At 48.3% G+C, this 66,156-nt stretch overlaps 3 protein-coding genes and 1 long non-coding RNA gene across 5 annotated transcripts; 2 read left to right on the top strand and 2 right to left on the bottom strand.

Annotated features, from left to right (window-relative positions):
• Positions 1-28,037: 28,037 nt before the first annotated feature.
• On the bottom strand, positions 28,038-43,328 carry SNX5 (sorting nexin 5). Its single transcript, XM_032103115.1, has 13 exons — positions 43,225-43,328; positions 36,055-36,159; positions 35,459-35,569; positions 34,777-34,898; positions 34,327-34,450; positions 33,610-33,705; positions 32,635-32,740; positions 32,480-32,555; positions 31,573-31,612; positions 31,370-31,456; positions 30,128-30,287; positions 29,321-29,406; positions 28,038-28,594 (listed from the first exon to the last, which is right to left on the bottom strand). The coding sequence occupies exons 1-13, from the start codon at positions 43,255-43,257 to the stop codon at positions 28,547-28,549; spliced, it is 1,194 nt and encodes a 397-aa protein (XP_031959006.1). The 5' UTR covers positions 43,258-43,328; the 3' UTR covers positions 28,038-28,546.
• Positions 43,329-43,669: 341 nt separating this feature from the next.
• On the top strand, positions 43,670-51,452 carry MGME1 (mitochondrial genome maintenance exonuclease 1). 2 transcript variants are annotated; one of them, XM_032103117.1, is made up of 5 exons: positions 43,670-43,700; positions 46,875-47,478; positions 48,180-48,402; positions 48,804-48,936; positions 50,118-51,452. In XM_032103117.1, exons 2-5 carry the CDS (start codon positions 46,956-46,958, stop codon positions 50,250-50,252), a joined length of 1,014 nt encoding a protein of 337 aa, XP_031959008.1. In that variant the 5' UTR covers positions 43,670-43,700; positions 46,875-46,955; the 3' UTR covers positions 50,253-51,452. The 2 variants fall into 2 exon arrangements, with proteins under 2 accessions (XP_031959008.1, XP_031959007.1); XM_032103116.1 differs by lacking the exon at positions 43,670-43,700 and adding an exon at positions 43,833-44,470.
• Positions 51,453-53,456: 2,004 nt separating this feature from the next.
• Positions 53,457-60,690, bottom strand: OVOL2 (ovo like zinc finger 2). The gene is made up of 4 exons (XM_032103119.1): positions 60,484-60,690; positions 59,602-59,792; positions 57,219-57,408; positions 53,457-54,635 (listed from the first exon to the last, which is right to left on the bottom strand). Exons 1-4 carry the CDS (start codon positions 60,581-60,583, stop codon positions 54,325-54,327), a joined length of 792 nt encoding a protein of 263 aa, XP_031959010.1. The 5' UTR covers positions 60,584-60,690; the 3' UTR covers positions 53,457-54,324.
• Positions 54,366-55,755, top strand: LOC116441347. The gene is made up of 3 exons (XR_004239038.1): positions 54,366-54,456; positions 54,533-54,696; positions 55,009-55,755. It is a non-coding gene; the product is annotated as an uncharacterized LOC116441347 (long non-coding RNA).
• Positions 60,691-66,156: the final 5,466 nt, after the last annotated feature.

Below are 66,156 nucleotides of genomic sequence, written 5' to 3' on the forward strand. Positions count from 1 at the left end.
AACCCCAAGGTGACATCTAGGAAAAGAAATGTGCCACAAGCCAGCAGCTGCCTTGGATCTGAAGGGGGATCAGGAGCATGGGAGGAGATTGCTTGGCACTGCCGAGTTAGAAGGACAATTGCTCCCTTAATACCAACATTATCCAGCTCCAGCCTGGCCACTCAGTTTCTCCATGCTACAAGTTTTACTGTGCCTGGGCTGTCAGGGCAAAGCTAAGCAGTGGTTTTCCAACAGAAAGACCCTTGTCAGAGAAGAGAGTGTCTTCCTGAGAACGATATGTTTGCATGAGAAAATACAGACATTTGCTTTTTAAGCGTCCCCTTCCTCCTCTGGATTTAGAGCATTAAAACGAATTGGAGAAAGGATAAGACTGCTGGGTTTTTAAATTACAATCTTTATCAAAGAGCAGCTTTCGTGACGCTGGAAAGGAAATCAAGTTGAGACTTTGGAAAACTTTTCCTGGAAACAACTCCTTTTTTTTAGTATGGTTTCTTAAGGCCATTAAAACTAAAGCAAGAGCTGCATCTGCTCAGTATTCCCCCTCTTGTAACATTTTAACCCACTGAGCCCTTTCAAACAGATTTTATAAAGAGTGATAGAGTTTTCTGGGGAAAGGACTCTGAAGAAGAGCTCCTACAAAGCCTTTCCTCCCAACCAGAGAGGCAGCTGGGTTGTGAGGGCACCAAGCATGGCACAACTTGGCTACCACAAGACCCATGGCCAATGTGTGATCAAGGAAAAAAATCAATCCCTCTTCAGGATAGAGGTGCCTCAAGTTTTCCATGACTACGATCGACTCCCTGGAGATCAGGTCCCCAGTGAATGAGGCAGGCAGTGGTTTGCAGCCCACGTGCTTCCCACCATCACGCTTTCAGCTCATAGCAGAGCCAGTTTCACCCTGCTTGCTCATATTTGCCCATCATGGAAAGAAAGCATCCCTTGGCTGGCAGCAGGGAAAGCCCCGGCAGAGGCTCTGCCCTGGCTGGGGGTAGCCACTGCTGGCTGCTGACGTGAAGAAGATGTGAGTTACAGCTCTTTTGAGGAGCAAGCCCTTCTGCAAACTCACTTGCCTCTTTCTCACAGTTTTTCCCCCACCACAGTTCACTCCTCACCAAATCAGAGGCAGCAGATCAGATCTTACTTGCTCTGGCCAGGTCTGCCTTGTTTCAATATTCAAAGTCAGTCAAAGACAGCTCTCCATCGACACACATGGGTGTCAGTAAGGCTGCTGTTTGTCTCCCGCCTCAGCAGTGCCTCTGAAGGCCAACACCAAAGGGCCCCATCCCTGAAGGAGATTACTACCATTCCTTGCCAGAAGAGCTGAGCATGGCATCTCCTCCAGCTTTCCAGGCTCATCATTTCTATTTTAACCACCCCCAGAGGCAGCTCGCATTTACAGGTGTTCAGCTTTGATGCTGCCTTGGTGGAGCCCTGGGCTCACTCCTGCTTTTTGATCACATTTATGCCTGAACACAAGGGTTTCCAGCTCCTTGCAGCATCTCAGGGAGCCCCACCAGTAGATGCTGAAAATCCTTGGGCCAGACCACCTGCAGCTACATCTCTGCCTCTCTGTAAGCTGATATGCTTCTGCTCATCCACCAGATCACCAAGGAAGGCCTGGTCTGCTCTATTTTCTTACAGATATTTCCTCTCTCCCATAGGATTTTGAAGTGTCAGGAGGTTTTTTCTCTACACAAAATAATACTTTTCCCCCCATCCTTGGGCAGCTCAACACCTAAGAGTAATTCCTTTCCAGAAGCTTTGTGGGTTAATTCATGTGTTGTCTGTTCTGATTGTCATTAATAATACTGGATTATTATTGTCCTTAATACATCCCATTCCCTGGGGCTCTGCTGAACTCATATGCTCACAATTTCCTACTGGAAAAATCACAACAGGGATGTAAAAAAGGTCTGAGGGAAACATCCTTTCCTTCTCACCAACTAGCCAAGAGGAGCTGGCAATAAAAGACCAGGTATGGCTGCTCCCTGGTGCTCCATTTTATTTGTGTTTCCAGCTCGTGGAAAGAGACTTTTGGTGGGCACAGAAGTATTTTGGAAGGCTGAGCTTACAGTCTATCCAGCAGGTACTGTTGAGGGTTTAAAAAAAACATATCAGGGGCCACCCAGAGTACACAAAAGAGAGGGATTGACTGAGGTCAAGCTGCAGCATGGAGCTTAAGAAGGGGAGTAGGAGAAGAAGAAGCAGCTGGATTTTCAAATACAGAGAATTAGTTGTCTGTGGACTTCACACTGCCATGTTAAATTGTGTTATTTAAGCCGTTGTCTGAAACCAATCACATCCAAAGGTCCTGTTGCAGGTTCTCCTCGTTCATGTCCAGCCTGAGCCCAGCTGTTCATGCAGATACACCAGAAAACACTGCAGAGCACTGCTGCCTTTTTCTCTGACAAGTTCCTATATTAAAAATAAATCCTGGAGAAAAGATGCACCTTCTGGGGTTGGGAAGGATATTTGTATGAAAGCAGCACCTCAACAGCAGAGCATAAAACCAGCTGAACTCCTGTCAGCACTGCCAAAAGCCTTGACCATCAGAGATGTGTAGCCCTGTTGCTGGTAATTCCCAGCTGGCACATAAAGCAAAAGCCTTCACATAATCACACAGCCAGCCCAAATCCTGGCCTCTGTCCATATCACTGACAGCTCAGTGATAGCAATTTGCCTTTCTGGAAAGAGGAAACAGGAGCTGACACAAGAACCACATCACTGCTGGTAGCTGCAGCCATCAGCAGCTGCCAAGCGCATTCCCTTTCTCTGCCTCAAAGGAACATGCACACCCAGAGTGGCCAAGAAAACCAGAACCAAGTTCAGATAAGCCTGTGAGCAAGCAGGTTACCAAATCAGCAAGGCCAGCCTGCAGAAGAGCTGTGGCACCCTGCCCAGGAACAAGAGCACGTCAGTCTGGGGAAAGGAGTCCTGAGCTAGGAAGAAGAGAGGTCTAGGAAAAGGGGAAGCTTCCTCAGAAACACAGAAAAATTATTATCAGGAAATAGTGTAGTCAGCAACGCTGTGAGAAGCACAGATATGGTGCTGCCCAAATAGCCATAAGCAGCTGGGAGCATTGCCATAATTAATAAGAATTGCAGGTTACACTTGATAAACTCAAAAAGAAACAGACGCACTCCACTGAGAATCGGCCCCCGAGAGAAGCCACTGCTGAGAAAAGCCTGTTCTGTACCTCAACACAACCTGTGCAGAGTGGGGCCATATCCGTGAGGTATGAAAGCCTCAAACTCCCCTTCTAAAAGCACAGAAATCTGTCTGAAGGGCAGCCACCTTTCAGGAAAAGGGACCTTTACTGTAATAGCTCCGCTGCACTCACCCCAATTTCTCCCTCAGGGGCAAACAAGATGTCACATAAAAGCATTTGTGCTTTTCTTGCACTGCAATGGCAAAGATGCCTTTGGCCACCACAATGCTTCAGTAAGGAGAGTCCAGGCTCTGCTTGCTTGGAGAAAGAGGGTGTCCCCAGCAGGGATAAAGCACTGCTCCCCACTGGTGTTCAGAGTGACAGTCATTTCTGCCAGCTGGCAACAGGGATGGCCAAGCCTGGATCGCACAGAGGTTTCCCTGGCACTGCCTTTCCTCAAAAGAAGAACCTGAAAGGAAAGAGTGCTGGTAAAAGCCTTGCCCCCAGGAGAGGGGTGAGCAAGGAACTCTTCCATCCTGCCCTGTTCTTCGCCCATACTGGAAGTCCAAGTGGCTGCCAGCGAACCTGCAGCCAAAATCATGCCCATGATGGGAAATTCCGAAGGTCACAGATGAAAACAAATATTTGATGAGTTGATACAATGCAGCCTTGACCTGTGCATGTCCAGCATCGGGGACGACACCCCTGTGCCGTGGCTGAGTGTGAATGCCCTCCAGCAAACCACCCACACTGTGTTTGAGCTGCCTGCTGTGTCCACACCACTTGCTTTGTTAATGTTTAGACTTCCCCCGAGAAGGCCTGTCTGGGCTCACTGAGCAGGAGTCAGCAACAGGAATTAGCAGGCCACAAAGTGTCCATAAATACTGCCATTATCTCTCTTCTGTGTAGGTGGAGGAGCCACGTTCCTCCTGCGCTTCTCTAGGTGACCTTTCCCTTCTCAGCTCACCTTCTCCTGGGATCATTTGACCCATGCTTCACCCACTCTGGCCAACAGAAACCCATCTGGCCACCTTCTTTCCAACCCTCCTTCTGAGCCTGACCAGCCACAGCCCAGCTCCTGAAGCTGTCTGAAGGGCATTGAGGGGAAAAACACATCGGCCCTGCTTTGATGAACCTGCGATGCTGGTGCATGTGTGACTTTGCCCTCGGGATGCATGAGACTGCTCACAGATGCATGAAGGTCCAGAGCAGTCTCAGGATGTACTTGAACTACTTTTGCTGAAAAACATGGATTTTGTCCCTGTAAAGTCGTGGAGGTTTGTACAAGATGCCAGGAAACATGATTTTGACATGCTCAGTAACCTGCTCAATATCTCAGTCTCTCCTTGTACCCAGCTCTCTGTCTCTCTCCATGTTTGCTTTGCCTCTTCCCTCCCTTGTCTCCTTCCAATCTCTTTGGGATTTCTTTCAGCCTGACTCCAAGGACAACCAGCAGCAGCTGGACAATCAGCACTGGATCCTGATGCAATAATATCATTGCTTTGGGTGTAGGCCTTTTGCTCCCTCAGGACCTGCAAAATGGGGGAAATATTCTACCCCTCTAAATTTTGCTGTGGGAGGCCAACAAATTGCATGTCACAATGTTCTCACGTGAGGGAAACCTCCTTCATGACATGAAGAAGAAGGAGAAAGCATTTTCCTGAAAGAAGAGACTTGGTGGGATGGAGTTTGTGTCTTGTTTCCTGGCTCTGAAAACTTAAGTGAACCCAAGAGTGGACGTGCCTCAAGCAACTGCTTGCTCTGCTGGGAGTTTTGTGCAAAGCTACAAGAGGGAAGTTTTAGGGTTGCTTTCCCCCCTGTTCCTTGTAAAGTGTCATATAGAAAAATAAGCCTGACCATCCCACAGGCCCTCCAGTCAAATTTACTGCCCCATCACTGTATGGCAGGAGAGAATGAGACCCAGCAGCTTCTTCCAGCTGCCCACCCAGCACAGCTCATCCGACCGCAGCACGAACTCAGGGTTATGCTGCAGCTATCCTGAGGAAAGTCCAGTTTAAAAGGAATTAAGAGGATGTTACAGCATTTTTAGAGGATTAGTTTAACTGATATCTGTATCTCAGACAGCAATAAGCCCCAGTGCCCTGGTGAGCTGTAATACCCCTTGCTGCAGGATCTGGCCACTTATTCTCACCAAATCCCCCCAACCCTCCTCAGCACGGAGGTGCAAGAGCAACAAAATGCCCCTTGGACCATTTTTTCCCCCGGCCCTGCTTCATCTTCCCAGCAAACCAGGTTTGCAACAGATTGTGTTTGAATTGTCCAGCTATGTGGCTTTTTCTTCTTTAATGCCTGGCTGCCCAAGCACAGCCGTGGGGCTCAGTAAAGCAGGCTTGACTTTCAGCCTTTGAGGTGGTTTCAGACCCAAACCACCTAAAATCCTGCTACTAAAAATACACCTTGCAACTTTCAAGAAATAAAAAAAGTGGCTGGTAGTCGTGTTAATTCACCTGTTGCCTGGCTTTAGCATCCCCATATGTCTGCAAGGAGCTATTTCCCGCTCTGAAGAGGCGTGTTCTCTTGTATCTTTTTTCACTTTTGGTATTAGCTTGTAATCTGTGATGGAGGGGCCATTTAAAAAGGCATCCTGCTCTTCTGCAGGAGTTTCAGGTGATCCAGCTTCTCCAAGCCACACAGCTGCATGGGTCTCTGGCCAGAGGCCCGTGTATAATAACTATTTTTCTTGAAATCTTCTCAAAAATGCCAATGGGCAGCCCAGCACCAGGATTTCCAGGCTGACAAATGGGCGTGATCCCAACTTGCCAGCCTTGAGTGCCCTGGGGCTGGAGCCTCCCACCTGAGTCTGGAGCAAACCTTTCACTTGTGGACCCTGTCCAGTCCAAAAACATCAGGACTAACTAACCTTAGGCAGAAGGAATTCCCGGGTTCCCCCTAGGTAACAACCTGCCTACTCTGCGTGGTCCAACCAAAGCTTGATGCACCCAGCTGCAGGGCACGAGGAGGATGTGAAACTTGGCTCTAGGGCTCTGTGAGCAGGAGTATCCCAGCCTGCAGATCACCAGAACCTCCCACACCCACCTGGGCACCAGCTGAGCGCTAGCAGACGTCAGCGTGGCTGCTGTAAGCATTGCTGTTGTCACACAAGTATTGTCACAGCACTTGGCAGCCCCATCTGCAGGGTCACTGACATACCTAGAAGATAAATTATTCAGTCTCAGCTGTTTCTACACATTTAGGCCAAGTTCATCTTGTATTACTGCAGGATCTGTGCTGTGGGAATTCCCTGCAGTTACTGAGGTAACACCACAGATGTGATGGAGCACTAAAATTGGAGTCGTGCATCAAAGGCAGTGACCTGGCTGCAAACTGTGTTTTAACATTCTTGCATTTTAGCTCCTTGCCTGGGAGTTCTTCTGTAGCTTAGTGGAATTTGAGCAAAATTGGACAACAGCTGCAGAAGGGACATTTCCCAGCCCTAGTCTGGGAATAAGCCCCACCAACAGGTGGGAATCACCCTGAGTCGGTGCAGCATAACCCTTGGGGAAGGAGAGGAGTGCACCAGCAGAAATGTAGGGTAATTCCCCTCCTGGAGACCCTCTGGTGCAAGGTAGGTTTCAGCCTTTGCCTCTGTAGCCCCACTCTGGTGGTGGGCTTAGGTCTTAGGTGGTCTTAAGAGGCAGCTTAGCTGTAGGAGCTGTCTCCATGTTTTATCACCCCAGCACAGCACAGTCTGGAAAAACAGCAGCAGATGTCTGTCTGCTGAGGCTGAGGCAGAGATTAACGTGCTCAGGGCCAGGGGAAGGCATCAAAGGGGACTCTGGCCATGGGTTTCCCAGCAACACGCCTTGCATGAACATGTGCACCCTGTCACCCGGGCAGAGGCAGCAACAGAGAGCTGAGAACATCCCCTGCTCTCGTTACCCACTGATGTAAACGTGTGAGAAAAGGGTGAGAAACCATTTAGCTCAAGCAAAATGAAAATTGATATTTTGAGAGACAAATTGTAAAAGCAATTGCTCATACAGTTGTCCCTGCAACCAAGAGAGGAGGCAGCTGCAGAGGGTTTGGCGGGTTTTTTAACGTGAAACCAAGCGGAGGAAGTGTGAATCAAACCTCGCAGAGCTGAGATTTTGCATATGGACACAGAATTGCAATACGCAATGTGTGCCTTCCTAAGTATTCCCCCATCTTTCCTGGGACCTCTGGCACCAGCCTGCAAGAGTTGCAGTCTTCAGCAGCCAGCTATGCTTTTGGTGGCTCTTAGGGACACCCATCAACTCAGGGCTGAGTCAGATCCCTGGCACACCCTTAGGGCACCTACCTCCCCTCTGAGCTATCAGAATTAAGCATCCTGGGGTCTTGCTTCCCTGTCCTGGCTCTTACCCTCTCCCAGTCCCTGTCCTTTCAAGGGACGCCACCAGCAGAGCTGCTCCCCACCTCCTGCTTGGCTTTGCCTCCACGCCAGGACCACGTCACCACCCACAAAGAAGGGCCTGTGCAGGAGCTGGGGCTCGTGCTGTGCTGAGAGGAGTCATAAAGCTCCTTTTAAGATGTCCAGCACAAAGCTGAGCCTGTTCAGCCGCAGGTTGGGGGCTGCTGCCTCCCCTCCCTGCCTCTGCCAGGCACTGAGTCATCACCCTGCCATGGTGCTGCCAGCCCAGCGCTGCAGAGACGGCCAGGGCTGGTGGCCGAGAGCAGCAGACCTGCCCCACTCACTGCTGCAACAGCCAAAACCTGTGCCTCAAAACACTGCTTCTTTCCAGAGATGCAAGTAGGAAATATCATGGAAAAGACCCAGGGAAAGGGGCAGCCACATGGAAGGGGTGTCAGCCATGAGGAAGAGGTAATGTGAAATCTTCCTTGGGTTTGTATTTACCACCACAAATCGCTCTCGATGCTCTTTTTGACACAAGGAATGAAGCAAAGGTTTCTACCTGTGTCCTTCTACAAGACAAGAGAGGGAAAGTTGGAGATATTTTCCAGCTTGCAAGACCCATGGCTCTTGTGGTGTGGGCTTCTTCCTCAATGACCAAAGCCAGGGTTGCAAAAAATCTCTGCTGTTTTCTAGAGCAGCACAAATACAAGAGACACACAATCTTGTGCTTGCAGAGAAACAAAATATTAAAGGGTGGATCTCAACATTCTATCAAGTTTTTAAAGCACTTTCATGACTGATTTTTATGACACTGAGCTGTCAGGAAAGCTCACAGGTCAGGGATTTTACTGGCGCCCGAGGAACCAAGGTGCTGCTTCTTCAGCTCACTCAGAAAGTAAAGTCTGGTTCCCTAAGTGTGGATGGGGACCTCTGTAGAGATGTGATGCCTCTCATGAGCAGGCAGGAAGCAGAGCCAGAGATACACACTGTGATTTCAATCTGCTGTCTGTTAAGTCATAGAAATGTAAAAAATAGATGAAAGGCAGGATAAAGCTGGGAAAACGGTCCTGCTCAGGGCCAGGAATATGAGGTGGGTTGGAAAAATGCAGTCCTGACTCCTTTACCCTCCCATGCCTGCAATTCAGGTACACACTCCCTTAAACACCAACAGAAACAACAGGAAACAGCAGCAGCCAATTTAAATTGAGGGAAATAAGAGACTTGGAGAGAAAAAAATAAACCCCTTGAGGACCTCACCTGTGCCCAGCTGTGCAAGTTCAGCAGCTGGGAGCCTTGGGCACTCTCTGGTGCAAAGGCTGAGTCACACTCCCAAGAAAGCCCCAACTGCCTGGTTTCACTGAGTAATTGCCTTTTCAGATCACAAAATTGAAAGCAGGAGGTGAGGGGGGAGACAAGCCAAGCAGCTTAGAAGCCTGCAAGTTGAGGGAAAGTAACTTCAGCAGAGCAAAAAGAGAGACTCAGTGCCAGGCAGGAGATTCATCCTCTCCATTTATGTTTTATCTGCCTGATTCTGCTTTTCCTCTCTCTATAGAAGTTATTTAAGACAGGAGAGCTTCTGCCAGCATCACCCTGATGTCCTTCCGAAAATATAAAGGCAAGGCAAGGACCAAGGACCAACTTATAAACTGGCATGGGTGCTGCATGAGCTGACGAAGGCTTCCCACACTCTGCCCTGAGCTGCACCCAAATCCGCACCACTTCTGAACCCATAGATATCATGGGTGTTCTCTGACAAGGAAGTGGGGGTTTGTCTGATGCCATGATCCTGCCTGGACTCAAGCACAGGTCCTGTTCTTCTCACAGGGATCACAGATTTTAGTGTTGACCTCCCTGGTCACAAGAGGCCAATCAGCCTTCACGCACACACACACCCCCCCCCCCCCCCCCGCCACCCTTTTTTTGTATTCTCAACTGAATTAACTGATTTTTAACTGATTTTGCAAGGACATGGGCTGGAATAGGACTCACCACCAAACCTATTTTAAACCAGGCTTCCCTTTGCTTTCCAATGGTCAGCAATTCCCTCTTCCCAGGAGGATGCTCTGCCCACACAGCCCACAATGCACTGGAGCACTGAGGCACAGTGGGGAGGGAGGACTGCAGAGCTGCTGGACCATCCAGGACTCCCAGCAGCTCTTGGCTCGGCCGCCCCTTCCCAGCCCCCAGCTCCACTCTCTGCTCAAAGTCCAGGGGATGCTGGCTCTGGCTGGGAATCTCAAGCTGCAGCAATGCCAGCAAGTCTGCCTGAAGATGCCTTAGCCCCTCCATCACAGCCAGCCAGGAATGGTCTCCCCTGAAACACATCTGGCGAATCCAAGCTGGATTTGCCATTCAGTGAGCTCCTTCAACAGCACTGCAAAGTGTTGCAGGCAGTCAAGAGCAGAACAACCAGCTGAGTCACTGCTTGCCACCCTCAATTTGCCAGAGGTCCAAATTAACCTCACTGCAGTCCTTCCCCCTCTGCAGCTTCTGGAAGTCACTACATGCTGCTCCCTGAGCCCTGGCATCCACCTCTCCCAGGCCTCCTCTCAAAGGACATTTCCTTTCAAGCAAAAGCCCAGGCAAACCATATCCTCTCCCTCCCTTTAAACACACTCCTGTTTAACTTCATAACCTTGTTGGGGCTGGCTGTGCTCCACAGAAAATCCATGTGGGTATTCCCATCTCTGGGCAATGCTTCATCCAATAGGGGATGTGTGAGATTTTGTGGGGTGGTCTGTGCTACTTAGAGCCAGACACTTGGTAGGGAAGAGAGTGAGAGAGGTTCCAGCTTGCTGTGGGTGAGCACTTGGCCACCAAGTTTAAATTAAAAGCTACTTGATTTTGGTGGCAAATCTTTCCTTTCCCCATTCATAGGAAGTGAAGCCAACCCTGCTGCTCATGGCAGTAACTTTTAACACCTTTACTTAGAAAAGAGCTTGAATATGTATTCCATTCCAGGCACACAATAAACACAGAAATCAGATGGGAGCCTGCTCAGGGAACCTCCAGGCACTGATGTGCAGAAAGTCCTCACCTGGCTGAGTCCCTTGCGAGGCCCTGACCCGCAGCCTTGATCCAGCACCTGCATGGAGAAACTGCAAAATTTCTGTCCAGGCACTGCAAGAGAAGGAGCTGCCCAAGCTTGGCATTTGCAGAAGGCACTGAGGTGAAGAGCTTAATCCTTACCCTATAAAGGCAGCTGTCAGCTCAGGAGTGACACTGCTCCACCCCCCTGCCTCCCCAGTCTCTCTTCAGGATACTTTCCTAAAGCTCTTTCCCAGATATAAATGTCCAAGCAAAGCAGCACTGACTTCAGGGATGAAGAAACTTGGTCTTCTGCATCCCACTCACCCAGAAAGTCACAGAAAGTCCCAGAAATTCTGCCCAAGGGAGATAAGAAACTGCCACCCAAAGTGACTGAAACATTCTTCCAGATCCCCTCCTCAACCCCCCACATATCAATTGTTTTTATTCTTCCCATTTTTTATCAACCTTCACTTTTCACATAGTCTCAACCATGCTCACTGGGGATGTGCTGGCTAACCACCCTCATGGGAGTGGGAAACTCCACCTCAAACAGGACTGGGATCTGAAAAGAAGCCACGAGCCCCCCACAGGGGTGTGGAGTCTGATGGGGCAAGTGTTCAGTGTCTTTTCAGTAGCAAAGCCTGATGTGTGGTAGACCTCACTCTACTCCTTTCCAGCTGGTATGTGCTGCCTGACGAGGTTCCTTGGCCTACAGAGACCTTCCTGCTCATCCCCTAGGACAAGGAAATCCTCCTTGAAACCCTGCTTTTGGGCAATGAGCAGGGTGGGGTGGACCTCTATCAGCTCTGGTCCAGTTGAGAGACAGTGATCCACCCACCATGGAGCTGTGCCCTGTGCTGCTCTCATCTCCTGCTGGCTGGAGATGGGAAGGAGGGACCACAGTGTCTGTGTGCCAGAGATCCTTCTCTTCCCCATCACACTGACGGTGGCAGTCATCTTCAGCCTCCCTTCCTCCTACTTACCTTAATTTTTCTTTCACTTTTAAAGATTTTTCTCACCCCCCTGCCCCTCCTTCGGGCCCCAGATTGCCTCTGTGCCTCATTGCTGGGTGCCAGAGGTGGCTTTTCTCTGCATGGAGGTGATTTGGCAAACCAGCCCTCGCAAGGGGCCGACAGCCACCAGCGAAGAGTGCAGTAAGTGCCTGCAGTCCTGGCCCAGAGAGGACAGCACAGCCTGTTTGGCTGCAGAAGGATGACAGAATATATTGAAAGAGCTCGTTAAACTACTTTGGTCATGCTCCAAAGCATGTTGGAAGTCAGGAGAGAGAGTCCCCCATTGACATGGACAGGGTTTGGACCAGGGTTAATTCCATTAACCTGGGTGCTTGGTAGCTGCTGAGCCCCGCTGAGTCCTGGGGTTATTACTGTGTATGTAAGCTGTCCCTAATAAAATAAAGAAGACAAACTGGCCACCTGTGTTTAATAAACCGTGGTGACTTGTGAATCATCAGTGTTTGTTAAGATCCATCTCATACACAGACTCATCTTTCTCTCGCTAGCACCCAGCTCATCCTTCCCTATGGAAACCACAGCCAGCTTTCCTGCAGAAGGTGAATTCCTTCCAGAGTTGCATTTAATCTGCTGCAAGCTAGCCCTCTAAATCCAGGCTTTTACATCCAGTCACTCCAGAGAATATGAGGAATGCCTCTGCTGGTTTTTCACTGAGCCTATTTAGCCTTTTTTGGACAGAAGGAAGCATCTGAGAGGGAGGGCGCATTTTTCCTTCTTTAAATCAAAGAAGGAACACCACAGCTCATTCTTCATGTCCAGACTGCTTAACTCTTCCCATATCCTAGCAGTCCTGTGATAGCACTGGAGCCCCTGGCTATCCCTTTGCCTCCTGGTCTGAAAGCCTGGCACACATCTGAGGGACCCTGGGACACAAAGGTGTGGGGTTTTCCATCCTTTCAGGTCTGTAGCCAAGACAGTTGTCCCCATCCTGATCCTGGCATGCAAACTCAGCCTGACAGGCAGCCCCACAGCTCCTTGCACAGCAGGGCCCCAGGCAAGAGAGATTCTTCTCTCTCTGAAACAAGGAAAGAGTGTTTTTCCCTTCCCACTCGTTTATCCGCTGCCACAACAGCTGCTCTCCACGGGCTTACTGCAGACCCCTCAGGCTTAGCTCGGTTTTCAAGAGCACTAAATTTGCATCCACGCCACATGACCCAGGCCTTAAGCCTGCCCACATGGCTGGCAACGAGCTCCTGGGTGTAAGTTTGGCTGCAGGGACCGACTTTGTGATGACCATAGCATTACTAAGAGATTCCCTCACCCTTTTCTCCTCCTCACACTCCCATGGGATCGTGTGCTGTGCCAAATTTCTGGGCTGGAGAGCACAGAGAAGGACAGAGCACCAGTTGTGGGGCTCTGATTTTATGTATACACAGAAGGTGTCCTATATAATTTTTTTCCTAGTGTTTGAGTAGATGTTAAATTACCCATACAAGCAAAATTAAGGTTGAAAACAAAGCAGATCACATCTCTCTGCCAGGGCCTGGAGAGTGACAGAAGCTGGCCACATTCTATAATAACAGAACCTGGGGGGTTTGTACACCATCCTTAAGTTAAAGCATTCCCGTAAGCTGGCCCTGAGATGTACTTTTTTAACCGAGATGGTGATGGAGATGCTTGTTTGGTAAAAGCCCTGCTCTTAATAAATAGAAAATCCCACATGACAAAGCACTGACAACATGAAAATCTGACAAATGTGCCTGCTTGAAAGGCTGCAAAGTGAAATTATGTAGCAACAATTTTACAGGGAAAGAAACAATTGATTTCAGATGCTGCGAGCTCTGGGGACTTAAAGAATTCTCACATCTCAGCTGTGCCACATCAGCAGCTGCACCTGCACTCCCAGCAGTGGGGAAGACCCAGGGATGGAGCAGCACTGCCTGCTGTGAGACATGATCACAACCAGTCTCCCATCCCAGCAGGCTGTGCCAAGACACAGGGAGAGCATCCAAGTGCCAGAGCTGAATGTCCACCATCAGGAACACAGCATCTGTGCACCAGAGCGCTCAACAGCATACATTTCATCTCAGTTTTGCCTGAGCAGAACATCTAATTTCTACCCAATTAGACATGGTTGATGGAGTTTATGTTGTCTCTGTGCAGGAAAACAGGCAGCCCATGGTCCAGCATGAAGTCAGTGGGACATGGAGACAGGCAGCTCCTGATGTGGCACAGGGCCTTCCAGTCAGACAGAAATATTTAACAAATCTGAACCAGAAAAGTGAGTTTGCATCGGTCATTAGAGCCTTGTGTCACAGGGCTGGGATATTTTCTGATGTGGTTCCCAGGAGCCTTGAAACCACAGCCTGCAGCCCAGGGAAGGAGCATGGCAAAGGGCAGGAGGTGACACAGGATTCACCATGTGGCGAAACAGCACTGCTGCCCTCCCTTCATTCTGGAGGGCAGAGCTTTGGAATATGGTTATGGGAGGACCACACAGATGAACAAACAAATTTCAGCTGCTCCAGTGTGCTTCCAGAAGAGCCTAAGACACTGAAAACAGTAAAAAAACCAGCAGGAAAAAAATACCTACAAGGTTAGAGACACCCAAGATGGCAGAACAGCAGCTGTGCAAAACATTTCTAAGCTGATCAGACTTCTGCAGTTGTGATGGTTTCTGCAGGAGGCCAAAAGCACAAGAATAGTCTCTTTCCCTTAACAACTTCATCAGCCCAAGGCCAGGACCCCTCCTCTGAAGGGACACTGAAGTGGGGCGTGCTGAGGGAAGGGGCTTTCCCAGCACTTTCCCTTTCAGGTGCCCCATAAACCAGTGATGCAAGTACTCAACAGATTTGTACCTCCCCAGTCACCACCACTTTTCAAGGACAGGCACCAAGCAACCAAGGAGAACAAGAGGAGGAAAGGTTTCCTCCAGCATACTCTGGAATCTCCTCTGGAAGAGGAAAGCCTGCTGGAGAACAGCAACAGCACTGCCAGCTCTTCCCAGGGTTTCCACACTTCCTTAGGTTCTAAATAAAGAGAGGCTGGAGACCAACCTCTGGCAGAGGCAGAGATGTGGCTTAGCTGCGCCGTGTTCCAGCAGGCAGGGATTGCCCTGAGCTCCCCACTGCGCTGCTGTGGCCCTAATTACCCACTCCTTAAATCACCCGAAGGCTGCAGCCCTCCTTGCAAGCAGGTTTTATTGCCTGGTGTGGGGTGGTTATGACCCTGTGGCTGTCACACCTGTGCCACTCGCCTGAGCAGCCTGCTGCGTGCCACCACCTCCAGCTGTGACTGGGAAAGCACTGCTGGGCTTCACTGGGCTACAAACCAAGCCACACGGGCAACCAGGCTGGAGATGGGCTGGCCTTGCCTCATTTAGCAGGACATGCAGACCTGACCTTTCTCCCACAAGCCAGGCTGTCTCTGCTCCCACTCAGGCGAACGAGAAGAGCCAGTTCCTCACCCGGGTCATCCCAAGGTGAACCCACAAGGAAGGTCACAAATGGGGAGAACTAAAAGAAAGAAATGCTAAAAAGTCTTCCTCTCAGTGCCGTGAGACAGGTGAAAAATATGGGCAGAGCATGGCTGGACTTGCCAAGACAGGGCCATCAGCTGTTCTGCATTGAGCAAATGAAGTGAGAACCCATTTCTGAAAGAGAAGCATCCCTCCTTTCAACCCAGAAAAGCCATTAATAACACTGCTACTACACTCAAAAGAATGAGCACTTCCTGAGGAAGTGGGAATACACTGTGTGAAAACATGCAAGGGGAGGAGGCAGAGACGCACCAGTAAAATCACCAGCTGCCTCCTTGTCTCTTTGTAGGCCAACCCCTTCTGCTGCTGCCTTCCCCCTCACTAGGTCAAGATAGAGAGTTTCTGACTCTGTGACAGTGTTATACCCCCGTAACCAGAGCAATCATCTCCCCAACGAGACAATCAGAAAATGGAACAATGTCAGACTCCATCTGGTGCATCATTCACACTCATTTTGGCCAATTCTGGGTGTAATTAAGAGTTTGGGTCTTCCTTGCCCTGAGCTGTCATTACCTTCAAAAGCTGACATGCAAACAGAGACAGCTGCATATCTCTCAAAACCCTTCTCTGATACCAGGTTTGTAGATTTTCAGGCAAAATATGCCTGTACTCAAAACCCTACAGCAGTTCTTAGGAAGTCCACCTGATGTCTCTGACCATGGCCACAATCTCTCAAGTCGTGTGACAGCTAAACCATCAGTTTCACCAGGTTATTTTTAGCCTGGATCACTTCCCTGTTCTGTTTTACTCCTGGCCTCACAAACTGGTGTTGTGGATAAAAACTGAGGCAAGAAGATGGAGTTAAGGTTGTGTTGCTGCAAAGAGAAACATTTGGCAAATGTTTCCCAAAAAGCTTCTTTTGTTTGAGCAGGGAAAGGGTAGGTATTCCTGAACAGCACCAGGAAAAAGGCTGGAAAGGAAATCTTGTCAAGCAGACCCCAGTAGAGGTGAGCAGTGCATTAACACCCAGGGATGCTTCCCTTTGCTTCACCATGGGAGCAGCCATCCTGTTTGGGATGCCCGACATGCTCCAGGCTGCTGCAAGGGTGGCATTAGCAGTCCACACAGCAACCCACAAACCAAAGGCTGCAGTGGAGATGTGCCCTAAAGGTGCATGTTACACCTGCTACAGTGATTGCAGCAGTTTAGAGGTTAGGAAATTAGGAAAATGATTTTCATTGTGCCTGGCTTGTGTCCTCATCCCTCTCCCTTTATCACCTCTGAGAGTGGGATCAAGACACCATGACAGTTTGAAAACTATCAGACACGTTTTTGGTATGATGGAACCTGGTATGTCTGGGTTTTGTGAGGATGATGAAGGATCCATTCAGGAGGGAAGAGGGTTTTAAGCTGGAGCAGATCCCTGATCCAATATACCACATAGCCACTGATGGGGCAAGGCTGGGCAGAAAAATCATAGGGGTGATAACCCTCACACTGTGGATCCAAAGCAATGTGGAGGAATCTGTACACATGGAAGGGAGGGTGGTATCAGGCAGGAACTGCCAGGTGAGGCCCCAGGAAGTTAAGGCTGCTGAGCCTCAAATCAGAGCTCCACCATCTTTCCTTTGCTCCCCATGGCAGCAGAAACCTGCCCGTAGCATTGGGAATGTTCCTGATCCCAGAGGGGCCGTGGCTCTGCAGGAGCTCTGGCAAGGGCTGCCTGCCCACCTTATCCTGCCCCTGGGCAGCTGGGCTACCACAGACCCATGGTGAGGCTTAGAAAAATAAACTGTAAATCTGTAACCAGTGGGACTGGCTGACTCAGGAAAGCACCAGGAGCTGAGAGATTAGACACGTCATTAGCAAGAGCCCTGTTCTTTGCCTGCAAACCCCAGTACTTCAAGCCTAGAGTACCTCCTGTTTTGCAGGCAGGTGATAAGCTCAGTGCTCCATAAATCCCTGAAGGAACATTGCTGAGACTGTGCCCCATGGCATCATTGCACAGCAGAAGGAATCATTGCTGCTCCCTCTGCTTTGTTATCCCACAGTTCCACCAAGAATCCTTCTTACACAGCTCCTGTGAAGGGGCTGCACAGAAAATTAGTTCTTCAGATATCTGCTGCCTTCTCCCTGTGCAAATACCAGGCTGTTGATTGACCAGGGAAGGATAAAAATATTTACAGACAAGGTGAGGGTGGGAGCTCTGCCACACATTGAGCCTGTGGCTGCAGCTGGGCAGCAAACAGAGCTGCCAGGGTACCTGTGGCCTGTGCCTGCAGCACAGACAGACCTGGCAAACCCCAGATTCAGCAACAAATATTCTCTTCTTGGGCTGATTTCAGAGCATTTGGCTTAAAGCTGGGGTGCCGATCTGAATACAACTGAAGTGGGAAAACAATCCCATGAACATGCCAAACAACCACAGGCCCTAGTGATACATGAGGTTCTCCAGCACAGGAGCCTCACCTCAACACCCCCCATCAGGCATTGGGACCACAAGGAGCCTGCTGCCCAGCAGGAAAGGCTGGCACCATTGAAAGAAAGATGAGCAGCCACAGGAACCACACCACCACCTCTCAGACACCACCAAGTGCCCCAAAGACCCTCCTTTAGTTCAGTCTTTTCCTTGTCCAGGTAGTCCTGGAGCTTGAATATTCCCCTGTCCTCACACAGATCAGCTGGGACAAACCAGCCTCCCACTGGATCAAAGTAAGGAGGAGGCAGTTTCTGAGTTGGCTGGGAGTTGGAACCATGACTGTTAGGATAGTCCCTGGTGTGGCTTCAGCCAATGCCAAGGAGCTTCATTCTGCAGGCATCCAAGATTTGGGAGACAGCACGGGTCAGCCAGCACTTCCATCAGCAGCAGGGACATAGCTACCCTGTTCTGGAAGTAATTTAATAACACACAGGCTTGGCCAGACCTGACTGAAGGAGCCCACCCTTACATACCTTTAACTTCCTTCTAGCAGTGTAGCCCCCTGCATGCTCCTTTCCCTATTCAGAGACCTAAGAAAAAGCACCCTGGGGTGGGGGACTCTCTCACATTCCAGTTTTTGCAGGCACATTTACGGATTCCTCTTTGATCTGACCTTTGCTGCCATCCAAAGCATGAGGCCATTTTCCCAGGGTTTCTCCTTCTCCTGAGGCTGGAAAGCAAGTTGCACTTGCCAGGGAAGCACAGCCTGCTTTTGATGCTTAACAGGGAGAGTTTCACTCAGCCTTGCCTCAGTGAAAGAGCATATTCCTCCCAAATTTACAGCAGCACCTTATAGGATGGAAACACACTCATTAAAAAACCCCTCTCCTACCTGCTGCAGTGTCCTTGTCACAGCTCATCACCCTCCACTTTCTGCTGTTCATTCCTCAGCCTAGTGCTATGCTACAAGAAGCACCTCACTGAAACGTGCCAAGTTATTTTTCCAATCCCCATCCTTACTGGCTCCAAGAAATCAGCCGTGATATTGCTTTCATGTATCAGATTTCTGGGCTCGATCATGGACGGCAAAAACACCCATATGAAAGGAACACACCCTGCACAGCCCAGCCAGGAGGCACAGGAGGCCTAATGGAGTGGCCAGGCAGGGATACAAGGAATGGTGGAGCCCACAGGTCAGGTTCAGGGCAGAGCAAAGGTCTTCTTTACCCTCTCCTTCCAGCAGGCAAACAGCTTGTCCTCCATGGGGGAATCGAGCGGCTGGCACGTGGACACTCCTCATCAGCAAACACGACAGTCACGGATGTGGAGGGATACACCTCTCTGTGTTTGGATGAGAACACTGAAGACACATTATTCCTGCAGGCAGGGATTCCTTGATTTACTCCAGCATTGAGGGTGACACCGTGTCTCCCCTCCATTTCCCCCCCTTCAATGTGTACTTGCTCACTGCAGCATTACAACTCGTTCCTTTAAGCATTCCTACAATTCCAGGCCAAGGGGATGGACCCATTTTCTCTGGTCCAGCTCTGCAAAGAGCAGAGCAAAGAGCCCCAAAGGTTCAGAGGGCTCAGGAAGCACCTGCTCCTGGGATGACCATTTAGAGCTGGGATGGGGACTCCTGTGCACGAGGTGTTACACAAACTCTACCAAAGGTCCTGTCTTGAGCAGCTTTGCAGCTGAGAACGCTGAGAAACAGCTTTCTGTAAAGCCAGTGGACCCATGATGTATCCATGCTCTGCAGTGCATCCAGGCTGACATTCTAGGGACAGAAAATGCCTCTTCCATAGAGCTCAGCAGGATTCAACTTGCTCCTGAACCCACTGTGCAGCCCAGGGCATTGACTGACTCGCTGACCAATTCCCCATGGCATGCCCTGGGCAAAGCAGCTCGAACACGTGTCCATCCGACACAGCATCCTCCTCATCTGCTTCGGACAGCGAGGCAAACCATGTCTGAGCACTGAAAAGTCACAGGACTGTGCTGCTGGTACGTGCTGCAGTTGGGGGATACTGCCACACCTCTGGCCAAAGTAGTGAGGAATCAGGACCCCATCATGTGGCTCTCCCTTTGCAACCCCCTGGGGGACAGACACCTCCCCACCTGTCCCCCACATTTTTTGTCACATTTTTGCAGAGCTGCAGGACAGCCACTTAAACAAGGATTGTGTAATTTCAGCCCAGAGCTCAGTCACTCACCCAGAAAACAAGTCTCCTTCCAGGGCTGCCTTATCTTGTGGCTTTGGTAGGCACAGGATATGCACACACTAGCATAGAGGGGCAGGCAGAGGACAGGAGGTACACTCAGAGCTCCCATTTCCCCCTCTCTGTTGTGCTTTTAAAAGAAATGGTCCCTTTTTATACCTCCAGCAGTGTCCTGAGAAGTGCTCTACCTGTCCAGCCCACAGGGGAGCTGCCAGAAGACCCCAGATCCATTGTTCCCGGAGCAAGGAATGGATCTGGGGCTATTTGCTGAGCCTGCTCCCCAAGCCACACTTGCAGGCCCCTTCTTATCTGCACCACCCATTCTGGAGCAGGTTACTGAACACCAAGCAGGAATATTCAACAGCACAATGCCAACATGCCATAACGAGATTCCTACATCCTTCCTGCCATGGCTGAACTCAGGGGAGGAAAGAGGGCAGGAAGCTGTCACCACCTCCATCTTTCCCCAAAGCAATCCATCTCTCACCAGCCATCAGTCAGCAGCGTCCTCCTGGTGTCCTTGCTCCTTTTTTAGCTGCTCAGTAACCAAATAGAGCCAGGTGGTTTATTTGCAAAGATTTCTCCACTGAGACACAGGGATGCCTGTCTCCCACAGAGCACTCCCTGTTTGCATTGTACCTCCCCCTGCTTGTTGTGCGCACCAAGGAAGCTTTGGCAGTTTAAGCCTTGTGTCCTCGCACACCACATGGCTTTTATGATTAACCAGCTTCTGTAGACCAAATTATCTTGCCTGAGGAAAGCTTTTCAGCCAAGCGTCCTGTTTCTCCCTCCAGAGCACATCCTCCAGTCTGCCATTTCACTCAAGCACACAAAAATTATGTGCACAGTCCCAAGGAGAGCAAATAAATTTTGCTTTTCCCCTCTACCACTCAAGCGAAGGCCGAGCCATGCACAGCACCCAGGTGCCACATTACCTTTGGCACTTGTTTTTCTGCAGCCCAAAGGATTTTCTAAGTCATCCTCTCCAGAGCCCCTCAAAGTACCTGACAAAAAGAGATGGTGTGTGTATCCAAAATGCACAAGATGGACAGATACACAACCACCCAGCACTGGTTCCGTTGGCATTGCCTCCTGCCTTTCTCCTGCAGAACACCAAGCTCTTGATGTCCTTTTTGCCAATCTGTGCCACAAAGGAAGAAGATGCTGTCCTGAGGTCTAATGTGAGAGATTTGTTTACTCCTGAGCCTTTCTTTTAACAAAAGGATGGCCTGGTCCTCAAGAAAATTAAAAGAACAGGCTCCATGCAACACACAGTTTCCAGAATGGTTGTCATTGACAACCAAATTGAAGATGAGCAAGACCATCTCTGTTTTCATTTATTGCCTTTGATTCCTCCTTTTGCACACGGAGAAGGGACAGGCAGGGGTTTTCTTCTTCACATTGTCTTGTTGACATCAGCGAGTGGTTTCCATGTCACCTTGCACATTTTGCAGGCCAAAGGACTAGAAACACTCTGAGAATCAGGTAGCCCTAAAGAAACCCAGTCCAGCCCCAGAATGCCGTGCCCAGGGTTAAGTAGGCTTCCTGCAACAGGTGGATGTGAAGCTTAAAAAGCCCAGCCTCACGTCAGGGAAGAGGAACCACATCCCAGCAAGGTGAAGACACCTAAAACACACAGGATTCCCAGCTGTGGATGGGAAAATAAAGCAGCACAGAGGGTGGGACTCAACTTGTGCAAATATACCTAGGGAGGGCTGGTGGTGGAAAGGAGGAGGTGGCACTTTGTGGTCAGTCATAAAAGGAAGACATGGATCAGGTGGCTTCGTGTTGACTGCAGACAGACGTCAGAACCTGCTATATTCAGGGCTGGGCAAACACAGCCAGGGAGCCCTGCTGGTGTAAATCAGTCTTGTGATGACGCGAGTCAACACAGCCAGGCCAGGTGACGTCAGAAGACTCTCCCAACGTGAGAAGAAGCAGAGCAAGAGGGTCCTTCGAACAAAAGCTGGGCTGTGGCAAGGCTGGGAACAGCTGCAAGGGAAATCCTGGAGCAGCTTCAGAAAGGATACAGGAGTTCTGGGATTTTGACACTGTTCCCATCACACTGGGTGCCAAAGGTACCTTAAATTCACCCACAATGTCGCTATGAGCAGTTCCAAGAGGGATCCCCAGAGAACTTGCTGCTGATTTAACACATCATGTTGAAAGCAGTGACTGGTGTACGATGAGAAGTTGAGGGGCACGGCTCCCTTTCCTCTCCAGCCAGGACACCTCCCAGAACACCATGGTCTACTTGCACGAATATCCTCTGAAGCCTTGAAACAAGTCCAGCTTCATGAGCATCAGCTCAAAAACTTGGCCCAGAAAACATTGCCAAGCAAAGGCTAAAGCTCACCAAGTCAGGCATGGCCTTCTCTTTTTGTGTTCAAAACACAACTTGGGACTGCAATGGTGTGGGCAGAAAGGACAGCAGTGGGACAGAACCAGACCTGAACTAAACAACTGACAAACCTGTCTCTGGAAGAAGGGAAATTCCTGATCCAGTGGTGATCAGTATCTACAGGTGATCAATAATTACTGGTGTACCATCAGTGGTAACCTGCTCATCTGGCCTCTGAAGCAGTCCACAGGGAAGAATGACAAGCCTGGTGATGGGTTAGGTATTCATGGGTTAGCAGCATCCAGGCAGCTCAGCCTTTGTACAGCTTGATGATGTTAATTAACAGTGATGGCTTGACAAAGTTAGTTAACCCACCACAGATGTCTGGTCTCAGCTCCTGAGGGAACTGGATCCTCCCACAAAGCTGGGAAAGATGGCACCAACATGTCCCGAAAGATCTGCCTCGAGTCTCACCTCTTACCCTTCTCATAAGGACAGGCCAGCTCTAGACATCTGGGTATTTGCAGGAACAGATGGCCAGCTGCTCCATCTGCACACATGGCCCAAACTGGTGTTCCCACTGCCAGCAACAGCAGCCAGGATATGTTAAAGATTCCAGGTAGAGAACACAGAGCCAGCACAGCACAGAGGCCTGCTGCTCCAAGAGGTCCGAGGCAAGAAAAGGCAGAGAGGGAAGGTAGAGGGAAACAGGAATGAGAGGAGCTGCTGAGTTAAACAGAGAGGCATACACTGAAAGTTTGCTAAGTATCTTACTTCCAAGTGAAAATCCCTCCTGCTTCTCACATTAATCAGGGCACTTAAAACTAGTCCTAACCAGCTGCTCTCACTTCCTTTGTCCAGCTCTTCTTAAACGCACAAGCAGCCCACTAAGAAACAGAGCAAATATGTGCAAAGACTTGCAGACAAAAACAGAGACCTTTGGAAAACACTCCGTAGAAGCAAGCACCCCTCTCCCAGCACAGAGGCAGCTGTGCTTTACAGTAGGACAGTTTCCAATGTTTTCTTTCTCTGTGCAGACGAGGGATTTCCTGTCCTCCATGGCAACCACTTCGCATTTACTGAAGGAGGCTGTGCCAATAATCTCCAGAGCAGAATGAAAAATTTTAAAGTGGCACTGCCTGTTAGCTCCTGGCTATAACTTGCTGATGTTTTCCATATCCATGGTCCCAATGAACTCTGCCACCCTGCTTAAAAAGGTTTGCCAGTGCAGGTAAATCTCCAGTGCTGCACTGCCCATGCACTGTATCTCCAGTGCTGCACTGGGGACTCAAGCCTTTCTGAAGAAGTCACCAACCACCACCACCTTCCAGCAAGAGCTGTCTGTGCACCTTCCAAAGGACAAGGTTTCTGCTTTTTCCAACAAGGCACAGCTCCCAGTTCAAAGACAGTCCCTGTCATGAAGACAGCCCTGGACTTTGATGGCCCAGGTCTTCCTGTTACAGGTTTAGAAGTAATCTTGCCACTCTTTCCTGGAAGTGCTGGTCCAACAGTTCCAAAACACAGCTGAGCCAAACTAAGCTTCTCCAGCAACGTGTCCTTCACCATCCCCTCTGAGCTGCCCTTGCACAGGTCTGTGTGCTTCTCAGCTCCAGGGACCCAGATTCAGTGCACCGACTCGGCAAAAAGCCTTTGTTTTGTTTTGGCCCACCCCATGCCATTTTAGTGAGTTACATCAGCTTGGCCTGAGGCCACACGAACATCAGGATCAGCCCAAGGGATGCAAGAAGAACAAAATAGGAGGGGAAGTGAGGCCATCCTCTTTCAGTGGCAGTGAGCTCATGATGAAACTACATCCATTGCTGTCTCAAATTTTACTGTACTGGAACATTTCTCATTAACCTTTTATGCTTAAAGAGGTTTTCTTTAGCAAGGCCTTCAAGGACGAGCAGTTCAAGAAAGAGCTGGAAGCTCCTGACTAAATTATACTAAACCTGAGATATTTTTGGGCTGAGCCACAGGTGCAATCTAAACCTCTGCTGTTTCAAAGTCGGGCTTTGTTCCTTCTACTTTTTTCTTTTAAAATCCCTTAGCAAGGAAGCAGAACAAACTTGATCCTAACTAAACCAGATTTAATAAAGCAGGACATTGTTTTCAAAGCAGGCAGTAGACTAACATTAAACAGGAACCTTAAAGTTCTTTTTTACTCCTGTTCTATATCAGTGACTCAGACCCTCAGGGGCATTGTCCCCACACAGAACAGGAAAGTTTTTGAATAACAGCAAAGCAACATTAAACACAAGGAACAAAAAGGGAATGAGAATCCCTTAAGTGATAGGGAAGACTTCTACAGTCTTACCTAAAAGAGGTTAAGGTGCTGCAAGCATTAAGTGCACACAATCCACTGCTCTCTAGCTTTGAGTGCTGACAAGAAGCCAAAGCACCAGCACAGGAGCTCTCACAGTGCATTTCTACCTGCCCAGGACTCCAGCAGCCTCTCTTGCAAAAAGTGACCTTGCAATTCTACTGCCAAGGAAAACAGACCCACAGAAGAGAGCACTAAAAGTCACTTAAACTGACTGAAATGTTTCACTGCACTGGAGCAAAGGCAGAACAGTGACATTGGCAGTTGCCACATCTGCACAGAAGAGCAGCAAACCACAGCCAAGGGACAGCCAAACTCAAAACCACCAGCACTCATCTGACTGCTTCCAAGAGCAGCTGATCAAGACAGCAGGAGCCCTGGAGTGGAATTTCAGATTCAATTTAAGTTCCTGGCTCTGTCAAAAACTTCCCATGGAACCACAGGCAAGTCCCCTTTTCTGCACACTACCTGAATTCCCTGTCCTGTAAAACAGGCACCATTCCTGCTGGTCTGTTTAAGTTGTGAAGCACTCCTAGCACAGGTTATTTTTAGCATGCAAGCATGAAAACCCATTTGAGCTGGACTCTGATCTCAGCTGGGCCTTCTCATGGCTTTGTAATATTAAAAGTAAACAAAAAGCAAGGCTAAGCCCACACCAGAGCTCAGCCACCGGGCAGCATTTTGATAGCAGATGAAACACAGTTTTTGGTAAACAGTGAGCTGCAGGTCCAAAGCTGAAGCCAGGCAACAATCCGAGGGATTAAATGGATCACCAGTGCCTGCACTCATTCACTGCTGAGCAGTGATCTGCCAATGGACCGACTTCAAATCCATTTCAGATATCACTGTCACCAAGCAATGACGCAGGTGTTTAGGAGGACAAACTGAAATCACTCTTAACTGTGCTCTCAACCACAGCAGCAAGTGCTGGGAGAGCAGGGAAGAACTGAAACTTCCATCTAAGAACAGGAACTCTGCAGAGCTCTCTGCTTCACAGCACAAACAAGCAGCTTCTCCCAATCTGTTGAAAGAGATGGCAAGTCAGAAACTTAATACCTGCTGAGAAAACCTTCCCAAGTCCATGTTTTGAGAAATTCACATTTGCTATCAGAAGTGAAGCACAAGGCAGGGCCTCAGATCAGAGCTCCCCTACAGAGTGTGTAATCCAGAAGAAACAGGATGGAATGGAAAAAAGCAGAATAAATTGGGAGCACATTAAAAGCAAAAACAAATAAAGAACACCCCCCCCCCCCCAACAACTAGTTATATGAATCCCTGATTAAAATAATCATCCCAAGATAATGGGATAATGGCAGATGAATTTCTGCCCCCACTCAGACCAGGGTGTTAGCAGAGCTTCTGGCTTGTAAAGCCAGTCATAGGTGCAGAATCACTGCGGGAAGCACAGAGCCAGCAACAACCACCATAAAGAGTACATGCCCACAGCTCTTCCAGGCTTTATGTATCCCAAAGGCACACAAGATGTTTGCTGTTTTGTTTGCCAGCCTCAGTATCAGTGATGCATCTTCCTAGAATCATGACTCCTTGCATACGTCAGAGCAAACCAGTTCCTTCCTGAAGTACATTTTGATCCATTCCCTTTCTATGGGTACAAATCCATGTTATTGCAGCACCTGGAATCACAGCTGTGTACAAGAGGACACGTTTTTGGGCCTCTCTTATGGCACCAGGTTGGTTCCCATCTGCAGTATTTCTACAGCTGGATGTTTAACAAACCATAGTAAACTTGACCAAACAGTAGATTTTCCTCTGCCCTCATTCAAATAGAGGAGAACAACTTACATGTGCAGTGTGTGGCTTTTCACAGCAGTTACCATCACGGTGATAAGGCCTGTGCCTGCTCTCAAAAGCCAATTTTTAACTTATGAACTAGAGGAACAAGCTCATAAAGCTAAAGTTAACCCACTTTACAGATGGGATCAGTAAATGTACATTAGTCAATCCTTGTTTGGGACATCTATGAAACTCTGCTCTCATCCTCCCCAAATTAGATCCCAGCAATATTTCTAAAAAACTTATTTTCATATTGATGATAACCTGCCTTATCACACTGATTTGCCCAAGCTGATCTTCATTCTGCTAAGGCTTTATTCAAGGCCCTACTGTAAGAAAAACCAGGTCCAGTGATGTAGCACGTGTTAAAGGAATATTTCTGTCCTTCCTTATGAGCAGGCTGCCTACATACACAGCTAATTTCTCTCATGTATCAACATCTGTCCAGATACCAAGTAAGAAACTGGGGAATGCAGCAGCCTTTTCAGGACTTCATCTCAACTCAGCCTGAGGGGAAACGTGGGAGGAGGTTAGAGCCTGCCACCCACTGGCCTCCAGAGGCGTGAGCTGTGCTCTGGCTTATTTTCCAAGTCACCACGTTGAAGCTGACTGCGATGCACTCTGCTGGCAGCAGCTGACACACAGCAGCTTCCTCCAGAGCAACAGTGGCATTGGCAGAGACTGCTTTACAGCTTTCTTGCAGTTATTGTAAATTAACTGTAACTAAAATAACTGCAGCATCAGTCTAAAGCCATAATTACAGCCACTCGAAGAGTTTTGCATACTTTCAATCTGTTCACATTAGTATCTTGACTGGGATTAAGGTATGTCAAGAATTTAGAGTGCCAACCACACAAGAACAAACATCTTGTGGAAAAGCTCTAAAAGGGTATTTGAAACAGAAAAAGGGTCTCTCACTCAGCTTCGAACACACAGCGACAGGCAGTGCATGAAACCTACCATAGTCTGGAGTTGGGACATGAAGTGTTGCTTGCCATGGGCAAAAACAACTGCACCCTTTCTCTGGAGAAAGCCAAAGCTTTGCCAGTCCAGTTTGGGACTACTAATGGCCCCAGGACAAGTGGCAAGGAGCTTAAATCTGTCCAGAAAGCATCACTGTCACCTATCAGCTACATAGAGGCCACATGTGCACAATGGGCTTATGACAAGCAACCACAGGTTGAAACTATTCCTATCAAACAAAGGAAAAAGGAATTCAGACATTTTTCAGCTACTCTGCTGCAGGTGTGGCTGGCAAAAGCTGCTCAGTTTTCATGGGGAAGGAAAAGCAGTAGGTCATAGGAAAGTAAACCCATAGAAACTGCTACTGAGCTGCCTATTCTCAGAGCTTCTCTGGTTGAAGCTGCTTCAGGCAGTCTGCCCAGAGCACAGCCACAGAGCCTACTTTGAGCATGATTAGAAGTTTAGTCACATGAAATTAAGCAAGGCTGAGACATTCATCTTACCCAAAAAGCTGCCTTTAGGAGGATCTGACTCACTGACCTGTATCCATATGTGCCCACTGATAGCAAACTGTCCAGTGATGGCCCTGGGGTTTATGGGCTGAGCCACCTCAGCTGTGGCAGTGTGAGCCCAGCCAGCCATGCAAAGTTTCAGGAGGTTTATACCTCACAGAAGATTGTCCAGGCCTATGCTTCCAGAAGCCCTGAAGATTTAAACAGCCTCTTGTTGCTAGTAGGAGGTGTAAAATTACTTTATAATGCTGTATGTGCAGCATAGTGGAAGAAAAAGTTGCAGACAGCCATGCAAACAGCAAAATGACTCGAAGTCCACGCATTTCATTTCAACACCCATTCCAAGAACAATCCTCTTGAGCCAAATATTTCTCTCTACTGCTCTGAAGAGCTCCAGGTAATGAGTAATTCATGATAGTTCTGTGTCTGAAGCCTCTTTGTCACTTTACATCCCACACAAATTCTTGCCATACAACAGCCCATTGTGTCAGACATCTTTATTTGCTGTGTTGCCCAAGTGTACAAATAGTGAATGTAGTTATAGAAATTCAAAATATATTGTAGTATAAATCTGTCTGGGAAGTGGAATGCTAAGATATTCACTTTATAAAATTATTACCCTTAAGTCACTCTCACTTGTACGTTTTAAATATATCAGGGTCATGAAGAGACAGATTATGATCCTGCAAAAAAGGAGTTCTCAGTAAACTTTTTCTGCTAGATGAAGTCAGTCAACAGCAAATTAATTTCTTACATTTGACTCATTTTGAGTTATCAGCCAACAGGATGTTAGCTACATCCAGACAATTCATACACAATTCAGCTCCCATTTATACCAATAAAGTCAATGTATCACTACCAACATTTTTAAGTATTAGTGAAACAATCTCAGTGACAATATTTATTTTAAGATAATGAAGTCAAGCCAGTAAGTTGCCCCTGGCCATTGAGTGCAATTGATGCTTTTGTCACATTTTCAGAGTAAGACTCCTCAGTTCTTGAACAAGTCAATACAGCTCTGCAGGAGAGACACATTGTTCTGCAAAGGAAGAGAATTAGTTTCAGATGAGGATGACTGATAATTCAAATCCTGCCTTTCACAACAAAGCAGCTTCCCAAATAGTGGGTCCATCACAGGATTTTGTAGCCTATGCCAATGCTAAAGATCTCCTACTGCAAAGACAAACACTCAGTTGGTAAAGAACCAAAACCAGATCATACAGTCTGCCTCTTCCTGCAGGCCTGCAACCATGACTCAGTTTGTGGTAAGGAGAAGGGCAGGAGACAACAGGAAGCTTTTAAAGAGGGCCAAACTGAGCAGTGTTGTCAAGGCCTTTGTGTCACATTCCAGTTCAGCACTGAAGCAGCTGCCTGTGGTAAAGTCCAGTATTCTCAGGGAGTGGGACATTAGACTTCCCTTCTTCAAAAGGAGCTGAGGATGCACAGTTACCGCTTTGTTCTTTACACTAAGTTAACAGACCCTTCAAGCCTGCCTAGCAAAGCTTGGCAGAGGCTGCTACAAAGCCAGTGTCCCCTCTGCTGACAAGCCAAGCGACAAGGATTGACAGCCTGATCACAAACTGCAGGATGTGCTCTTGTCACAGCACTCAGGAGCACTGGAAGCAGCAGCTGCCTCTAGACACAGTCGGGGTCAAACCCCACAGATGAGGCTGCCTGATGGGAAGTCAGGTGACCCAGCAAATCCTCCCAGTTACACAATACTCACTTCTCTCAACCCATGCCTGTTAAATTCCAGAGAACACACCTTTGCATGTTTTATTTCCAGTTCTGCCATTTCAATTAAATTTTTGCGGAATGCTGCTATTCTCTTCTGTTTGAAGCTCATCAGTTCTGTAGAGAAGGAAAAAAACAAAGATAAGAGGGAGATACAAAGTGTGACAGGTTTCAGTAATGTCCTTATGTTTCAGGAGTTGTACAGCTCAAATTACAGTATTTTTTCAAAAAAAAAGGTTCAAGAGTTAGTCTTGCTGTTTCTAGACAGAGATGCAGTCATCACATGACAGCCTGAGACAGAAGATCTTCGTAGGAAGACAGCTGGAATAAAACAGAAAAAGCCACACAAACTCTGTGAGAACACAGAACATTTAAAAGCCAGATACACTAAAGGAGCAGCATGTATACTGTGCAAGCATGTTTCCTCTGCTTTATATTGTCCAAATATATATACACACACACACACTTCTACTAAGAACCAGTGTTTGAAACTCTGTATAAGGCACTCAGCTGCACTGGGACAGAGCAAAAGCTTGTTTGCACAGTTCTGACTGAGATAATTAGTTACCTTCTACTACCTAAGTAGTTACATTCACATGGAGGCTGAGTTCAGTCCAGAAAGCAAATACTAGGAATAAGGTTGGTGTAGTACTGACACTGCTCTTCTACAGAGAATTGTTTTTAAAAATGTTTAGCTGCATTAGTTTTACAGGCACCTATACTGTCCTTGGGATGTCCAGGCTATTTGTTCAGGAGCCTTCAGTAGCTGAAGGTCAGATGGAGACCTCAACTGCATTAAGCTCTCCTTTAAGCGTAAGTACAGCAAAGCCTGTTTTACCTTGTTTTGCAGATTCTGAAATCTTTTCAAACTTCTGACAGCACTCCTGTTGATGTGCCTCAGCCAGCTTGACGTCCTTGCTCTTTAGTCTGGCTTTGTCTAGAGCTTTGTTCGAGTTCTCATAGTCGACTAGAGCCCTGGTTCGTCTGTACAAAAGATCCTGAATAGACAAATAGCACAGCAGAGCCTTAGCAGGACTACTTCCCAAACTGAGGTTACAACTACCTTAGCAGCAGGAGGTTTCACTTCTTCCAGCACCAGATTCTGCTTTTTCCAACAAGCTATTACAGCCTGCTCTTGGCATAGCAATAGGAGCCTTTCACAGTGCAGCACTGCATTTTCAGGACAGCCACTTACACCTTAGTGAAGGAAGTCTAAGAGCTGCTATAGGCATAATTTCTTCCCTTAAAGTAGTTTATCCTGCTGTAAGGTGGATCTCTCCACTAAGGAGGAAAAGCACTTTCTGAATTCCCTCAGTCTACTTCCAGCAGACATTTAATTCATTGGAGATCTGACAGTTTGACTGAAGCACTGCACTAACCTAAACAGGAGAAGTAGTACAAGTCTCTGAGCCAATCCCTTTCTAATCTAGCAGGAATATAGTTGTGGTGTCTAAATAACAGTACATCACACTGAGAGAGGCTGTAGTGGATGTTCTAGGGCACCTGACATCACCGGTAGGACTCTAGATGAAGAGGCCCTGTAGGTTATACCTAGATACCTTTTTTCAGCACAGTCACCCCCCTGTCAAATCAAGAGATTAGAAGAGTTGCCAGCAAGGCTTTTGCAGTCACATCAATCTACCAAAACCCTCTTGGAAGTCCAGGCTCCAATAACCCTCACAAGTTACCACATATTTGTGCTAAGGTACTCTAAAAATCCTGAAGTCAATCCCAACTACTAATTAGTCATCATTGATTTTATTGGCAAGCCCATGAGTACTCAGGCAGGGGACAGGGAAGAAACTGCTGCAGACTTAAATTCAGTTTGCTCTAACTTACAGAAATTTAAAGAGTTCTTCCACTTTACATGCCAAAGAAAAATTGGTCCAAGGTCTTCTCTAAGTGGCTGGGCTCCAGCTAGCTAATATATAGCTTCTATATTCTGCTGTGGTTTAAGAGTATCAGGTTTCTTACACAAAACAAGGGTCCACTTTCCTGTCTTCTTAAAGCACAAAGAACACCATGAGTGAGTCATGCTGCCCATAACAAAACTAAGCTTCAAAAAGAAAACTGTTCTCACCTTAGCAGCTTCTATATTGAGCATGTAGTACCTCAACAGTTCAGAGAGCTTTAAGTCTTCATCAGATGAAACTCTACTCTCTACCTTCTGCAAATGGAAAAAAAAAAAAAAAAATCAGATAGTTGGTGTGTAACAGAGAATAGCAACACCCAGAGTCAGAGATTCTTCTCCCCCACACCCACCCCCAGCAAAGATTCTCTTACCCTGAGTTTCTCAAAGAGCTCTGCAACTTTCAACAAGTACCTAGTGAGAGAAAAAAAAAAAATGCCTAAGTAAGTTTGAGATACTTCTTAGTCTGATAAATGCCAGGATCATCTGGCAGGAAAACAGAAAGCCGAAGGCTGGAGTTTACTCCTGTATACAGATCCAAACTCAAAATAAATAAACTACAAATCCAGGGCTCAAAATAAATTCATTTAGGCAAAGACCTGGAAAAAAGGTTCAATGTGCTGGATTCTGGCCTACCAGAGAAGTACAGCTTAGCAGCTCAACACCATTTAATGTAACAATGCTGATCTCCAGAACATAAAGGTCTTGTGAAGAATATCCCTGCTGCTATCCAAGAGGGATAAGCTGACTTGTTTGTTCAGCTATACACTCTGTTTTAACAAGGTCTTGGTAAATTGATAGCAAAGTCAAAAAGTGGAAGAAGTCACCTCAGAAAAGGTGACTGGGTTTCCCCAGCTTAAAAATCCCCTACTATTCTGGAAGTGCAAAGGTCCAGAAGATGGTACAGACCTAGCATAAGCTGACCTAGTGCAGTTATATTTAACAGCACAGTAGAACACACATGCATAAACCCTTTCTTCAAGAGTCTCTAGCAGTTTGTGACCTGAAGAGAAGCAAGGAGATTTCTGTTTATAAGTGTTGATGACCAGCACAAGTAACCTCTAGGACACAACAGGCAAGAGATCAACTAGTTCAGAGTTAGGTGCAATTGATAACATCAGGTCTGCCACAGCAGGAGTACCAGAGGAAGGAAAGTTTTAATGCCACTTGCTTGTAATTCAAGAAACTCAAACCACCTATGACTCAATCCTCTGGATTTTACAGAAGAAACTTGGTATTGCCAGACTCAGGATGTGTTTATGAGCAGTTAGAATTGCTTACTTTTTGATGATTGTAGGCTCTTCTAATGCCAGGCTGTTCAAACAAGCTGAAGTATAAATATAGTCATCTGCAACATCTGCAAGAACAAGACAAGGTTTTCAGGCTGAAATCAGCAAAACTGCATGATCTTTTGAAAGGGCTTTGAAAAGATTCACTTTTATGAGATCTTGTCATCTTATCTGCTTTTGCACATGCATCCTTGATTCTGTTGTAGTAGTTCACAAGAAAAGTCTTCTCTTGCTCAAAAAAATCTTCTACTTCCTGAAAAAGAGTATGACCTGTTAAGTCAGGAACTGCAGAATACAACCTTTTCCCTATTTTGGGAAGGGCCAAAGAAACAAACATAACCTGGGCCTGAGCATGAGGCCCACCAGTCCTCATTGAAAAAATGTTCAAGACCAGATGTGAGGCAAGGGTTTGACAAACCAAGCCACCTGCCAAGCTTCTTTCTCACTATGCAGGGGAGATGAAGTTGACACTCAAATACTGATGCAGGTTGTCTGAAGCAGCCAGTAAGTTGGTATGGGACAACCCTCAGGACTCCCAGCTGCTGGAAATTTATTTCCTAAGCCTGCTGCAACACTCTAGCTAAGGGCTAAGCAGTTTACAAGGTTGTTTCTCATCCACACCAAACATGATACATATTGTAATGTTTCATGACACTGTGGATAGAACAACAAGCTTATTGGGAAGTGTTGCTGTGGCAACATGTTAAAAGCTGGAGCAAGACCAGTTACAGGAGTCTTTAGTATTTGATCTTGTCTAGCATAAGCAGAAACTCATCAATCATGTCTATTCAGAGCTCCAAAGCAGACAAAATCCACACGCCCATTTCCTGAAGCTATAATTTCTTCCTCTCCACCAGTATCAGGTATTAAAGCAACTCTTCTGCATCCAGAAACTTTGTTAAATTATAAATTTAACAGCCTAAACCTCCAGTGTCTTATTTCTATAGAAGTCAAAATTAATACAGGCTCCTCCCCTCAAGTTGGGAGAGCACTAACAAGGCAGGTTAATGTCAGTAGCTGAGCCTCATGCACAGCAAGCCTGAAGCAGACAGGGGTAACTTCCTTGGAGCAGGAAGCAAGAAGCAATCAAGATTAGGGTAAGAGACAAAGCAACAACCTTACCTTGACTCCAGAGAAGAGGACCTCATCAGCACTCTTTACTACACTTTTTAAAAAGCCACCAAACATCTCTTTAGTGTTTTTCCTCCGAACACTCAGCTGTAATAGAGAGGCCAAATCAGATTTAAAGTTATACCCAGAGAGGAAAAAACAGTGACTGTTTTGTCACTTGCAAGGTAGTAACATCCTTTATATCTAGCACATGTCAGAGCAGGGTCATTTCCAAGCCCTCCATAACACCCATATAAAAATGTAACATGTAACAAGTGGCTTGGCTACAAGTAGTTCAACTACTCTGGGCCACAGATTTTTCTTATTTCCAGAAACAGTTCAATTTCTCCTTGCAGATCTTGGATCAGCATCTATCACTCAATTAGGTGTGACAAAACACATGCAGGACTGACTTTAATACACCTCCATTCCTCCATTTCAGGATCATGCAACACAGCACAGGTACACCTGAGCCATACATGCTCCCAAGATAAAGACATGCAAAGGTGGCTTCCTGAGAAATTTGACAGACTTAGAAACACTGAGATTTACAACAGAAAAGTCTGAAGGTCAGGCTTTCATCCTTCAGTCATCTCATAGAAATACTTGCAAAATCTACTTGCTGATGCTGCAAAGATGCACAGAACATTCTGACTGTGCCCAGCAAAAACAAGAACACTCCTAACAGTTTACCTCACTTGGAAAAGGAAACAAGGAAAAAAGTCTTACATCCTGGTCATACTCCAGGAAAACATGGAAATTGCGATCTTTGCTGAGCACAGGATGAGAAGCAATCCGCTGCAGGAAGATCTCATGTGATGAGACAGTCTTCTTGAAGACAGCGAGGTATTCACTGCAAGGAAACAACAGACTGAGATCCTCCCTTGTACTGCTTTCTTCAATATACAAAGAACTGCTTTAAGTTTATCCCATGAAAATATTCAACTGCAGGCTTCTGAAATAGCCAGCTCGTGATAGTGAAGCTACTTCCAATCTCTTTAGCTAGGAAGTTTTCCAGCTTGAAAGCTGGAAAAGCTGGGCAACTCCTCAGCTCCAGGATTTTCAAGACACCCTTCAAAACAAGGGTTTTGAACTCAAGATCATTTATCACCAAATGAGGCTGCTCTCCCAGGAGGCTTCTCTAAATGCAGCTTTTGGCAGTAGACCCATTTTACTTACGCTTCCAGCTCTTGCTTCATTTTGGCAAACTCTTCTTTTGTCATAGACACTTCTCCTTCCCCCAGCTTCTGCATCTTCTCTCTGGGACCATCAAAGTCAGGCTTTGAAGGTGCTGGAGGTATCTAGGCAAGGAATTGGTTAGTCATGGATATTAGCAAATAAAGTCTTCCAAGATTACTTCTAGCCTTCTCTGGAAGAAGGCTCTTTTGCCTGGTCATGGGAAAGTGTGGTAAAGAGCGCATGACCCAGGAATTCTAGAGGCACACTGACATTTTTGTGTTATCCCTGCTTTGTGTTATCCCTGTCCCACAAGGAAAACCAACCCGGAGAAACAGTTTCTGTAATCCACCCCACAGCCAGCCACCTCCTAAGAAATCATGATAGGAAGGAAAGACCACATTTAATAGATTATTTCAGTGTGCCATCTTCAGGCAGATATTAATACCACCGCAGAGTCAAGGACTCTCAAAGCATCTTTTGCTGCTCTAAGCTATATGGAACATGGACATAAATGCCATACCGCTCAAGATGTTTAGGGAATTAAGGCAACAGGAGGCATAGGGAACACCCAAGTCACAAAACACCAGTAACACTGGTAAAACATATTTCATGCCCTTATTAGTAGGCACTTTAGATTGCTAAAGTTTTTCAGCTAGAATCACAGTCTTCAGGAAGTACTTACAATGAGTCCTGCATACTCTTCAGTTTCAGTGAGCGTATCATGTAACCACACAAAGTCTTCATGCTGCCTTGTAACTGAAAACTCAGGGCTTTGAAAAGCTGGCAGTGTAGTCTGGAAGAGAATATATAGAAGCCCCACTGTTTTATAAATCAGTGCTTTTAGAAACATTTCTGTCCATTTCCAAAGGAAGCTATTCTGCTTAGTAAGAGCCTTGCCCACTCCCTTTTAGCTGAGCTGGCACTTATTCAACAGTACCACTAAGGAGACTGTTGGGAAAAAAAGTACTGTTTTAATGCAGTTTGTTTTGTGACATTTCACAGTAGCTCATTTCCTACCCCCCAGCCTTCTGGCATCTAGCTAGGATTTCTTAGCAAAGCCAACCTAACCATCAGCTACTTGTCTCTGTTTAGAGTGTTCAAATCCTAGGAAATCTGAAGTTTCTGTATATATATATATACACACACATCCTCAGGCCACCTTTAAGTGGAAAATCTCCATCTAATTAGATTTTCTTCATTGCCAAGCCCATCTTTGCAGGTATGTGTACTGCAAATACATCTGTTACTTGCACAGCCTCTTTTTGCCTGTGACCTTACCTTAGTGTGCACAGTGAACTTCACTCTGTCCTTTTCACTTAGGGCATCGGGGATATCAATTTGGAGAGAAGGATCAACATTCAGGTCTACAGATACAGACCTCAGCTGCAAGAGAATTCACAGAATAATCCTTGATCAAGCATCAAGTAGGTTTAGTGAAGCTCATTGATCATCAGTCGTGAACAAGAACCACACTGCACTATACCCCTGCCTTCAGGTACATCCCATATGACCAGAATTGCTTTCCCAGTGCTTCAAAGAGCCTTAAACTGAGCCAGCATCTTCCTTTGGGGGCTTATTTCTTCATTCATTCCAAGAGCCTAGACCCAGAACATCATTTCAAGCATACTTAAACTTTTAAAGAGCAGTGGAATAGCTTTCTCAGTTGAAGATCCTCCAGCTTACACATGAAGAGTGTCTTCTGAGAGGCCCTCCCTTGAGTGCTGCAGCCCAGCAAATCATTGCTCTTTTCTGCATAAGGGAGAAACCACCAGAGATCAAGGTCACAACACAGGGAATTTGCTGAAGAGCAACTGTATGAGCCAGGAGGAATGCTGAGGTTATCCTTTGGAGATAATTCTGAAGGCCGCCTCAGAAAAGCAGGCTAGAGAGCTGCACCAGGACTGCAATCTCACCACTCTGCAGCACAGACCACACCAGCCAGGAGCTTGCTCCTACTACTGCTGTGTACACTAAGTTTCAGCATCCAAGCCCACAGGCAAATGGTGCCAGGATCTGAGCAATCCTATCATATCACAGATGGCTAAATGCTGCCTGAAGCCTCTGCAAAGCTGCCTAAGAACTGTTGATGGGCTGCCGCCTGTTGTAAGGTGAAGCTTTGCTTCCAAAAGGCTCTGGAAGCTCCCTCCCCCTAGGCTGGCCATCTGCAGCCCAGACCTGGTATGTGACAAGTCTCTCTGGCTGCCTGCAGAGGACACAGCTGCCAGGACTGGGAGCATTCACCCCTGCCACTGCTCTCCCCTATGGTGAGACTGCCGTGCACAAGTGAGGGATATCCCAACCACTGCACCCTCCAGCCATGATAAAAACACTTCCATCTGCTGTGTCCTCACTGTTAGCTAGAATTAAAAGGAGATAGGTAACAGATAAAACTTTTTAAGCCTTATGGCTTGCAACAAGTTAAGCTTCCTAGAAGATGGGAAGGACAGAAGACTTTTAGCCCATCCTGGGCATTGCCTTGGCAGCAAGCACACTTACAGAGCATGCCCTGGAACACAGTTCCTAGCACTCCCTGGCACTGTTCACATCCAAAAGGACATGGTGGGACTCCAAACTCTACAGGGATTCCAACAGTAATCACTTCCCTCCAGTCACCACTTAGGACATACTGTTATGTTCCCATACAGGCAGGCAATTCTGGTCCTTGCTAGAGAGGCACAGGCCAAACAGAGGTGCATGGTTCAGAGGTCACTGACATGGGTTTGGGCAGAAGCTGCTCCACTCAGGCACTGCAGGAAGGACAGGTAGAAGGCCACCAGTCAGCCATCAGCTTCACTGAGAGCACAGCTTGCTGTTTGTTGCCAAATGAAAGGCAAGTTGCTTGGTGTTTCCCATTTCCCAGCCAGATAACACCACCGGCCAAAGCAGAAAGATGCAGACCCCAGTGTTTTACATCTTGCTTACTTCTATTTGCTGTCCAAACAGGATCAGCAGTGCTAACAATATGAACTGCTGAGTCTGGAAAGTATGATAAGCCAAAGGAAACTGTTTCCTCTCAGCTAAACTAAGGAAAGGATTACACAAAACAGACAGTCCTGAATTTGGGAGCTTTCTTACAAAGTTTTGTGGAGAAAGTAACCCATGATTAGATGCTGTCTGCACACCCCTCCATGCCTAGTAGTTGTCTACAAGAGACAGACAAGCATGAACATAAAGCAGTCCTGCTTGGTCAGGTTAAAGCAGTTAACATGTCACAAGCATGTGTCTCCTGGCACCCTGCACCAACTGCAAGTAGGACCTGGAGCTATATGAAACCAAGGATTGTAAGACCCCTGGTCTGCTGTAGGTCTGTGGAGGTCACTGTGGGCTCCTAACTCCAGGCCAGAGACCTTTAGGATTACACAATCACGGTTCAGACTAAAAAGGGAATATTCACGCTGTCTGACTTCAGGAGGAGGGAGTGCTTTGTTTCCCGACAAAAAGTGCTGGAGCAGCATTTGTCCCCTGAATGGGAAGCAGGAAGCTCCACTCCTGTCAGCAGAGCTCTATAAAACACTAACTCAATGAGCACCCACAGCAGGTGTCCCACACCAACCCCTGACCCACACAAGCACCTGCTCTGCAGCACCAATGGCTCCGCACGCAGGACCTTTCGTGCCACCATCTCTGCAACACCCATCCTACAAGCAGGAATGGGGACCAACATGCTTATGGTCACATGAAGGCTGTGCAGAGCAAAGGGATTAAACATCCATCTCCAGACCCCAGGATTGTTCTTTTACCACAGCAGGCATCCAACCCAAGGCTTTCCCAGGTCACCACTCCACCTGAACTCTCTGGCAGCTCCTTCATATCCAGGGGCATTTCTCTGCTAGGATGTCACTGCTTCCTCCCAGGACTCCAGGAAGTAGGGCAAGAGAACTGAAGTTTCCCCATCCAGTCACCAGAAACCAGTCTGTCACTCCATACCCTCAAGGGATATAATCCAAGCTCAGCAGGTGGGAAGGGATTATTCCTTACTTGTAGCAGATACCCAAATAGGTACAGAGGACACACAGAGGGGAAACAGCTGGGCTGGGCTGCAAACTGAAACACTCAGCCAAAGCCAGACAGTACTCTCACCTTCAACTCTCATTTCTCTTTCCCACAAGCAGCTTCTGGTTAGCCATGACTACAGAAACTGTTGCAGCTTCTCTGACACCTCCCACTTCTAGACTCAAGACTCGTCAGTGACTTTCTTTCAGGATTCCTGGGGTTTCTTGAGGATTCCAGCAAAACTACTCCCTGTTCAGCACAGATACTGTCCACCTGTCCAACTTGGAAATTAGAACAAGACAAAGCAGAGCCCTTCACAACAACATAGATATCATATTGGTTAACATTTCTAGGTTTCAGGATGAGAAGATTAAAAATAGATATTACGGTACTGATTAGGACACCATGACAAACACCTGATCTAGAAGCCCAGGAAACATCAGAGATTACTACTGTACCCATTCCAGGTAGAATTTTAGAATTTTGCTTTTTTTCCATTTGTTAGAGATGCTAGGGGGGAAAAAAAAAAAAAAAAGCTGGATCACTTAAGTACAATGGTGTGATGACCATCAGCTACCCAGACTTCTGCCTGACAGACATTACATTTCTGATCAGGCCTCACCCAAATGCAAACACATCTTGACGCTTGCAGGCACCCAGTGGAAGGAAATGCCCTCAACCACTGAAGTCTCTTAGTTCTGGTGAGAGGCCTGAGCTGCTGCTTTTACAGTTCCACCCTTTGCAGTTTTAGCATCAGCTCTGGATGACTCGGTGTCACTTCTGCATTCTAACAAAAGAATCTGCCAGTGCAAGCAACTGTGTACAACTTCTGACTGCTAGTGAAATACGTATTTATTCTCAAAGACAGATTAATCCAGGGGTTTTCCACATAGCCAGGCTCTTGGAAGCAGCAAGGAGCCCTTCCACAAGGGCTCACATGTCAAAGCTTTCTGCTTATTGTCAGCTACCTTTTAAAAACCCTCTCCCCTTACTGATCACCTCCCTGCTGTCATTCAAGCAACAGCCCACAAACAAGACTTCAGTAGTAATTACCTCTGCCACTGCCTAGAATCCATTACTTTTTACAGGGCAGGATTTCTAATTAAAGCTGCTTAGGTGCCCTCCGGAGACCACTAAAAGATCATGATGTTTTCTGATGTTATACAGAGCCCTCCATTCCAGAGGGCCTTGTTTCGACACCCAGGAGTTAACCAGCAGAGAATCTGGCCAGCAGATAGCAGCAGCATTAGCTGCTGGAACTACATTTTAGTCATATTCAGCACAAACAGCTTAAGTTTCCTTTTAATCAGGATGCTAAAAGGACATCTGAAAGTGCACTGCAGGCATGCAGCACTACAGAGCCAACAGAGCACATGTGAAGTTTGGATCTTGCAGCCTTTGTGGCAGGTTTGCTGTTACCACTCTGACACTGAGCTGAACAGTCCTGAAGTGGTCTGGTTACACACAGCCAGGAAAATTGAACCAGGGCTTACTTATGCTATAGAAAATGCTTCCCCAAATTTGTGACTTTGGACTGGAGAGCTCCAGTGATGCAAAGGTTTAATTATTTTGCTTAAAACACAGATAAAGAGGGAATAACAGCTCAATGTAATCACACTGAAATGGCATTCCTCAGCAAGTGCAGTGCTTGCCAAGGAAGCAGAAGGCCCAGAGCACCTGTTGCCTCTGGCTGTGCAATAAACTGGCCCTCTCCTGCCAGAGGGATCTCTGCATTGCTCTCTGCAGAAACCAGCAGGTCACACCCCTCCTGACAGAGGGAAGGACACTATAAACATTCAAGGATGCCATATTCCAAGCAAAAACCTCACTGGCTCACCCTGTACCACCAGCAGCACACAGGACACCTCCACCCAAGCCACAGCTTCTTCCTCAGTTCGAGGAGTCAAGCAGCAGCTTTGGCCATGCAGGGCAAGCCCCCTGTGTGCCTGCAGAGCAGAGCCTGGGGCTGAGCACTCCTGGCCTCTCTCAAATGGAAATTGTGCAGCAGCAGCAAAACCCCAGGCCACAATCAGCATCCCCAAGAATGCTTTCCTGACCTCCTACAGTGAGGCCAGAGCCGGTGGCAGGGAGCCTCAGGAATACAGCAGCCTCACCATGCTGGCTTCACCTTCCATTAGCCCAAACTTCTGGGCCAGCATCGTGGAGGCTGCATGTCCTTGAGAGTGTGTTATCCCTATCCAGGAGCTGTCACCTTGCTAGCAGCTCACCTCCCCACTTGATTTCAGGCCCAGCAGCATGCAGAAGCAGGTTTTTTGCTAAGCACAGGCAAGATCCAGTGTGGCTTCATTCCTTCCAGAACATGCAGCAGGATTTGTCCAGCAGAGAATCACCATTTGTGAGCGATAACAGCAAGTCCCAGGCCATGACACAACATTTTGTCTTCCACTGATTGCTTTGAGAAAGAGGGGCTACAATACATGCTCTCAGGATTTTGATCTAGAACACTTTAACTGCAGACTGAAGCCTTAAAATACCATGAAGTCACTGATATTAAGAAATACCAAGGTATTTACTCAAATAGCTTGGAAGCCCCACTACTCACTTCAAATTCTGAAGTGCCTTTTCCTCCCCCATGACAGATTAAACCTTATTTTCCACTGCACTTCCAATCACCCTTATCCTACCCTCCCTTCCTCTTCCTACATATCCTGATCCTCTCCTGCTTTGCCACCTCAGGGTCAGTTTTTAGTTTATACTTAACAGTGACTCCTATTTAAGTTAATGCCTAATGAAGTTTCCCTTACAGGCACGGGTTTTATCTACTGGTCACACACCAGTCCCATGTTGTTGTTTCTTTGCCTGAACAGGAACAGACAAGATAGGAGCATTTCTATCCTCCCCGGTGCTGCTGGAATCCCAAGACAGCCCTACAACCTAAAACAAGCTAATCTTTGTCCACTGAGCATCAGAGTTTAAAGCTACTCCAGCCCCCACCACGAGAATGCTTTCCCCTCCCCCCGATATTCCTGTCTGAGTTAGAAAGGCACATAAACACTCAAAAGTTACCAATTGCTGCAAGAGAGTTGATGTTTGACCTTCCACTCCACCCCTCACCTGCAGATCCTGCAGGCCTGCAAAGACTCAGTATTCTCCAAGGGCAGACACTTTAACACAAAGAGTTTCACATGCAGCAGAAAAGACTTAAAGCACTGGCCAGCTCACAGCAAGCTACTAGAAAATGCTTCTTCTACAAACTTCTGCCTGTCTACTGACTCAGGATTGTTTCAAAACAAGATTCATATGGAAGAGAAGCAGAAAAAATGAAATTATCCAGAAGACGTTAATAAAAGCTGGTGTATTTCTTGCCTCAGCTAATATGCATGCTCCAAAAAGCTGGCGAAAACAGAGACTGAAGAGACTTTCAGCACACCTAACAGCTTAAAACAAAGTCACCTTCCTGCCAGTGAAGCTTAGCCACAATGCAAAAACCACATGCAGATGTGACAACATGAAAGGCAAATAGGCAACTTGCTGACTCTTCCAGGGCTGCCTTGCCTCCTTTTCAAGGTGTGTTGAGGGTAGTTATTAAACCTTATTAAGAGCAAAAGTTAACCCAGTCAGCTTGTCCAGTAGAAGAGATAATTCCAATCACTGTCTACACTACATAAACATTAATTCACAAAGTTCCTGTTTCAGCATTTTACTTGCATTTCCTCTGAGAAGTTGAGAGTCTTCACATTAGGAAACACCCTGTGCTGCTTCAAAGGGAAGACATGAAGCTCCTTGGCACTTACAGCTTCAACACTTCTCCGGACAAAGGAAACCCAAGCGAGCTGCTGATGTGACAACCAAGGGAAAGGGACACCGCAGGTGAAGTGACAGCTGACAGCCTAATTAACCCAGAGCACACCGCCAGGAAGGCCGGTCACTGACACGCAGGGCAGCTGACCCACTGAGGAAGAGCAAGTTTAACCCCCCGCAGCACAGTCGCCTACAGCACTTGGCCGGCTGTGCCCAGGGACAGGTCCTGGCGAGCAGGTCCTGCTCCTGCATCACCTACCAGGCCCAGTTCCCGCAGCTCCAGGGCCCTGGTTATCGCCCTGCTCCTACCTCGGCACAGGAGTGCAACCCGCACTGGCTCACGGCAGCTGCACAGCCCTTTCCTCCTTCCTCCTCCTCCTTCCCACTCCGGCTTTAATCCTCCCCACCCCCCTGTCTTTCCCGGGGCACCTCTCCCTTCAGGCGCTGCTCCCCACGCTCGCCCCGGGCCACCCTGACCCCCCGCCATCAGGAGACGTGGGTGCGCCAAAGGCACGAGGACTAAGGCGACTAATATTTTAAAAACAAACCCTAAACGGAGCAGAAATTAAAAACCTGTCACTGTCCCAGCGCTGCCGGGGGCAGAGGGAGCAGGGAGCTCATTCTCACGCCGCGGGGGCAGCTCGGCTGCGCCCTCACCGCCCGCCCCAGCCAGACCCGGCCCGCCGCCCTCACCTTGTCCTGCGCGTCCCCACGGAGCAGAGCCATATCTCCGGGAGAGGCAACCACCCTCCACCTTTCTCTTTCTCCTCCTCCCCGCCACCTCCTCCCATATAACCCGGGCGGAGCCGCCGCCGCCACACCCCCCGAGGGGCACTCGCCATCTTCGGTGAGGGCAGGGCGCTGTTTGCCTTCATCCAAGATGGCACCACAACGCTTTATTTTTTTTTGTCTTGCATTTAAAGATTTGGGTTCTTTTCCTTATAGCCCTTCAAAGAACACCCAAGAAGCGAGGGGTGGAGCGGGCGCGCCCCTCTTACCACCTTTCGGGGCGCTTCAGCGAAGGGGAAGAGGCTGGCGGCTGGCGTTGCGGGAGAACTACAAGTCCCGTGAGGCAGCGGGCGGCGCATGCGCAATGAGCGCGGCGGAGGCGGCAGGCGGGGCGCGCATGCGCGCTGGCGCCCGCGGCGGTGGCGGGAAGCGCGGCTGAGGTAACGCGGAGCCGTGGGTCCTGAGAACCGCGGGGTGCACGGCGGGCCTGAGGGCGAGGGAAGGCCAAGGGGAGGGGAAGGAGGGACGGGGCTGGTGCTCCCCTGGCCCAACCTGCCCCCGGGTCCGGCAGCGAGCGGCCCGCATGGCCGGGCTGCCGTGGCTGGGCATGCCCGCGTCCGGCGGGGCTTCTTGTCCGGAGTGGTTTATCTCCCTCTGCACAAGAGCAGGCTTATTTTATCTGGGATTTTTCAGACACCTGGAGCCCATGTAGAAAGTTTGTCTGCCTGAGGGCACTTGGTGGTCACTGGTGTTGGCCCAGCTCTTTCACAGATCGCAGAAAACGCTAACTTCGTATTACAGCCCTATTCCCCACTAGTTCCATTCCCAGTGCTGATCTGGGAATGAAGCTTGAACTGGGAACTGAAGCTTGTTGAAGTTACCCTTTGGTTAAGGGTAGCCCTGTGGGCTTGTGCTTTAAACGGGTTGCTAAGTTGTCTCTGTGCCCTAAACATGCCAAAAGAGGGAGGTGTATTTTTAATCAGTAATGTAGTTTGCAAACTTCAGGGAACTCACAGTTATACCTTCATCAGTGGGTTTGTTCTCCTCAAATTAGGGACACGGGGCAGCAGATCTGTAGGTGTGTTTAGCAGTGCTCTTTTTCTGAAGTAAGCCAGTGCTTTGTTTTCTTGCTGGATAGGTGGCTGTGGAGAAAAACCCAATACTGGGTATTTAACCCCATACTGGTTATTGTCTGAAACCACAGCTGGAGGTAGGTTTTTATGGATGTAATCCTTTATATTTCCTTCCGTTAAACCATTCCTATCCTGGAAAAAAACTGCCTCAGTTGTGTTAGCTCAGTTATTGTTGGAGCTGCAAAGTCAACTTGCTTGGGAAAGTTAAGTCCTCCTGATTTTTTTTTTTTTTTTTACCTCCAGATTACTTTAATTTTTTTTTCTGTTCTCTGGTGTGGCTCATCGTGCAACACTTGATGCAATTCTGCCAGTCTTCAATACAAATGCTTTCGGAGAGAAGGGAGACACTTCCCTAGAGGGAAATCTCAGTTAAACTCTGTTATTTATGTGCAAGAGTAGATCCCAACCACTCCATTTGTTTCTTGTAAGTTATCTGCACAGAAATGCCACTGTGATTTCTTGAAAAACACATGATTCTTTATTCAGCTGGGCACAAGGGTTCCATATTTCTAAGCAATCCTAGAACCTCTTTCTTTTTATAAAACAGGACAGCAGCTGGCAAACTCTCCCTTTCCTGGTGGTTCTGTTCATACAGTGCACAAACATTTCCTCAGGTATTGGAAATTCCACAGGTGTATTCCCCAGCACAATGTAGGCTGTTAACTCAAAATTCAGACTATTCACTGAAGCACTGTGTTGCAGTAAATTAATTCTAGAGCTCATAAGATTCCGTATTTCAATAGCTCCGTGATTCAAAACACTGATCTGGTATAAATTTATTCCTTAGAACGTGTTGAGGGAGCAGCTTACTACAGGTGAACTTATGCTGAATCAGTTATCCTCTTGCTTCCTGCAGCTGGCATAAAGCCAGAATAAACTTCTTCTTTTGTGCTGTGGCTTTATGGAACAAAGCCGCAGTCACTGGCCCAACGTTTTCTGATAATAATCTTCAAATAATAGCCCAAGAGACTACAGGCTTGGATACTGTTAACACTGGAATAAGAACATGTTTTTCCTCTTTTATTTTAAATCCCAGCTCTAGCAGCTCTATTTAGAGGTAAGCCCTAAGAGAGGAGAGATTAATTTTTCTGCACTGCTTTTTAGGATTTGCTGTTGAGAGGTTACTTTTGTATCAGTTGCATGCCACCAGGTTACAGCACAGGTTGTATTTGTCCAAGCCCCACAAAGAGTGTGAGAATGTAAAGCCAGTGAGGAGAAAAGCAGCGTGTCTGCCTGCTCCTGATTAAACTGGTACCCCTGCATGGCTTTGTCCTTCACAGCTGAAGGACAATATTTATGGATCCCGAGTCCAAAGTCTCAGCCTCCTGCTGGGAGATGCCTTGTTCTAATCAGCTGCCCCGTTTTTGGAAACTTCTGTGACAGATGCTCACCCCCACACCGTGCCCACTGCAGCTCTGGGATCTGTCCACACAAAATAACTCCCCGTGGTTTTGTTTCCCGTGGCGCCCACGGCTCGGGCGGCGTGGGAAGCGCTGTGTGAGGAGTGTGGGGAAGGAAGAGAGCGACGTGGAAGGATTGTCAGGAACAGAATGCTGCTGTTAGCTGGCAGTGAGCAGGGATTCTGTCTTTGCAGTGGATGGAGGGAGCTTTGGAATGGTAAACAGATCACTTCAGTAGGAGAATGGGGCCTCAATTCTGCGTGTGAAATGCTGCTATGGAAGTGTTGCATTTTATCCATGTGCAAAAACCTTCCTAGGGCTCAGCACTGCAGTTCCAGTGCAGCTCTAGCAGGTGTGCTGAGACTGGTATTGCTTGTATGCTGTTCTTGCTTTTAAATTTCCTAAGTGTCTTAGGGCACAGCTATGGTTGAAACTTGGTTTAGAAAAATACTTTTATATTTTATTCTGAACTTTAAAAAAAAAATCTTTGAATCTGAAAATACTCGCAGTGCATCTGGTTTCTCTTTGGCTTTTCTAGCTTCAAGTTTCACAGTTGTATATCCTGCTGTCTGTTTTCTCCTAGGTATACAAAAGAAAGATGTGGGTTTATACCCCATAAGGTACCTTGTCCCCACAATCCCCTTAAGTTGGTCATTCACTATAAACTTAAAAGTTTTAATACCTCACAGCAATGGATTAGCTTCAGTCTCCTCTCTGTAGCTTTTATTTCCCCCTCCCTCTTTTGGGGGGTTGTTTGTGGCAGATCAGGTTTTTGTGCCTACCTCCACGGCAGTTCTGATACTGTTGCTGTAGGGATGTCCTGTGATGCAACTTTTGCTGCTTGCAACAAATCTTCAAGTGTTTCAGATTTCAGATTTGTCAGGCCAGCAGCTGTTCTTTTCGGGAGCATTTCCTCTTTTCCTTGCTCATTGAGTCTTTCTCTTATTTATCTGAAGAGTAAAGGTGGTACAAGGTGTTTGAAGACACTTTGGGCATAGCAATTCTTTGTTTGGCAAAGGGCAAGAATAGGATGGTGGCAGAGTTTTGTGACTCTGGAAATCACAAATTTCTTTTTCCACAGGAGGAAAAAATATGGTAACCCACAGACTGTTCCTGACAGAAGGAAGAAAACTCTAACTGCTCACAAACACTTCTTGTCAGGATGCAATTCCTACGGATCCTGTCCAGGAAAGCAGGGAGCCTGGAAATGCTTTTTCAAATACCATTTTGCCAAAAGCAATTCCCATACACGTGTCTGTCTACCTCTGCATGTGTTTATAGTAAAAAGAAAAAAGGAAACAGTTATGAACAAGTCGACCAAGAAAAATACAAGAACTTGGTCCACTCTGTTACATCCTACAAAACCAGTGCCCAAACACCAGAGACAATACTTGAGGAGGACAATTGGTTATATGGGCCACCAAATAAACACAGACCTCCAATTAAAGCTGGGACAAAAACTCCCAAGAACTGGGTTCCTTTAATAAACCCCAGCAAGAGAATTCTTCCTGTCAGCAGTGATTCAAATGTCCCCATGAAAATCGGGTTACAAAGAGCAAAGATGCCCAGTGTTACCCGCATCCTTCAAGAAACCCTCTCTCCACAGCAAGTCTTTTATCTGGAAAGATGGAAGAATAAAATGATAGAGGAACTTGGAAAAGAGGAATTTGAAGAGTATACCAAAAGTAAGTCTAGCCACAGTGTGATTGCAGAGTAGAAGCAGTATAGATTTCTGGCAGGTACATTAGGCCAAGTGGTTTGGAAATCCATGAAGTTGTTTCCATTTCATGAGAGCATGTTGTGAGTGTACCTGTTACCAATGAGCCTAAGCTCTGGTCTTTGTTCTAGGACCAGGAAAATGGATTTAGAAATTTGTGGAAAACAAGAATCAGACTGTAAACATACTTTGCTCAATTCTTTCTGACTTCCCTTTAGTTCTCTATTTGCCAGTATCTATTTAGAAATTGATATTTTCCAGCTGGTATTACTGAGCCTCTTTGCTGTTACAAAGCTGCTTGGTGACAAGATGGAAATAGGCATTTTGAACTCCTAAAATCCTGAGTGTTTAAAAACCAGTGTGCCCTGCTGTTTATGGTGAAGTTTTTCAGTAATTGTTTAGTTTATCCAGTGTATGTATGAGTAATCAATGAGACTAAAAAAAATAAAGTAAGCATTAATATAAGGGATATATTTTATTTATATATTTTTTCATTTATTTATAATTTTACTATTGACAATTTATTTTCTGTTTCTTTTCCTTCTCCCCACACCCTCAAAACTTTCAGTACAAAAACCAGGACTGGTTTAAGAGCTGCATTGTGTAAAGTGTAGGATACAAATCTAAAGTAGTGTCTAAAATGTGAGGGGGTTTTCCCATTTTTCTTAGATCTTTTTCTCCAGGGAGAGCTCTTCCATTCAGCTTTGGAATCAATTTTCCTGTCTGAAGAGAAGGCAGCTAAGGAGCAGGGCAAAGATGATGTCGTGGCTGGCTACTTATCCAGCGTGGAACATGTCTTGGGAGACATCAGTGAGGTGAAGGCTCTGGAAAGCGGAGTTCAGCACGAGACCCTGCAGTACCTGGGCCTGGTCGACTGCGTGGCCAAGTATCGGTGAGGTGCCCTTCCCTCAGACTCCTGTGGTGCCCCTGGTGCTCTGGAGGCCGGGGTGTGATTGGGGGAAGCTGGACAGAGCTCTAGGACTGGCAAAATGGAGGAACTCCCCTGGATGAACCTGCTCTGTTTTTTCTGGTGGAGAGTTCCTTACTGCAGAAGGGACAGGTTTAAGCAATCATCAGCGCTTTCCAGGAACTGTGGCAGGTTTTAGTAAGCTTTGGTTTTTAGGATCTAAACTGCCAGCGAAAGAGACTTGTTTAGAGATAATAATGAGCAACATGACATCAGGGTGAAACAGGCTGAGAGTGAGAAGTCTGTATGTGCTGTGTCATCCCTGTTTTCTTACTTGTGACCAAACTGAAGTTTAAAGCATTGTCCTATTTTGTTCTCCTGTGCAGGGGCCGATTGTGTGTGATCGACTGGAAAACTTCGGAGAAACCAAAGCCATTTCTGCAGAATACTTATGACAACCCATTACAGGTTGCAGCATATATTGGAGCCATAAATCATGATGCCAATTATGACTTCCAGGTCAGTAGGCCTGCTGCATGTCGAGACAAGCAGCAACACCTGTGTTATCTTCATTTCTTCCTGCCTGTAGAACCTGCTGTCCGTCATGCGTGTGTTGGTAGGATTTGTAACAAAGGAGCCCAGTCCTAGATCAGGTTAAGCTGGCATACTGTGAAATAATTCCACTACTCCTGCTAATCCTGCTGCCCTTGGCTGCCAGTAGTGAATTTTCAGTGGTTTTAAGGAAGTGCTCAGTGGAACCAAGGGATGCTTAGATGAACTCCCAGGGACTTGGCATCTGGGTGATCCCCTGTGCTCTGTCCTGTGTGTTTTTTTCCTTGTGTCAAGGGTAGGAAGAGGCAGGGGAAGAAATAAAGCAAAAGAGCTTGCAAACAAGAAAATGGTGAGGGAGGGCCTTACCTGCATCGTGTCTTGCTGAATCCCACTAGCAAATTAAGGACTAAGTGTTGCACTTGTGTCTGGAAGCTGTACTGTTTCCTCAGGGAAAAGTAGTGAATCACTTCATCAGAAGACAGTGGAATAATGTTTTTAAAGACTCCAAAAGCATTTCTAGCCTGTCTGCTTGGCCCGAACAATTTTTACCTCAATACAAATATTGAAGGGAGGAAATACGAAGCAGAAGAGAGCAGGTTGATTCATTTGCTGTGCAAAGGACTTTCTAGAATACTGTAGAGGTCAGTAAACACAAGCACAATCTACAGACATGATCCTTACAGAGTGAAATACGGGCTGGAATTCTGCCATTAGCTTCCTGCCCCCCCACTGCCAGTGGCTGTTTAGGATTTGGGATTTGTCAGGTATGAAAGATGTCAGAACATACCTAAGTAACCATTTTTATCCAGACTGAAGCTGGAGAGTGGCACCAGTCTGGTTGTATGGCCCCAGGCAAAGCCTCCTCAGTCTCTGGCAATTTTCCTGGCATCTGCAGGATTTAAATATCACTCATCCTCAGAGTTCATGTCCCCTGGTTTCCACTGAAGTTACTCAGAACTTTGGGCTTGGGGTTTTTTGGAGCGTTTGAATTTTAAGTTTCCAAGTGTTTTATGGTGAGCTATTGCCCCTTTTTATTCCTCATGTCTTGCGTGAGATGTGTATGTTAGGAAGATGTTTTGCAGTGAGGTTTAGCTCTTTGGGTTGCCTACAAATGTTGGATTTCTGCCAGCCCCCTGTTTGTGCTGCAGGTTCGCTGTGGGCTCGTTGTGGTTGCCTACAAGAATGGCTCTCCAGCACATCCACATTTCATGGATCCTGACCTGTGCTCACAGTACTGGAGTAAGTGGCTCTTGCGCCTGGAGGAGTACATGGACAAAAACTGACCCAGACTAAGCACGAGCAAATGGTCTGAGCACAGAGACAAAGGAAGAACCTTTTTTTTAAATATACCACTTTCCTATTCTTTTTTGAGTAACTTTGGCTAATTTCTTACTAGCGGGGTTCCCCTCCCTCCCCTCCCAAAAAGGTGAGCAACTTTCAAATGGGGAATATCTGTTTGCTTATACTGTAGGTGACCTCAGTGGTCCAAGCAGAACAAAGCCAACTTATTTAGCCTCTTTTTTATCCCACACAGTTTATACAGCCTGAGGTTGATAGAAGAGTTTCTATCATCAAGTAAAAATGCTTGATCAAATCATCTTTCTTTTGTGATTTTTGAGGAAGAAAAAATGTTGCAGAACTGAGTCTTTGAAAATGAAGTTGGTGAACTAAAGCAAGACAATGTCTGCAATGTATGAGCTGAGAGAAATGCAAATGATAAAGAAATTGATATGGTAGACTGGGTTTCAGTCAGTTCTCGCTCATGCCATCATCAGGCTTGTTACTATTTGTGTTTTTTCTTACAGCTACAACTGGAAAACCTGTGCTGAGGGTTTTAATGAAATAGCTCTTATTTAGAATACTACAGCAAAGTGACCACTTAACAAAAGTGGCTCAGAAAGGGAGGAACAGAATTGTAACCAATGCTCACAGAAATTTCCAGCAAGTGTTCTGAGAGATGGGAACATTAGCTGCTGCTAGTGGCTCCTCCTGCAGGTTTCTTAACAGCCAGCCCACAGAACAGCACTGTGAAACGGGCTCTGTGCCTTGGCTTGTGAGCTCTGTGCTGCCACTGCCTTGAGCTCTCCTGACTGCTGTGGGTGTGATCCAACATGGAGCCCACCCCTGTGGAATGATCCCCAGTGTCACGTGAGTTTCTGTATCAAAGCAGGCCTGTGGCTGTGAAGCCAGGCCTTCTGAGGGGTGAAGAGCTGCTGGTTGGGTTTCTGTTTATGGGTTTCTGTTTGTTTGGGTTTGTTTGGTTTTTTTTCCAAGTAAGTTTGTGAATAAATGTTTTGAAACAGAACTTTTACTTTTGAAGCAGATAAAATCAGGTCTGTAAAGCAGAGAATAAGCCTTGATCATGTCAGGCAGTGCTGCTCTGGAAAGCTTTTTTCCTCATTCTCTTTGTCTTCTATGAATTGTATGTATGGATTTTCACAAGACTGCTGCAGCTTACAAATAAAATTTTGACCAACCCCTAAGCTTCAAGAAAATCAGCCAGAACCATAACTAAAACCCCAGAAATTTAAACCTCTGTGCTGCTTAGTCTTGTGCCTCCAGATTACTGAACTGTGGAAATTTGTGCAGTTAGAGTGGTACGTGCTTATTCAAACCTGGCCTAGTGATGTCATAACTCTGCTTAATTAGATTTCTAAAAAGACAAACCATGGGGACTGAAAAGCTGGTTCAGAGATGACACCATTAAAACACATCACATGTGTTCTGAAGTCCTACCTGTTTAACAAGGATCTTCCCACAGCACAAAGTGTTAGCAGGTGGCTGGTTTAATGTCACTGAACAGTGTCAGTGTTCTGTGAAAGACAGTTTGTGAATACAAAGAGGGTGGGCAGAGGTAGGAGGTGATAAAAGGTACTGAAATCCCTGGGTTGGTTGGGATTGGGTAGAGGAGGGCAGTGCTGAACTGCTGGGCAACGTTTGGGTGGGATTGCTTTCTTCATCAGTACATCACTCAGCCATTAGATGTCTCTGAACCATGTAAATGCTCAGCCTCATCCTGCCCCCTCATGAATAAGGACCAGTCTGGAGCCTGGGCAGTGTTGTTGGCTGGCACCTGTTGGATTTGTGTCCATTTGTTTAAGAAAATCCCCGTGCTTGAGGGAGGCTGCCAGCAAAGTCATTTTGTAAACCTAAGTCCCAGCTGAGTCTGTACCTCAGAGAGCCAGGAGGAGGCAGCCAGCCTTCAAAGACAGCAGCGGTGGGAGTCACCGTGTCTGGCACTTCTGAAAGCCTGGCTGCTGCCTTGGGCATCCCTGGCTGAGCTCTGGAGCATTTCTGGAGTAGCACAAGCTGGTTTGTCCTGTAACAGGACTGGCAGGTGGCTGTCACCAGTGTCACACAAACCCAAACGCACTTTGTGAACAGTTTCAGTTAAGCTGCCAGACTGTTCAAGTGCTGTGCCCAGGGCACTGCTACAGGCACTCTCTGTCCTCTGCAGACAAACCTGCCAGGAAACCAGGGCAGTTACTTCAGCTCTGACATCCAGCTTCCCAGAGCTTTGCTCTCCATCCAGAGTGGGTTTTCCCTTGTGCCCTGCTACCTGCTCCCTTTCTGTTTTGCTGTGAATCCTTTCTGTGCACACCTCACTGTGCCTGTGGTTCTGTCAGCAGGGGTGTGCTGTGGCAGTGGCACAGGAGGGAGAGCAAAAGCAACATGTGGTGCAGGAGGGATAAAAAACCAGCCCATGCATGCAGGTACACACACAAAATATGTCTCTGGCTGGAGAGGAAGGGTTTCAGCCACAGCTCTGCTGTGCCAGGGGAAGGGCTGAGGTTTCAGAGGAGCTGAGCACACAAATCCCATGCAGTCAGGCGAACATTAATCCCATTGCAGGGTGAGCAACCTTCCCTTTACACTGTTCAGTTATAAGACCTGGGGGTCGGTGCACAGGCTTCAGCTCTTCCTGTAAAGTCATGATCTCCTAATTTACCTCAGATGCTTTTTTTCCCTCAGCAACTTCCCATTTATTAAAGTATTCTACAAACTTTCCTGCTACATAGGATAAGTTTGTTCTTAGCACAGTGGCATCACTTTATTATCCTCATTTTCAAGGGCCCAAGCACCAACAGTTGTGTTGAATAAAGTATTATTATCCTTAGGAATGTTTTGAAGACCCCTAAAAGTTTTTCCCCATGAAAACCCAAGCAGGTGCCTGTACAAAATTGAAGCAAGTTGAAAAGATTTTTTTTACAATTCTTGCAAAGTTGCTAGAATCTCTCATTTTAGCAGCAGTGACTGTGAAGGTCCTGTCTGTGCCTGACTTTGTATTTTAGGTGGGAGGAGCCTTCTACACTGACAGTGGTCATAGAGGAGCAGCCAGATTGGTGCCTGCAGTTTTGCACTGATCTCCTGAAGAAGACACAAGCTCAGCCCCACTTTTCATGGCATTGTTGTATTAACGAACAGGCACTTGAATATAAAAGAGAAAAAAAAATCCCCAAACACACACACACACACACACCATAAAATATGCACAAAATTGCATTTCATCATGACAGAAAATACTTCTTTTCAAGTCATTACAGTGCTTTCTTTGGGTTTCTGGGTTGATACTGGTGTATGTTAAAAGGATGTGGTCATAATCCTCAAAGTGAGCATGACAAATCCAGAAATGTCAGAGTTAAGATTTCACTTGTATATCAACATGACAAAAGTAAATTCATGGCTTAAAGTACCTAAGACACAACCAAAAGTCTGCCCTGGAATAATGTCATTTGCTAGTAGAAAAACTTTGGGAAGAAAACGTTCTGCATCCTCTGAGAAGAGTTTTCAACTCACCTTGGATCCCACTCCCATAACTTGTTAGCAGACTGCACAGGGGGCAGAGTTAAGGGTATTTGCACATTTTAACTCATTTGCTGATGCAATGCACTCCTGTTCTTAAGGCACTTTAATTAATGTTGCATAGAGTACCACTCTTACCCAACACTTTTCACCCAAACCTCTCATAAGTAGTTTGCACAGGAGGTAACAGTTATTAACTTTACAAAATACACTGGGGAAAAGTGAACTGATTTGTCAGGGGTGTTCAGACCTGTGGTAGAGCTGGAACAGAAAACAGGTTGCCCAAATGTCAGTTCAGTAAATACTCCATCTGAGAGGTGACAGCCTTTGCAAGCATTCCATTTTTATTGGCCAGATAAAAAAAAAGTCTGATGCTTCCATCACAAATGGGAATATTTCTGTCAAGTTGAGGTTTTACCAACATCAAGAGAGTCCCGTTAACAAAAGCATCCCTTTAATTTCAGGTGATCCTTTCAAAATTGTTCTTAAAAAAATAATATATATAGTCCTACATGTAAACTTCATTGCTGTCAAGCACTGTGAGCCCCCGTGTCACTCATCCTTGCCATCCTCTTTGGAGTTCCTCTGCAGGACGGGGCTCAGTTTGGTTTGCAGAACGGCTGCGAGTTTTTTGGAGGTTTTCTTCAGGAAGGCGCTGCTGGGGTGGACGCCGCTGACGTGCAGGTACAGGTCCTCCTGCGTGGGGCCCGTGTAGCCACAGTCCTCGCACACGTACAGCTTGTCCCTCCTCTGCTTGTAGGCGTACTGCTGCTGCACGCCGTGGATCTTCTTCAGGTGCGACTCAAGCGAGCAGCGCTGCGTGAAGGCCTTGTTGCAAACCTCACACTTGTAAGGACGAATCCCTGCAGCGGGAAAACACAGGGGTTACCATCCCGAGTTGTGTCTCCTCACCTCAGCTGCTGAGTACGTATCTAGCAGCCCAGGAACTACCTCTCTAAACAAAACATCCTGCTTTCAGGCTAAGGTGTTCAGGAATGGGTTCTCATATTCAGGTATAGAAAACCTAGGAATGTTTTGAGAAGGCACAGACAGATGCTGAGGATAACAGATGCCCATTGGTGGTTTGGTCCTAAGGCAGCCATTATCAACTCCTACGAAATTTATTTTAGACCCCTGACTATTTGAAAATCCTGTGATTAGGTAAAACTATTGGTTTCAGATTTTATAATGAATAAAAACTTCTGTCTTGGTAAGACTTTAATTTTTCTCTTTTAGTTTAATGAGACTTCAGTGAACATCAGTGAATGTCCAGCGATCCCAAGTGCTTCAAAGGAGCGAGAGCGCTTTCATACAATACAGATTTGATGACTGAGATTAGAAATTGTAGAAAAGAAGTGCCAGGAAGATGAAAGAAATAAGTCTGTGTGTTTCCAGAGGAGGGACAAGGAACTGACTTGTGATTTGAATGCCCAGACAACCAACATCACAAAAACCAATTTTACCACCAATCAACACTGATACAACAACAACCCCCCCCCCCCCCAGTGCTTAAATAGCTGAGGATGTAGCAACACTTGAAAGAACCTAAACCAGCTGGAATTCCACTTACTAGACTAGATCAGTGAGTTTCCAAGCAAAAACCACCCTTAAAACTGATATAAGGAGTTACCTAACCCCTGCTTTTCCCCAGGGAAGATGGAATGCCAGGGTCTGGAAGATCAGACCTATAGTGAGCCAGGCAGAAATGGGTACACCAGATTGGTCCGTTCTATCCGTTTTCTATCCACAAAGACAGTTGTAACTTTGTGATTGCATTAAGTTACCAGTCAGGAGCTGATTTTTCTACCAGAAATCCAAGCTAAATAGAAGTTCCAATAAGCAGCATCTCAACTGCATTTTTGTTTAGTTAAAAGAGGTTATCCCAGTGCACCAGATTAAACTATCAAGACAAAAGCTTCCTAATGCCTGCTGCTGTGAAATTGCTTCATTTCCATTAAACTGCAGTTGGAGAGAAAGCCCAAACTGTCTTTAGAATTCACACACAAAAAGCTGTTCATGCTCATTTGAAGGCAATTTAAACCTTCACCATCCTCGGTGCCTGCTCCAGTGCTCCATAGGCAGGAACAGAAGCACAGAAAGGGTAGTGCCAGGATGGCACAGCCCATCAGGACTGTGGGAACCTCTTCATCACCTAGGAATCATTTTAGATAATTTAGGAATCATTTTAAATGATTCTGACCAGAGACCCTCTTGGATTTAGTTTCTGACTCTCTGATGAGGGGACAGGTTGAAAAATCATTTCTTTTGGAAGCACTGACTCCACGCTCCAGCCATACCCCAGTGGCAGCTCCCTGCTTGCAGCCAGCAGCTCTCCTTTCCACATGAAAGCTTTGCAAACAAACCCAAACAGCCCAAAACATTGGCTCCAGCCAATGCCTTCCCATCCAAATGGGTGTCATTGGTTTTGGAGACTCTACTACTTAGAAACAGCTGCTGCCTACCAACATCCCTGTGTCACCTCTAGCAGTTCACCTGGTTAATGGGGCCTAAACCAACAAAGGGGCTCTGCAGAGCAAGCCCAAATAGTCTCCAGCTCCCACTGGGTGACCACACATCTGGAAAGATGGGATGTGCCTGTGAGATGTGGTGGATGCACCTTCTGGGTGCCCAACAGTGCAAAATCAAAGCCTGCTTGGAACAGCCAGCATTGCCCTCAGTGAGCATGGGGTTGATGTTTATTTAAGCCACTGCTTCCACCAAGAAAAAAAAGCCAATCAATCTGGCTTCTCCCTGCTCCAGGCTGAGCTAAGAACTTCTAGGAACAGTGAGCTGGATTTGAGGCAACAGAAACACAAGCACTGCTATTTGGGATGAACTCAGGAACTGACCCCACTGCAGAGTGGCCACAGACAGCACATCCCTCCAGCCTGGGGGAGGCACAGCATGAACCACACCCTGGTTTCTCCAGACGGTGCCAAAATCTAGCCATGATCCCATCCTGCCAACGATCAGCTGGGAAGGCTCTCAACAGCAAAAAGCCCGGGAAGCTGCTGCTCGTTGCCTCTAGAGGGCAAAGCATTTTCATCGAGCTCCTGCCTCCACTCATCTCTGCACACTGATAACGTGCAGTGATTTGCTATCCCGGGGCGTTATCCTGGTGGGTTATCCCAGCTTCGATGCCCCAGGCATGGCAGCACAGGGCTGCTGTGCCTACACGAGGCGTGGATGGCAGGTCCTGCAACCCTCACTGCTTCACACGGATTTCATTAGTTCTCCTCAGAGTTCATCATTCCCAGGACTTTTCCCTGTCCATGCTCACATGTTCCCCTTTTCTCCACTGCATCCTCACTATTTTTGGCAAATGTTGTTAACCAGGGCTTTGTGTTATGGTCTTGCCAGGTTACCCTCACCCTTTCCTTGTCCTTGTTCCATCCCACCCCTTCTCCCCGGAGCCTCCCACGGGTCCCCAGGGAACGCATTCTCACCAGTATGGGTCCGGACATGCCTTTTCAGATCAAAGGTGTCGTTGAAGCCTTTTCCACAGAAGGTGCACAAGTGTCTCTTCACCTGGCTGTGGCACTTGATGTGACGGTTGAGCATCCTCTGCAGGCGAAAGCCTTTTCCACACAGCTCGCAGCTATGCAGGGCAGCATCGTTACAGGTGCCCGTGGTGAACTGAGGAGTGGGAGAGGACTGCGTGAGCATTGGGATGAACAACAGAGCACCAACAGAAGAAATAAAGCGAAATAAGCAGGACTTATTGTGGCATTAAAAGAAATATTGGGATCTGTTAGAAACGAAAAGTGAAAGCATTCGGGCTGAATGCTTCACTGCGGGGTGAAACCTTCACGCTTTCCTTGCTATCAAGTGGGGGACTCAACGTGAACCGTTTGGGACTGAGGCATCTCTGGCCAGCTTGGATTCAGGAATTAAAACAAATTCTGTGTAATGCATTCCTTCCAGAGGCAGCAACCCTCGTCTGGCTACATCCATGAACATGAGGGCTTCGGCTATGAGCACCTTTCTGTGGGACAACTCGTGTGTTTGCTCCTGCACTCAGCTGGTATCCTGGATGGAGAAGGGAAGTCCTCTCTGGTGTGAGAGAGTTGTGTTACGCAGCGCCTTCACTAGTCACGCCTCCAACTGCTCCGGGTCCCTCAAAAACCAGCCAGCAGTGATAAAAAGGTGGTTTTGGAGAGATAAGCCCAAGGCACGTTGTGCTGACTCAGCAGAGACTGAAACAATGGCCCTAATCTCCCCCCCCCCGTTGGTGTCCCCGGCTCGTTAATTAACAGCAGGGTGACATTGGGGGGTAACCTCCTGATTCCTGCTCCTAGCACCGAAAGCATTTTGCCAACACCATGACATAACTAAAGAAGACGCTGATGATTCAGCTCCTGGGAAGATCGCTCCTCAGAGGAATGTCTGGAAAATGTAAATACTGCACTGCTGGTTTAATTATTCCTGGTAGAACACACGGACACTGTTAGACGCCCGGGATGAGGGAAAGCCAGCAGAGCAGACAGGACCACGGGCACACATCCATCAGCTGAAAAAACTCAGCTCTGCTGAAACGAGGTTTTGCTGTGACAGACATTAATAGCCCAGGTTAAATTATACAAAGTAGGTTAAAGTCAAACAGTGGGAGGGCAGGCTCTTCACAAAGACGGGAATACATCTGGGGTTTCTTTTTCCTGAAGAGCCAGTTATTTTTCCCGGTCCTCCTCCTTTGCTTACTACCGAAGCAATGCTACTCGAAATTGTAAAGAAAGATTAAAGAAAACGGCAGCTGTGAAACCACGAGCTGTGAAACTGGAGGGGGAGCCATCTGGGAAGAATCTGTTGGGCAACAGGGCTATGACTCCACCTCAAGCAGCTGCATATAACCGGGGCGAAACCTAATCATGAGACTTAAGAACACGGTGACTGAAAGGCTGTCAGCCCGGCACAGACAATGGTAATTTTTACAGCTCCATCCAGCAAAGCAACAGCCAGGGTTTAACGAGGTGTTAACTACCAGTGGTAAACACATCTCCTCCTGCCTAGCACTGGGGTGGCCTGGCTCCAACTCTGCTGAGGGGACCCTGGACGTTCAGAGAGAGACCGCGCTGTTTGGGAGCTCGGTGTTGAGTTCTTAGGTACCACGAGGACCTGAGGCGCCGTGAGCAATTTGCCTTCTCAGCCTTGGGAGGGAAATCACTGCTCTGCTCTGCTGGTTCTGCCCCAGAACACCCAGACAGCCAGGGCTCCTGCCCTTGCAGGAGGAGAGGCTCTTCAGCAAACTCAGGGGACAGATGATTGCTTCATTTCACCCAAGCCTGCAGGTCGACCTCAAGGTGGCAATGGTCTTTCACAGCTATGGAGGAGAACCTTCAGCTGCTTTCTTGATAGGTCAAGGTGTGAGGGGGCAGCGTGAAGATTCACCTAGCCCCTCTTGGTGAAGGCTTGAGTACAACCTAGAAGGCAGCTTTTAAGGAGGCCCCACGCTAAGGAACAAGATCCACCCACGCACCATGGGGCATGACTCCTAGCTGCCAGGGCTGGTCCTTCCTGGCTGGATTCAGAGCTCCTGCGGGAGCCGAGCCAAGCAGGTCAGGGGCAGCACGTCCCAGGCAAGGATAAGAGAAGGCAAAGGGCACTGGAAGATTACGGCACATCTCTTAGGAGGCTTGCCCTGCTGCTGCCATCCTACGGCCGGCTGTTCTCGCAGGCCTCCATCTCGGTGTGCGGGACAGGTGTTGTCACCACTCACAAAGAGAGCCCAAGGGACAGTTGTCACCTGGTGTCCCCGGGCAGCAGCCAGGCCTTGACCTTGAACTGGGGTCACGCCATTGCCAGAGAAAAGATGGTTGTGGTGCAGGCGTTTACCTTGATTTTTGACCTGACCATGGGGCGCTTGACGGCCAGGTCCAGCAGCATCCCCCCGGCCGTGCCCAGCTCGCCGGGGGCAGGTTGGGGCGTCGGGGGGTCGCTGGGCTCGGCGTCCCGGGTCCCGCTGCTGCCGCTGCTCTCCAGGCTGCAGCTGTCTTCATATCCCAGCAGCACGCAGCCGATCCCGCCTGCAACGGGGTGGGGATGCGATAAAGCGGGGGGACCCCGGAGCCGCGGGCAGGGCAGGGGAGGGAGGCGGCGGGCGGGAGGCGGCGGGCCCCGGTGTTTAACCTGCGGGCGGGCCGCTGGCGGCGGGGGAGGATCCCCGGCTCACGCTGCAATCGGAAACTCAAACACGAACGGTCCCAAAGTTCAAACAAGCCAGCTCCGCCGCCTTCCCGTTATACCCCGGGCAAGGGCAGGAGGAGCGGGAGGAGGAGGAGGAGGAGAGGGGGAGGCCAGGAGTACATCACCCCCCCTCCCGCCTGGGTCCTTCCTTCTCCTCCCCCAGCCACCTTTCTCATGCAAACGAGGTTTCCCACCTTCCTGGACACACACACACACATTCCCCCCCACCTCCCCGCCCCGCCATACCCGAGGGCTCCCCGGGGTGGGAGACGCTGCCAGGCATGGGGGCGGCACGGCCCGGCGGGGCTGGCACCCCTGCCGCTGCCCGGGGACTTTTCCCCCGAGTGTTGTCCCCGTGCCCTCCACCGCGTTTCGCACAACTCCCTCTAAGCCGCCGCCCGCCCCCTCGGGGCTCCCCCGGCCCGGCAAAGCCCCCTCCCCAAATCGCCCCCTCGGCGGAGCGCGGGGACCCCGCTCCCTCCGTCCCTCCCGGCGGCGCCCGGCGCGGGGCGGCGGCCGCCGGCGCCGTACCTGGGATGTAGGTGTCGGCTCTCTCCTCGTCGGGCAGCCCATCCCAGCTGCGCACCGCCGGCTGCGGGCTCCGGCGCTTCACCAGGAAGGCTCTGGGCATGGCGAGGGCAGGGGGCACGGCTGGGCACGGAGCGCAGCGGCCGCTTCAGCCCCGCCGCCCGCCCGCAGCCCGACGGGGCGCGGGCGCTGCGCTGCCGTCCGGGGGAGCGGGACCGCACGCACCGGGCAGAGCCGCTGAGGCGCGGGGAGGGGAAGGGGAGGGGAGGAGAGGGGAGAAGGTGGGGGGGGGGGGGAGGAAAGTTTCATAAGGTGGAATAGAAAAATGCACCAGGAAACTTGGGAAGGAGCATGCGTGCTGCAAACATAACGGTGTCAACAAGTCTGCTTACCTGTCCGACCGGTTGGAGCAGCTGAGCTTTGTTCCAGCCCTTCCTAAGGCATGAATGTTTGCAAAAGAATTTAACGTCTGAAAATTAAAAAAAGAAAAAAAAACCAAACCAAACAAACAAAAAAAAAACCAAACCAAAAACCCAAACGAGGAGGGGAGACCCCCGCTGCTGCCTGCCCGCGCCCCGCCGGCGGAGCCCCCGCCGGGCCGGACCCGCTGGCCCTTTCTCTGTCGCCACACCGGGATGCCCTGCTGGGAATGGGGGCCAGGGTTGCTCCCCGTTCGCGGGTGCGGGTCCCGCCGCCCACGGGAGGCTCAGCGGAGACCCCCCCCGGGACAGCCCGTCGAGGGGAAGACTTGCCGAGGCGCCGGGAGAGGCCGAGCTGTCCTCGGGGCAGCAGCAGGAAGAGAAAGTTGTTATTATTTTTCTTAATGACCAGCCTTTCTTCTGTTAAGAAAAGAAGAAAAAAAAAAAAAAAAAAGATTTTTATTCTTTTTCAGTCATTGATCTAAAATTAAAAACGTGTCACAGCTTTTTCTCCCCCCCTCTTTTTTTTTTTTTTTTTTTTTTTTTAGTTTTTTTGCCTCTTGTCGTCTTCCCCCTCTTCCCAAAGTGGAAATGAAACAAAGACAAGAGGTTAGAGTATTGGGGAAGGAAGCAAAAGAAACAGAATAAAACCCACAAGAAGTCGGCGAGCAGAGCCTGTGCCTGGCGTGGCCTTGGGTGTTTAACAACATTCAGGGATTCCTTCTCCTGCCTCCTGTTCAATCTGCTTTTTTATTCAAAGCAGTGGAAATGCACTTGGTGCCTCCCTCCCCAAGCTCATCCCTGCGGCAGAGACGGCACCGGGCTGGAGCAGTTGCGGGAATGAGCACCAGGAGCTGTTTCCCCACATGAAGGAAGAGGCCTTTCAAACGGAGTCACTCCTCTCTGAGGGTGCCGCTTTCCTCCCACAGGGCAGAGCACAGACCGGGGGGAATTGATGGGAGTTTCACTGTTGGTTTCATTGAGACAAAGGTTTAACTTCAGGGGCTGGACCTGGAGCCTCTGCAAAGAACACGCCTTCAAGTATCACGGCCAAATGAAAGAGCTCTGCTCGATGCATGTCCCCGTTAGTCTTTTGGGCATGAGCTCTTGTGGGGGCCTGAGACTCTGAGACTGGGGGTGTAGGACAGCCTGGAGCCCCAGGGATAAAGATCCAGCCCCACATCGGGTGATGCACCGCCAGGGAGCTCCTCCAGCAATCTGTACTTCCAGTAGGATCTCCCAGCACCTACTTGCTCCCCCTACTCCTGTGGGGAGTTTACAGTCTCTGCAGGTACCAGGTGAGAAGCCACCTCAGCATGGCTTCGGGCAATACCTCAGCAAGACCGCACATAAAACCTTCCCTTTCTCTCTTTCTCTTTAAGGCTATGTAATTTCTCTGTTATGTCTGAGATTTTGCTCCAGGACAAAATACAGCTATGTGGGGCTTAATTGATTTTTTTTCAGTGCTTTCAACTTGTGGTTTCTTTTATTTTAATGATTCCTTGTCTCTTAAGCCGAAAGAGGTAGCAAATGACATTAATCAGAGCGCTCCCAAGCCGAGAGCTTGCTGTGACAACTTCACTGTCATCTGGGCTTTCTCAAATCCTGCTTTGAGTTTCTCAATGAGGTCCTGGAGCACACACTTCACTTACACCGGGTGCTCCAAGTCGGACGTGCAGTTACAAGCATGGCTGAATCAGGAATAATAACAATAACAATAATAATAACAATAATAATAGTAATATCATCAGCAGCTCTGGAGCCTTGACACGAGTGGTCAGGGTTGAGGTGTGCCCAGCACCATTGGAGACACAGTGGAGAGAAAGTCCTGCAGCCTCTGGCAAGGCCAGAGGTGCTGGGTGGAGAGGCACCAGCTCCATGAAGGAGAGCATTCCAGCAGTAGTGGGCTGCCTACTCACTGAGCTACCAGGTGGAAGTGCAGACTGTTCACCAAACTTGGATGTTTCTTGGCCAGAGCCCGTAAGAAAACCATGGTGCCTTTCCTAAAAACACCACTCCTTGGTATTTTCTAACCTGGAGGAGCCTGGGGAGTGTGCTCACAGCATGATCCCACCGACACCATTGCAGGGAGGCACATGGAGCACCATGAAGTGGGGTCCTTGGGGATCCTTGTCTTCAGCAAGGCAGTCCACGGACACGTCAGCGGATGGCCACGTCCTTCTCCGTACTCCCACTGGAGCAATGTTGCTCCATATAGCTCGAGCACTGTAATTAAACTCGATAAATAATGATGCTAATGAGATAATGGCACACAGACATTTCTGTAGGATCTTGTTTAATTTTCAGCATTACTTGGGTGTGGGAGAAAATCCAGTATGTTAAATTTAATATTTCGGGTGTAAATCAAATTAAATGTACAAAATGCCCTGTAGAGTCAAAGCACAGCGGGACCCACCCTTAAGGATTTGACTACTAAAATGTGTTTCATTTCACTCAGATCATTTGGGAGTGAGGAGGGAGAGATGGGATCAAAGAAAGAACCAGCCGTGTGTCACTGTCTCAATCACATCCTGCCCCTTCCCAAACTAACCCTGTGTAGGGTTGGATGGATGGCCACATGCGAGGACAGGGGGCTCATCCCCCTCATTCTGGAGGACCCCATGTCACTGCCAGCCTCACCCTGTTGATGTGGCACCCAGAAGGGAGTGGGGACAGCATGCTTGGGGCAAGGACCTGGGTGTAGGGAGCAAGCGAAGGAGCTGGGCGTGGGCAGAGCAGAGGGAGAGATGCTCGGGAAAGGAGGTGTAAGGAGGGCACTGCTCAGGGGACAACAACTCAGTTTGATCTGTGAACAAGGAATATTTCAGCTGTGATCCCAGGGAGCCCTGTCCATTATTCTACTTGCCTGGGCTACTTTTCACCACGATCAGCACAATGTGGCTGCAGAGGGACTGGCCTGGGCAGGGATGAGGGTTTGATTGCACAGCCCATCAGAGCTGAACGTTGTTGAAAGTCACAGTCCCTCAGCAGTGCCCTGGCAATGTCTTTAGCACAGAATCCAGCAAAGGGACCTTCCTGCTCAACCCCCAGCAGCACCTTGTCCCCAGCCATCACTCCTCCAGCACGGAAATGGAGGGACTCTAGCAAGTCCACCTGCAGGGGCTGCGGATGCTCTGCCCACAAGGCTGAGAGCAGTCACTCGGGACCCCTTTTCTGGCCATTTCTCATGATTTTGAGCCCAACCAGGCCAGACAGAGATGAGAACCTGGCTGGTACAGCAGCTTGGCAATGCGATAGCACAACCTTTGGTTTCTGGCTTCCAGCAGAGCTCAGGTGAGGAGATTTATACAAGTTTACTGACCATGCAGGAGAGGCCACAGCTTCATACCCTTGGGAAGATGAGCCTTCATCTTCAGGGTCTGTAGTGTTCTTGACACACCATGGCTGGGCCAACTGATGTGCTGCAGGTCACCCAAAAACCCGGCTGACAGCAGCTTGGCTGGTGAACCCCCACACTGCTCTCAAGAGGCATTTTGGGGGAGATGGGGTGGAGTCCTGGTGTCAAAACACTGCCCAGTCCTCTGCAAGACACACCCTGGTGTGACACCCCTTCCTTGAAAAGCTCCACATGTCCCCATCCGAGGTGGGATGGTGTATTGGGTCTGACTGAGGTAAACAGGGACAGTGTCAAACCACGACGGATGGTGAGCACAAAGCCCAGTGCAGCACCCAGGAACGGGCACAGCAAGGCCACCGGGAGCCCTGGGGTCACATCCCGGCCACGTCACAGAGAGAGGGCTCACAGAAGGAAGATGCTCTCATTGCAGCCAAGGCAAGACTAGAGCAAGGGACAGTATCTCCTGAGCAGCCTTTTCCAACTGCCTGCTTCCTTGGATTATCCAGTGGAGGTCAAGCAAATCATAGGGTCTTTCAGGGAGGATTGTGAGGATCTCTGAGCACTGTGTCTTAAAAGCCCACAGAAAAGCACGGAGGAAATACCCCCCTGCTCTGGAAGAAACCCTCTCCTTGGACACATGCTGCTTCCAGCCCCAGCTTTCCTTCCACCTGCTTGTCTCTGTGCGGCCGCTCAGTGTCTGTCCGTGAAGAGCCGAGGTGCTCCCGGAGATGCTCCGGTCCTGCCCGGCCCTCGCTCCATCGCACGCCCGCGGCAGCGGGGGTGACTCAGCCGGGTTTCGGCAGCCGCCTGCACGCACACACCGTGCCTTGCCCGAGGGGCTGCTCTTGTCTCCGAGGGCAGGTTCCCACCCAAAGCACGGCGTTTGCGTGAATACGGGCCCGCGGTCCCGCGGGGGTCAGGGGGATGTGAGCATTGCTGGGGTGGCAAGGGCTGGCAGAGCAAAGCTACTGCCCCGGTCACCCTCTGTGCTGCCGGCTCTGGGGCCAAGCCTGGCCACTGGAAAGCCCTGCTTCCAAGCCAGGGTTTGGCAGCTCTCCTGCTTAGATGAGGAAACGCTTCACCGCAGCGGCAGGAGCCAGAGTGGCTCCACGCCAGCATTATCTTGGAAGGAGGGAGCAGTGGCTCTGTAGGCTGCCCCAGTTCGGAGGGCGATCTGCTTTCCTTGACTGAGCAGCGAGGGATGGAGAAGGTGCCAGCCGGGGGGAGATGGCTCCCCAGGCTGCGGCAGAACCTGCCCTGCCTGTGCTTCCCTGCCGAATTTCAAAGCACCCCACCAGGCTGACTCACCGGGCTCCCGTCTCCCTGCCTCCCACGGCCCCTGCCACTCCCGGCGTCTCCCTGTCTTTCTCGACCTATAGCTCCACTTCCTCCCCACTCTCCCCAGCCGGCTCAGCACTGTCTCTCTGGCCGCCCATTCACTGTGGCTCTGCTCCCACGGAGCACCCAGCATCACCACAGGTTCCCACACGAGCCTCTGGGTTCCATTCCCTGTGGAAATGGCCCCCCTGTGAGGTCCGTGCCAGGTGTTGGACCCCAGCAGCATCCCCTGAGCATCCTCCCCAGTGGTATCCATGGCCCTGTGCTTGGTGGAAGAGGCTGCTGGAGGATCTTGTGTGCCTCACATCCCCTACACATGGTCCAGCACCAGCCTGGGAGGACAGTGACCCCCTTGGAGAGATGTCCACTCTCACAGGGTGGCCAGCAGAGCCCTGAGCTCTCAGACTGACATGGCAAGGTGATTCTGTGAGCATCTGCCTCTGGAGACCTCTGAAGCCCCTTGCCAGCTTTTCATGCACTGTCTAGCTTTTTTGTTGTTGTTGTTGTTGCTTGGTTTCCTGCAATCCTACTGCCCAGTGTTTCCTCCCTGGGAATTTCAGT

Source organism: Corvus moneduloides, chromosome 3 (assembly GCF_009650955.1).
Source record: "Corvus moneduloides isolate bCorMon1 chromosome 3, bCorMon1.pri, whole genome shotgun sequence".
NCBI classification, from domain to species: Eukaryota; Metazoa; Chordata; class Aves; order Passeriformes; family Corvidae; genus Corvus; species Corvus moneduloides.

What these genes read in the sequence shown, in the direction of transcription:
- SNX5 (XM_032103115.1), bottom strand. Translation starts at nt 43,257, where the DNA reads ATGGCTCTGCTCCGTGGGGACGCGCAGGACAAG. An exon ending in AGTTCACTGTGCACACTAAG is followed by an intron (nt 35,570 to 36,054) that starts GTAAGGTCACAG and finishes ATTCTCTTCCAG; the next exon opens with ACTACACTGCCAGCTTTTCA. An exon ending in GATGACAAGATCTCATAAAA is followed by an intron (nt 32,556 to 32,634) that starts GTGAATCTTTTC and finishes TTGTTCTTGCAG; the next exon opens with ATGTTGCAGATGACTATATT.
- MGME1 (XM_032103117.1), top strand. Translation starts at nt 46,956, where the DNA reads ATGCAATTCCTACGGATCCTGTCCAGGAAAGCAGGGAGCCTGGAAATG. An exon ending in ATTTGAAGAGTATACCAAAA is followed by an intron (nt 47,479 to 48,179) that starts GTAAGTCTAGCC and finishes CATTTTTCTTAG; the next exon opens with ATCTTTTTCTCCAGGGAGAG. An exon ending in GACTGCGTGGCCAAGTATCG is followed by an intron (nt 48,403 to 48,803) that starts GTGAGGTGCCCT and finishes TCTCCTGTGCAG; the next exon opens with GGGCCGATTGTGTGTGATCG.
- OVOL2 (XM_032103119.1), bottom strand. Translation starts at nt 60,583, where the DNA reads ATGCCCAGAGCCTTCCTGGTGAAGCGCCGGAGCCCGCAGCCGGCGGTG. An exon ending in AGCCGACACCTACATCCCAG is followed by an intron (nt 59,793 to 60,483) that starts GTACGGCGCCGG and finishes ACCCCGTTGCAG; the next exon opens with GCGGGATCGGCTGCGTGCTG. An exon ending in GCATGTCCGGACCCATACTG is followed by an intron (nt 54,636 to 57,218) that starts GTGAGAATGCGT and finishes TTCCCGCTGCAG; the next exon opens with GGATTCGTCCTTACAAGTGT.